This window comes from Clytia hemisphaerica, unplaced genomic scaffold, assembly GCF_902728285.1.
Source record: "Clytia hemisphaerica strain Z4C2 unplaced genomic scaffold, Clytia hemisphaerica genome assembly, whole genome shotgun sequence".
Classification (NCBI taxonomy): Eukaryota; Metazoa; Cnidaria; class Hydrozoa; order Leptothecata; family Clytiidae; genus Clytia; species Clytia hemisphaerica.
The window spans coordinates 1,039,720-1,092,457 of record NW_027104370.1 but is presented as its reverse complement, the minus strand read 5'-3'; the positions used below and the strand labels follow the sequence as shown (position 1 = coordinate 1,092,457).

Genomic DNA, 52,738 nt, shown 5'->3' with positions numbered 1-52,738 from the left:
ACGTTATATGGACGTTGTGGACATTAGATGAACGTTGAAACAACATTGTGTGCTAGCTGGGTTGATTAGAGATAATTCAAAGTTGATTTTTACTGTTAAAGGGTATTTTCTATTTTCTAATTTTCTAGATTCAACTTAACTTATGATAGTGGCACAGGTTTATGGGCCAAATCCAACACAGAATTCAAGCGAGATGAAGATAGCGATATAAGATACGCTTACTGGATGGCTGCGCTTTTCCACGTAAGAATTTTTGTGCATGACACATGCTCTCCCCCGTCAAGGAGATTTCTTTAAAAATTTTGCTTCGCTTTTTTCTGGGTATGCACTACGAGGAATTAATACACCTTTTTGACTGTAACCGCCAATTGCCGCGCGGGCATTTTTGTGGCCGTCTTACCATCCTAAAACCGTCTTTTTTTCGCACCTAAAAACAATAGAAAAAGTGTATAAAAAGGATTGGATCGAGTTTAGGGTGGTAAATTAAACAATGAAGTGGCACGCGCCTGACCGCGCGACTACGGTCGAAAAGGTGTATTGATAGTTCGCTGACCTTGCTTCGCTGTTAGTTAACTGTTAATTTAATGACTGGAAAAAAAAATTAAAAATTTCCAGCTTGCATCCAGTAGACCATTTTAATTTTCCGATTCCTTGAAATAAAAGTCTTTTAGAGCGGCTTTTCATGATATATATCACACACAGTTGACGCTCTCTAAAAAAAAAGTCTGTCCAGATATAATTGGCAGTGGAAACAAGAATGCCTGTAACTTTTGATAGTCAATTATAATTATGGAAATTATTTTTGCTTGTTTTAGAGAATCAAAAGCGCTATATTTGATTGTATTTTTGGCTGAAAAATTCGCGATTTTAAGCGGTTAAATTTGCGATTGCAAAAATTGAGCTTTTTTTCTACTTATGCTATAACTTTCATTTTTACACCAGTGGTAGTTCAACCTTAGGTTAAGAAGTTTGTTAAATTTCAAGGCAAACAGAAAAGTCCTTCGGAAGATATGGGACCCGAAATACCCCTTGGTAGCACTTTTCTGTGAAATATCAAATCTCCAACTTATTACTAAAAACGGGGGTAGTGATATGATTGATAAAACAGTTTTTCGATCATAACACATTTTACGATCCCTTTAATGACCTCATAGCCAAACTGTGTTTAGTGTTTTGGGAATTAGCAAAGTTCTTTAGACTTAAAAATAACAGAGGCAATATAAGTTCATGCTTATCTTTTCAATAAAAACAATTATACTGTGATTTCACTTCGTTTCGAAATAATAAATGATACCAATAGCAATAATACCGATGCACCAATACTTAACATTTTCCAACTTTTAATTGCGCTGTTCAAAAAAGATAACATAACCCCCGTTTTTAGTAATAAGTTGGAGATTTGATATTTCACAGAAAAGTGCTACCAAGGGGTATTTCGGGTCCCATATCTTCCGAAGGACTTTTTTGTTTACCTTGAAATTTAATAGACTTCTTAACCTAAGGTTGAACTACAACTGGTGTAAAAATGAACGTTATAGCATAAGTAGAAAAAAAGCTCAATTTTTGCAATCGCAAATTTAACCGCTAAAAATCACGAATTTTTCAGCCAAAAATACATTCAAATATAGCGCTTTTGACACTCTAAAACAAGCAAAAAAAATTTCCATAATTATATTTGACTATCAAAAGTTACAGGCATTCTTGTTTCCACTGCCAATTATATCTGGACAGACTTTAATTTGATTTTTAAGTTGGTTTTTCATCGAATAAGGGATCATATCGAATAGTAGAGAGTCGTTTAGGAGAGTTTCTTGTTGACGGTGACTTTCAATAATTATCGAATAAGGGAGAGTATCGAAGAGTAGAACGTCGAATAAAGAGAGCGTCCAGCTGTATTTCTTTGGTCTTTACCGAGTTGTATCGGAGGATATCGAGGGCGACGGTAAGTGAAGTCGACGCAAAACAAAATCGATATTTGATGTATGGCTCTATAACTTCTTTGCTCACCTAAACAGACGACGGTATTTTGGTGTTTTACCGTCGTCAAGCAAAGTGGACGACGATTTTGGTAGCATGTCAACTACCGTCTCCTTCGATTTATCCCGACTACATCGAATAATTTTTATTACATACAGGTACCCAGTTATTTTCGGATTATCGTGGATCTTCTTGAAACGACATTTGGACAGTCAAAAGGAATAATCGTGGCTCATTTGTTTCGTTGCATAATGATGATGAATGTAAGATTGAATAATATTTTTTTTCTGACGAATCATATCACTTTACGATGAATTAATGAATGGTGAAAAATGAAATACAGTACCAAATCTTTGATTTCTCATGTTTTTTTACACTTTTCCGGAATTGACTTGAATTTAAATGTAAGGAGCTACGGGGCAAATTTAAAATAGTAATACCCTAGATATTGAGACTCGAAGCACTTCAGTACATTAGTTCAGCGTCAAGACATCGAAAACTATAAGAAGTTTTTCTTGGATCACCCGAGGTTATAAGCAAAACTCAATCAAAATCGTAACTTTTCCTTCTTTTTCAGTACCAGTACAATCTTTAGATATGGTATCATTAATCCCGAGGCTTCTTTCTGGAAAGAGTACAGACCACTCAAAACATCGGCTGTTAGCTGTTACCATTACTATGTTCTGAATCATGTATCTATATGAAGGGCTTATGGTAAGTCAGCCATACTTTATACTGTATTTTAAGACCAAAAAGTGAGCTATTTGATTGAGTACACCAAAGGAAGCAATTTACGGAGACTAGATTTTTGTAGTTTGACCCAAAAACGAGCGATTTGATGGGCTTATTCTTGATAATAGTTAAATAATTTTCATAGTACCAGAAATAATTTTTATCGGTTCCTGAAATAACGATGGTCATATATTTTTTTTCCTAAAACTTGCAAAATCATCTGTCACGAAAATCTCAAATCGGAAAAACGCAAAAGTGTTCTTGGGCAACTTTTCTATTTTTTGCTCAAAAGTTGTTCTTCGTGTAATGGGGCCTTAACAAGTGACTTTATGCTCAAACCACTTAACGTTTATATATAACCTGATAGAGGTTACTGAATTCCAACCAAGTAAAATGTTTTATCAGATTTAGAAATTATAATCCGAACCTTAAAGGTACCAATACTCGAAATAGAGCAAACAATACCAATCAAGTAGTCGTGCCTTTTTAAGTCTATTAACTTCGATCACGATGACGATTACAGCTTAGTTAGTCCAGTGTCTCTTAAATATAGGTCAATGCTTTGAACCAATAAATGATGACCTCTGGGGATATCACTTAGTGCCTAGCAGGAGGAGGACTATTTTTTTGTCATTAGTGTGTCTTAGAAACTTTGCAGACTTGTTCTCCAGTCGTTAGAGATCGCCATGGTGAATTTGAGCGCCGGAGAACGCTCAAATATCAGTAGTGTGTTGTCTTATTTGTTCGTTAGTGTACTGTGTAACCTAATTATAAAGAAAAAATTGATTATTTTCCATAGGCGGTTCGGAGGGTATATTTATTCATACGCAGTGAAAGGAACGGTCAGCATGACGTCAGATCAAGGTGCTTACCTGACTTCCATGTACTGGGTAAGTATATTAAGGGCTCTGACCATAGTCAGAAAATTGATTTAGTATCTGAACATAAAAGTTATGTTTTAGATTCTTTAACACTTTTAACAAAGAATTGCCTTTATAAATTGCTTTTCAATCAAACCCCTTAAGAGTAGTTAAGAACTTAATTGCAAAAATGACGTTATGAACTTAAAAAGACGTTAATAATATGTTGCATCACCTTCTTTTATAAAAAGTGCTAAGTTTTAATGGGTAATACCCTTTTTGTTTCGAAATTTTTTCAAAACTGTCCGCAAAGAATTGAACTATCTTAAATTTTGCGGAAAATTTTTTAAAAGGATGTGTCAAAAGTTATGACTGTTTTTTTAAGCAAAATCCAGATGCAAAATTGATGAAAAACCACTATTTTGAAGATTTTGAGACAAAGAAGCATTTACAAAAATTTTCCGCAAAAATGTTTATTGTTCGGTAAAAGATACACCATCTACTGCGAAAATATTTTCAAAATATTTTTTCTTCGCTGAAACTAAGCTCTTCAAAGTTGAAATACTCTTCCTCGCTAAAGTCTTCATTTTCTTCTTCGTCAAATTTTTTCAATGCAATTTTTGAATTTTCAGATTCAGGAATAGTTTGTCTAACAGAAAATGTATAACAGGCCATAGTTTTGTTGGTTACATCAGTCAGAAAACACATTTTAAAACACGGCAATTATGAAAAATTCACTATGGTCAGAGCCCTTAAATTTCATTTCATTAAAATTTACTTTATTTCATAATGATAAGCAGCGCGAAAAATCATTACCGTGCTCTAAAAATCACTAGCAACTTAATTAATATGCATGAGTTTTGCTGTGGGTGTAGCATAGATGTCAACCGCGTTTTTTCTACGCAAGTAATGAAATATCGCGGTTTTTTATGGTGGTGCTCGCTACTGGAGGGTGGGAATCGCTTTTTTAGATAAGCGTAATATTATTTATATAATATTTTAAGTTGAGAAACTTCCAAGGAAATGGAGCACGAGGAATTCTATTTTTTCTTGTTTTCAAAAACAAATTCATCAGTGAATTTCAATACTCCCCGTTTATATCTTGGTTAGCTAGCTAAAGTCTTTCACATAAGTGTGCACTCTTTTTTCATTACCTGTAACTTTTGAAGGAATTCTTAACTCTTATAAATTTGGTATCATTAGAAAGATATTAGTGAGTGGAACAATTTGAAATAAAAAAAAATTAAGAAGATTATAAAAATGAAGATGAAAATGAAGAAGAAAAAAATGAAGATCTTGTAGAAAAGTGCTATAACTATCATTTTCACTGAAGTGAATCTTTAATCATCGAACGTCATCACTGTGAAAAAATTCTAAAATATTTATTCAGTCAAAAGATATCAAACAAAGTTATAAGTGATTGACGTCTCTAAAAACGCTGTTTTCTGCAGTTTTTTGCTGTTTTTGGGGGCAATCACTTATTAACTTTGTATCATAACTTTATATTGAATAAACATTTTAATGAAATTTTTTCACAGTGATGATCTCCTAAGATCAAAGAATCTCTCCAGTGAAAATGAAAGTTTATAGCACTTTTCTACAAGATCTTCATTTTTTTCTTCTTTTTTTATCTTCATTTTTAGAATTTTTTTAAAGTTTTTTTATTTCAATTGTTCCACTCACTAATATCTTTTCAATGATACCAAATTTATAAAGATTGAAGAATTCCTTCAAAAGTTATAGGTAAAAGAAAAGAGTGCCACTTATCGTGAATAGACTTTAGTTTACTACCGTGAAAAGCACAGACCGAGATCATATATCAACCTGTGCCGAACCAATCCCGATTCTATTCAGCGCGCAATCAACGCAGAGAAAAGTAACCATGACGACAATCCAAGATCTTGGATTAAGTTCAAAGTTGATATTTTTTCGCGTCGTTGAAAACACAACTCAGAAATGTCATCAGCGCTTTTTAAAAAGAGTCAGTGATAGAGAATCATAAACATAAAGATGTGTCTATTATTTCGATTCCATTGAAGTAATATTACCAAAATAATACTTTTATACATTTGGGAATCATGTAGAAGATTCTTTGAAAAAAACTCATTTCAATTACACTTGGAGGTTTCTGGGGAATTCGTCAATAGTAAACATGTATATTGATACATACTGCTAGACCTAACATGGTAATTTTGAAACCATTACCAGCTGATAACTTCAAATAAAAGAGTACGAAAGAGATTCCGAATAGTGAATTCATTATCATAATCTTGATCAGAAAATTGACAACGAATTGATGTTTGATAAAATATCTATATTTCGAGCATAACTTCACTCATCTTTCAGGATTGTAAAATGTAAAATTACAAAGTTGCTACTTATGTGAAAAAATTGGAAAAAAAAAAAAAAAAAATGTGCTAATTGAAGGCTATTAAAATGTAAAATGGTAAAATAAAAGACAAGGTCGTCGTAATAAAAAGTAGTTAAAAAAGGTATAATTCTCTAGAGGCTTTTAAGCCATTGTTTAAAATAGGTTTCAGTCTTTTGATATGTAAAGCTTCTTTGTATAGAAGTGATGACCAATTATCACTGGAATCAATTACTGACGTATTATCATTTACGAGATTTATGTAGATGGAGCGAAAATTAGGCTTTTCAATACCAAGCGTCAGGAGGGTAGTTATAAACTTGACTTCAGAGCACTCCTTCAAATGTTCGAGAACTGCACTCTCCTTCTTTGTAGCATGCTCTGAGCATCGCGTGAATAAATTCCTCTCCGTTTTGCCGACATAAGAGGCACGACAACCAGGGCAGATAAATCGATAAACAATGTTCGACTTGAACTTCAAGGGTGTTGGGTCTTTCATGTTGGTGTAGAAGCCAATTTGTGTGTTGAATAGATTACTCGAAACATGACATTAGTGTCTTTCTTGAGACAAAACTTAATTTTCTTTTTAATGCAGAAACAAGTTGTTCTCCTGTCGGGCCAGCGTAAGGGATACGTAACCAAGTGTTGTCGGTATGGTATTATCAGCGTTGTCATTTCAGAGTGTCGGGGACTGGTTGCGGTTTTAATGATTTTGTTGACGGCAAAGCGAGGAAAAACCATTCCAAGAAGCAAACTTTTTGATCAGGTTAATTTCATTTTTCAATTTAGCAGGATGACAAAGTTTGGTGGCACGGTTGGCAAGGCTAGAAATCCATGCTTTTCGGTAAGACCAAGGAGCGTAGCTATCAAAATTTGTATATAAGCCAGTGTTTTATCTTTTCTAAATATAGATAGACCATCTGGTGCAATCTCAAGATCTAAGAAGTGCGGTGTTTCATCTTCAAATTTGTCCACTGTAAATTGAAGATTTTTATCAAATTTGTTAAGGGAGCAATGAACTTTATCGATATCTACTGGACGAATGACAAGGAGTGTATCATCAACGTATCTTGAGTAAAACTTTACGATACCAGAATCAATATAAGGTTAATGACAGATTGTTCGAGTTCTGTCATTATGATATTTGCTAGTACAGGGCCAAGTGAACTTCCCATACTAACACCATCTAACTGTTCATAGAGAATGTTGTTTGCTGAAAATACGGTTTTTTTACAGGTGTCTTGAATTAATTTTCTGAGTGTGTTTTTTGAGATTTTAGTCTGTAACAAGTTCTTGTTATAAATTCGATCGGTAATGATGTTTATTGTTTAGATAAGGGTACGTTAGTGAATAAAGAGGTTACATCAAACGATACAAGACATAACCATCGTCAAAAAGTTCTTTTGGAATCTGTTTGATTTTTTCGGCAGCATCGAATGAATCTTTAAGTGTGTAGTCATTGACAGTTAAAGGATTAAGGAGGTTAGTGAGATATTTACCAACAGAATAATGTGTTGTTCCAGTGGTATCAACGATTGGTCGAAATTTAGGTAAGTGTTCATACTTTTTATGGATTTTTGGTAAACCATGAGCTCTGGCTGGCTTTGCATTTTTCGGTCTCATATCTTTGTATTCATTTTCATCGATTTCATTACGATTAAGTAGGGTTTTGAGGTAACGTTGAATGCTGGTAAGTCTAGAAGCAGTTGGATCGACATTCACTTTACGAAATTTGGCTTTGTCAGCAAACAACGAATCGATGGAATATTGGTAATCGGCTATGTCAATCAAGACGATGCCATTCCCTTTGTCGGGTTTCAAAATAGCGATTGATTTGCGAAGATTCTTTATCAATTTAATGTGTTTAGAGTCTTTGAAAATTTGACGATCATCGATATTAATATAATTAAAAGCAAAACCTCGGAGTAAGTTTTTAGCTCTTTCAACGGAATAATGGCCATTTTTCAAAACTTTCGAACGGTACAGCTGATTCCAAAGTTCTTCTGCAACAACAAAAGTTTTCGGTATCTTTGGGTTGTTTAGCAAGACCATGGTTTAAACCGAATCGTAGCGTTTTATACTCGTCTTCAGATAAGGTGTGCGAAGATAAGTTAGTGATATAGTGTTAGGATTTTTTGAGATACCATTCAGACGGTCACGTTCTTTTATAATTAAATCAAGTTTGTGGTTAAGTTTGTCACGAATAGGTTTGATAAATTTATTGACGCCATTTTAATTGAATGTTCAATAACAACTTCCTCATAAAAGTAGCATTACTGTTCAGAGTTTCACGTTTAGTAAAAAACACTGTCTTGATTTCACGAATTTGTTTGCGTTTCGTTATAATTTCGTCAAGGAGAATACGTCTTTGATATTTTCGTTTCGATAACTGGTCAAGGTACTTCGTGTTCTTCCAGCGTACAAATTTTGGGAAAACGTTTTGGTCACGACAGTTAATAAGAAAATTTAAGCTTGCCTCGTATCGTTTAAGTTTTTTCTCAGTCTTTCCACAGTGGTAGCAATTTTGTAAAGATTTTCATCAGCAGCTCGGAGATTAATCCAAAAACCATTACCAGCTGATAACTTCAAATAAAAGAGTACGAAAGAGATTCCGAATAGTGAATTCATTATCATAATCTTGATCAGAAAATTGACAACGAATTGATGTTTGATAAAATATCTATATTTCGAGCATAACTTCACTCATCTTTCAGGATTGTAAAATGTAAAATTACAAAGTTGCTACTTATGTGAAAAAATTGGAAAAAAAAAAAAAAATGTGCTAATTGAAGGCTATTAAAATTGTAAAATGGTTAAAAGACAAGGTCGTAATAAAAAGTAGTTAAAAAAGGTATAATTCTCTAGAGGCTTTTAAGCCATTGTTTAAAATAGGTTTCAGTCTTTTGATATGTAAAGCTTCTTTGTATAGAAGTGATGACCAATTATCACTGGAATCAATTACTGACGTATTATCATTTACGAGATTATGTAGATGGAGCGAAAATTAGGCTTTTCAATACCAAGCGTCAGGAGGGTAGTTATAAACTTGACTTCAGAGCACTCCTTCAAATGTTCGAGAACTGCACTCTCCTTCTTTGTAGCATGCTCTGAGCATCGCGTGAATAAATTCCTCTCCGTTTTGCCGACATAAGAGGCACGACAACCAGGGCAGATAAATCGATAAACAATGTTCGACTTGAACTTCAAGGGTGTTGGGTCTTTCATGTTGGTGTAGAAGCCAATTTTGTGTGTTGAATAGATTACTCGAAACATGACATTAGTGTCTTTCTTGAGACAAAACTTTAATTTTCTTTTTAATGCAGAAACAAGTTGTTCTCCTGTCGGGCCAGCGTAAGGGATACGTAACCAAAGTGTTGTCGGTATGGTATTATCAGCGTTGTCATTTTCAGAGTGTCGGGGACTGGTTGCGGTTTTAATGATTTTGTTGACGGCAAAGCGAGGAAAACCATTCCAAGAAGCGAACTTTTTGATCAGGTTAATTTCATTTTTCAATTTAGCAGGATGACAAAGTTTGGTGGCACGGTTGGCAAGGCTAGAAATCCATGCTTTTCGGTAAGACCAAGGAGCGTAGCTATCAAAATTTGTATATAAGCCAGTGTTTGTATCTTTTCTAAATATAGATAGACCATCTGGTGCAATCTCAAGATCTAAGAAGTGCGGTGTTTCATCTTCAAATTGTCCACTGTAAATTGAAGATTTTTATCAAATTTGTAAGGGAGCAATGAACTTTATCGATATCTACTGGACGAATGACAAGGAGTGTATCATCAACGTATCTTGAGTAAACTTTACGATACCAGAATCAATATAAGGTTTAATGACAGATTGTTCGAGTTCTGTCATTATGATATTTGCTAGTACAGGGCCAAGTGAACTTCCCATACTAACACCATCTAACTGTTCATAGAGAATGTTGTTTGCTGAAAATACGGTTTTTTTACAGGTGTCTTGAATTAATTTTCTGAGTGTGTTTTTTGAGATTTTAGTCTGTAACACACTTCACTAAACGTGAAACTCTGAACAGTAATGCTACTTTTATGAGGAAGTTTGTTATTGAACATTCAATTAAAATTGGCGTCAATAAATTTATCAAACCTATTCGTGACAAACTTAACCACAAACTTGATTTAATGATAAAAGAACGTGACCGTCTGAATGGTATCTCAAAAAATCCTAACACTATAATCACTAACTTATCTTCGCACACCTTATCTGAAGACGAGTATAAAACGCTACGATTCGGTTTAAACCATGGTCTTGCTAAACAACCCAAAGATACCGAAACTTTTGTTGTTGCAGAAGAACTTTGGAATCAGCTGTACCGTTCGAAAGTTTTGAAAAAATGGCCATTATTCCGTTGAAAGAGCTAAAAACTTACTCCGAGGTTTTGCTTTTAATTATATTAATATCGATGATCGTCAAATTTTCAAAGACTCTAAACACATTAAATTGATAAAGAATCTTCGCAAATCAATCGCTATTTTGAAACCCGACAAAGGGAATGGCATCGTCTTGATTGACATAGCCGATTACCAATATTCCATCGATTCGTTGTTTGCTGACAAAGCCAAATTTCGTAAAGTGAATGTCGATCCAACTGCTTCTAGACTTACCAGCATTCAACGTTACCTCAAAACCTACTTAATCGTAATGAAATCGATGAAAATGAATACAAAGATATGAGACCGAAAAATGCAAAGCCAGCCAGAGCTCATGGTTTACCAAAAATCCATAAAAAGTATGAACACTTACCTAAATTTCGACCAATCGCTGATACCACTGGAACAACACATTATTCTGTTGGTAAATATCTCACTAACCTCCTTAAACCTTTAACTGTCAATGACTACACACTTAAAGATTCATTCGATGCTGCCGAAAAAATCAAACAGATTCCAAAAGAACTTTTTGACGATGGTTATGTCTTTGTATCGTTTGATGTAACCTCTTTATTCACTAACGTACCCTTATCTAAAACAATAAACATCATTACCGATCGAATTTATAACAAGAACTTGTTACAGACTAAAATCTCAAAAAACACACTCAGAAAATTAATTCAAGACACCTGTAAAAAAACCGTATTTTCAGCAAACAACATTCTCTATGAACAGTTAGATGGTGTTAGTATGGGAAGTTCACTTGGCCCTGTACTAGCAAATATCATAATGACAGAACTCGAACAATCTGTCATTAAACCTTATATTGATTCTGGTATCGTAAAGTTTTACTCAAGATACGTTGATGATACACTCCTTGTCATTCGTCCAGTAGATATCGATAAAGTTCATTGCTCCCTTAACAAATTTGATAAAAATCTTCAATTTACAGTGGACAAATTTGAAGATGAAACACCGCACTTCTTAGATCTTGAGATTGCACCAGATGGTCTATCTATATTTAGAAAAGATACAAACACTGGCTTATATACAAATTTTGATAGCTACGCTCCTTGGTCTTACCGAAAAGCATGGATTTCTAGCCTTGCCAACCGTGCCACCAAACTTTGTCATCCTGCTAAATTGAAAAATGAAATAACCTGATCAAAAAGTTCGCTTCTTGGAATGGTTTTCCTCGCTTTGCCGTCAACAAAATCATTAAAACCGCAACCAGTCCCCGACACTCTGAAAATGACAACGCTGATAATACCATACCGACAACACTTTGGTTACGTATCCCTTACGCTGGCCCGACAGGAGAACAACTTGTTTCTGCATTAAAAAGAAAATTAAAGTTTTGTCTCAAGAAAGACACTAATGTCATGTTCGAGTAATCTATTCAACACACAAAATTGGCTTCTACACCAACATGAAAGACCCAACACCCTTGAAGTTCAAGTCGAACATTGTTTATCGATTTATCTGCCCTGGTTGTCGTGCCTCTTATGTCGGCAAAACGGAGAGGAATTTATTCACGCGATGCTCAGAGCATGCTACAAAGAAGGAGAGTGCAGTTCTCGAACATTTGAAGGAGTGCTCTGAAGTCAAGTTTATAACTACCCTCCTGACGCTTGGTATTGAAAAGCCTAATTTTCGCTCCATCTACATAAATCTCGTAAATGATAATACGTCAGTAATTGATTCCAGTGATAATTGGTCATCACTTCTATACAAAGAAGCTTTACATATCAAAAGACTGAAACCTATTTTAAACAATGGCTTAAAAGCCTCTAGAGAATTATACCTTTTTTAACTACTTTTTATTACGACCTTGTCTTTTAACCATTTTACAATTTTAATAGCCTTCAATTAGCACATTTTTTTTTTTTTCCAATTTTTTCACATAAGTAGCAACTTTGTAATTTTACATTTTACAATCCTGAAAGATGAGTGAAGTTATGCTCGAAATATAGATATTTTATCAAACATCAATTCGTTGTCAATTTTCTGATCAAGATTATGATAATGAATTCACTATTCGGAATCTCTTTCGTACTCTGGTAATATTTGCTCTTCATCTTTGATGCTTTCTACAGTGAGATTGACACATGTGCGATAAAATTTCTTTACTTGGTCCTCAGAGGTTGATATGTTCTTTGAAAACTCAACCTCTGATACTCAGTTTAGAAAGAAAAAAATTTCTATCCATTTTTTTTGTGTTTTGATTCTGGCCATCATCTTGTTCCGCATTCTTTTGTTTTTTCGAATGTTGAGAATTCGAATTAGCCTATACTAGACGTCGCCCGCATTTTTTCTACGCAATTAACGTCTTTTCCATGGTTTTGATTTGTTTGGGCCATTCCGCCAGTGCGCCAAGAAAATGTATACGGACAAACACGTATACATCTTCTTGGCGCACCAGGTAACAAAAACAACGGCGTGGCTAAATCCTTACCACTGTAAACGGAAAGTAGTTCTTAGCTTTAGGACCCGAGGGAGGGGGTACTAGGTTTACAGGATGACGGGGGTGCCGCCTGGCATTCGTTAATCGCTAATTTGACCAAATTTCAATGTTTTTAGGGGCAAAAATTGAATTTTTTTTTTAATTTTCTGATTTTTCCGACACTTACAGGGACTGCCAGGTTCTAAAAAGACACCCTTTAGGGCAGCGCATACCCTTACCTTCACTTGCCTAAGTTCCCTTCCCCCGGGATTTACAGTCAAAGTCGTAATATTTGAGAAAGAAGGGAAATTCCCCAGGGCCCGGTTATTCAAAAGTCGATTAGATTAACGCTAATCGCGATTAGATTTCGATTAGTTAATCCCGGTGATTAACTTCCGTTGTTCGAACGTCAGATTAACTAAAGGCCAGGGCAAACCATCCAACATGCCTTTCGTTGGATGAAATGTTGGACCGGTTTGCGTCAATTCAAATTTTTGGAAAAAAACGAAAATTCAAAAAAAGAAGGAAAAAATCGTGTTGGACGGTGTTGGATGAAGTCTGATCGCCATCAAACATTTCATCCAACATTTGCGGCGAGATCAAAGAAGCTCTCTCATTGAATTGTGTAATTTTTCGTGTTGGATTGGTTTGGTGGTACTTTTTTCTTTATTTTTTTGAATTTTCTTTTTTTTCCAAGTCATGTCGGATGAAATGTTGGATCGGTTTGCCCCGGCCTTGATTTTTGCTCCATCCAACGCAAGTTTTTCCATCAAACATTTCATCCAACATTGGAAAATCATGTTGGATGAAATCTTGGACTGGTTTGCCCTGGCCTTAATCGTGGACATTTTGCCTGTGTTTTCAAAAATCTTAATCTTGACGTCACAAAACATTCGAAAATCTTTTTTTGTTCAAATTTCGCACTTCAATGCAGCGACTTCACTTTTTTTGTAGGAAAAAGCTTCTTAATACTCGTTAATCCTGGGTCAGAGCAGGATTAAAATTTGGCCAATTTAATCGGGATTTAATCCAGATTTAAGCTTAATTTTTTTCGAACAACCGACGGTTCTGCGTTAATCGGCGCTAATCGAGAATTAAGCTAATCGGCCACTAATCCACTTTTGAACAACCGGGCCCAAGTTTTGCAACCACAATCGATTTATTATGTGCTCTATAAAGTAGGTTCGAAGGGTAGAGTTTTAACTCTGTGTTTTAACACTAGACTTAAGACTTAGGACTAGCTTAGGATCTGGGGATTCGAAAGTCCAAAAATAGTCCAATAAGGCTCCGAATATAGCCTGGAAGTCTGCCGACCCCTCCCAATTTGAAATATTCGATTAAATTAAGAAGTTAGCCCAGTCAAATTTGGAACTCTCGCCGGAACTTTAAATCTTGAAAAACGTTAAAATAACCGGAATTCTCAATCTATTTCAACCATGATTATAGGATAGCTAACTGATATTGGGGTTAGCCAACATTAATTAGAAGACCGCTTGTCAGAAAAAGAATCAGAACTTTTTAATATTCAATATCAATGATAATTCACATTTTAGCGACGAATTTTGTACCAGAGTAGCGTTCGGCTTTTTAGAGAAATTAGAACTGGAAAATAGCATAAACAGAGCAATTAATGCATTATATTTAGTTTATGTGTACAAATCATCTATCGAGTAGCACGGTAACCATATAAATTTAGTTCTAAAATATACTAAAGAAATTAAAGGTTAACAAAAAAAATTTGGTAAAAAATATTCGTCGGCAAAAAATAATCATCAAAAAGAATTATCAATAACACACTCCATCGCCAAGTATATTTTTCGTCACTTTTTTACTGATAAGGTACCGAAAATTCTTCCATCTTAACTCTTTACCTTTTGAATTACGTTAGCCTTGAATGGTTGATAAGTAACTTGGAATTTCTTGCAGAAACTCTTATCTAGACTTGAAAATCACTTTAAAGTCTTTGATAGGTGCTCTGTTCAAAGCTGCCGTACCTTTGTTATAACTCGGTAGAGGGTCGTTTTCATCGGGCACCATTTTGAAATTCAACAATAATTTCGAAATACATAAAAAGACATCCATTCTACCCATCTTCTCGCCTACACATGCTCTAGAACCCATCGAAAATGGTAAATAGCTTTGATTTTTCTCGGATTTTACTTCACCAGTTTTGGAATCAATCCATCGGTCAGGATTGAAGATTTTTGGATCTTTCCAGTGACGCGCATCTTGGTGTATGTTAAGCATGTTGAAGAAGACAGTTGTGTTCTTTGGGATTTTTTGACCTTAAAGGGACATAAAATTAGTAAAATGTAAACATTGCGTGAACCACGTGTTATTAAAGAAAACAATTAAAATCACGTGTTCAAAACAAACTTGTAAAACAATTGAAACAATCAAAATCAGCCATATTTGTTTTTATTTTTTTATTTTGACATGTGACATTTGTTTTGATTTTGTATCCCGCTACGGGCCGGTGTAAAAAGGGCTGATAAAGTACTACAAGTACCTTGAATCGTGGTGTCCACAATTGCTTTATGGGGAATCATCAGCTGTGTCAATGCTGACAATCGGTATGTTTCCATTATAACAGTATGGAGGTATGGTAGAGATGGCGAACCCATATCTTTACTGGTTATCTCATGGTTGAGATTCCGAAGTTCTTCATATACCTTTTTTATATAAAGAAAGTACTGTATAAGTATTGAGATAATTCGAGATTAAAATCTCAATACATACTTTACGCCCAGGGCAAAATGGGTTACGGGTATGCACCGCTGGTCAGGTTACCTTTTTCACTTTCATGAGTCCCAGGTAGGGTCGCAAAAACACAAAAATAGAAAAATTTGTCCCTCGCAGGGTGTCTTTTTTCGAAAATTTAGAGAAAATTTTGTAATTTCAGTCCCATTCAGGGTCACTTTTTCCTCAAACTTTGGCAAATTTTTTCAAAAAACCAGTCCCACGACGGGTCCATTTTTTGAACCTCACGGAGCACCCCCGTCGGTCGGCAAGTACTACTACCCCCCCCCCTCCTGGGACTTTACAGTTGGTTTTACTTTTGAAGGTTTTATCATGTTGTGGAAGGAGGAATTTTCTGGCCTAAGTTCAGTAGAATAGACAGGTTGCAAAATTATATCAATGCAGTCAAAACATGCCATTACTCGAAAAAGTTCACGTGATTTTATTCCCTTGTTACTTGCTTTAAATCTTACAGCTGATAACTTTTTATTAGTGTCAGTAAATTCGAACCAATCAGAAATAAATTTAAATGTCATGTAACAAGCACATAAAAATTTCGAGTAAAAGCGTGATTTGTCTTCAGAACAACAACCTGTGTATTGTATATTCCACAGTATATTTGAAAGGTTGAGTGATACTTCAAGAGTGCTCTACCAAAAGGAGAGATTATACAATTGCAGAAAAAGTTCTGTAGAGAATTTGTGTTTTTTTTCTTAAATTGTTTATCAAGGTTGAGACCTTGATAGTTATGGTCTGTTGCTCGTTTTAAAAGATAAAAGATGTACTTCTTCCGCTCTACTTCGAACCTAAGACCATGTTCACACATTACTGTTCCGTTTCGCTCTGGTATGATTTTCGTTACGGATCTAGTGTGTTCATATTGGTTTCGGAACGTTTTGGAGCAAGAAAACGGAGCAGTTCCGTTCTGATGAAAAAAGTGGAGCGAAACCATTTCGATCTGTTTTACTGTGTAACGTCTTCTTTTTTGACGTTTCAAATTTTGACGTTCACACTTGTTTCGGAACCGTTTCGAAACGAAACGGAACGGAACCGCAACGTCTGAACATGGTCTAAAAGTGAGAGTAAATCTGTTCCACTTTGAAGTTAGTCTAGGTGGGAATATTCTGAAGTAATTGAGCCGCTTTTCTATATCTTACCTTGTCTTGGTATTCGGGATGATGAGTTAAAAACAAGATTGCCCAATGAAGAACCAATGCTGTAGTATCGATCGAAGCTAACAATAAGTCACTAAACATCACAAAGATTTCTTCAATAGGGAATTCTTTGAAATCTCCTTCCTTCAAAAATTCTTGATCTTGACATTGAACTAGCAACTCGTCTAAAATGTCTCGAGTGTTGTTAGGATCTAAATGTAAAGAAAAAGCTAAGTATGAGAGCCACTTTAAATGGGCTTTTCCAGGAAAAGAATTTACCCTCACTGTTGAGGATATCCACTCTTATAAAGATGCTTACCTCTAGATGTCGTATTTTTTACTTGAAAAGACACTTTACCCCCTGGATATCCGCTCCCTTGTAGATATTTAACCCCCTGGATATCCGATATCCTCAACAGTGGACACGGACCACCATTTCTGGACCCAATTCTTGTCAATACTCAGTCTTTACAGTGTTTAGCGTTTTGTGGAGTCACTGCATCATGGCTTTATCCACTTTCAAAATTAATTTCCCGTTGGGTTCCGACCATGATTGGTACCGACGGATTCTAAATCTTATAGATTGCCTATACATTTTTTTTTCATTAGATTTTTAATGAGGCTCGACCGTGTTTATTCTTCTGGCACTTTGGGCCTCAAATTGTTCTTATCATGTTCTTATTTAGGTTATTTTAGGTTTTATATCCCAATTCTTACTAGTTTCACCCCTAAATTGCTTGAAATTGAGTAATTCTAGGCTCGGCATTTTTAGCCTCACTGTTCTTATAAAAAAGCTCATATAAAAAAAGAATTTGGCTAAATTAGTAAATGTATTGTTAGCGGTAAAATAATGTGGCCTGGCCAGTCACGGCTCATCAATTCTTACCTAAAGTTTGTGCATGGTACTCCAACTGTTCTTTCACAATCTTATCACGAATGGCGCAACCTTCCAACAGCATTTTATATGGTTTTGTATGGAAGAAATGTCTTAACCATGGCATGAAAACAATAAGATCACTTGCTTGTGAAACACCTTGAAATATCAACATGACTGATCTTAAAATGTTCTGAAAAAGTTGATCCTCTGGTTCAAATGTTTTTCCAATCAGTAAGTGACAGCTTATATTGGCTGCATAATTGACTGAAATTAGAGGTTCGAAAAAAAGATAAATTTCATACAGTTGACGCTCTCTGATTCGACCTTCTTCTGTTCAATACGCTCTAGTTATTCGAAAATATTGAAGGTCACCGTCAACAAGAAAATCTCATAAACAACGTTCTACAATTCGATACCAGTGGATACCCCTTAAAACCCACAATAAAAAGTGGTACCCTCTATCTCATTGTTTAGTTGGAGTGTAAGGCTGAAACTTTTTGTGTTGAAAGTACGTTGTCTATGATTGTCTTCCCTAGCAGTGATGTTTTGTACAAAACAGTTTTCAGTTTTTCGCGAGGAAGTGAAAAAGTGCAGTTTTAGCTATTTACCCCTTAAAACCTACAAAATGGTTTTTCTGGAATAACTTTTTACAAAAAAGTTCTTTTGACCTCAAATTTTGAACAGTGATTCACTGTAAAGTTACTAATGTTATGAATATACCATTAGTACCTAAATGATCTAAAAAATATGTGTTAAAATCAAAATACCCCTTAAAACCTACAAAAATAAGGCTAAAAACCACAAAGTCCGACCCTTGCTAACGGGATACTCAAGCTGATGGATACAATTTGGTGTTGCTTCGTGAGGGGCGTATCTAGGATTTTTAGGATACCCTGCAAAAATGATTCAGCTATATATAGTGATTCAGCTATATATAGTGTCTAAGGAGGGCCCACCATGGTTGGGCCCGACGGGCTAGAAAATTTTTGAATTTCGACCCTCTAGATTGGCTAAAACAGCCACCTTTTTTATGCCCAATGTACCATGAACCAGAGATAAAGAATTAAAATTCATTTCATTTAAACACAAAATGAAGCTGGTAAAACTAAGATAGTTTTTTGGGTTAAAGAGTTTTAAAAACCAAAAAAGAGTGGCCTCTAAAATATGGAAAAAATGAAGGAAAGAGAAAGGAGGAGGTGTAAAACATTGGCAATTCATTATATCAATGACAAAAATCATAACTATCATGAATTTTTTTAAGAACTTTTTGAACTTTACACAAAAAAGTGAAAAATGATAGCAAAATAATACGTACAATAGCACACAAAAGATTATAAATTATACAAAAATCTTTATCTGATCGTGATAATAGCATTAACAATAATAATATTTACCAAACTGTCTAAAAATTTTTAATATAATTTTGATTCTTATTATGTCAAATTTATTTATCTTATTGCTGCCAAAAGGTGACTTAATAATTTCAAGCAGATTAATAATAATATTAGCCTTTTGCCATTTCAAATGAAAATTTAGAGAAAAAGAGCAAAACTATTTTATTCAGACTGCTCAAGAAAAGAGTATTTCATTAGAAAATTGATTAATGTGATGCATTAAAGTATCCAAAACTAGAATTTGTACTGAAGCTGAAAACTCTATAGTTGGTTCATCTTGAAATTGTAGTCTAGCCCCATTCTGGTGTCTCGTTTAGAACTGCTTGCCAAATCAAGCACAGAATCCTGTACCAGGGGTAAAAAGCCCCCAATCCGAATTGAAAACAAACCATATGTCATCAGAAACTCATTTATTTATTATGTACATAATGCAGCATGGTTATGTTTGGTATCAAAATTCAGTTGTTGTGTTATAAATTTTATACTTTATATATACATTATGCATCCAAATTCATTTGCATTGGCAATTACATGTCAAAATCAAATCAAGATTTACTTTCCAGAGATGATTTACATGACAAATATTGATGTCCAGTTTACAGGAAAAATTTTGAATCCAAAAACTTCCAAGAAACTAAATGTTAGGTACACATCATCATTTTGATTGAATTATTCCATTCTGTTTTTTCCTTAAAGTTAAATATGGTTCCACTCATCTTATTAGCAGACTTTGTCAGTGTTTACAAAGATTTCGTACCAACCACGTGAAGGTGCAAAATAATCCATTGATCTAGGGGCTACTGGACAGTATGATGGCAACTAACCTGAAAGTATATAATGAAGAGAGAATTAGGATCTTTGCAAGCTACACCTACATTAAAAAACACAAAACAACAAAATTTAAGTCAAACGACAACTGGACAACCAATGAAATTAATCTTATATAATAACCGGCTGACTGTGGGTAACCGCCAACCGCAATGCTTCATGAGTCTATCTACTAAACTTCTTGGATGTTTTTTTTTGGTTCTGAAAATAATACTTACAATTCAGGAAAAGTTCTGCACACGTGCAAGACATCAAAGTGTATCCATCAAAGAATTTTTGCCCACAAGATGTAGAGAAATGGAACTGTACAGGCAATTTCCATTTGGGAGAGAACTAAAAAAAAATAGAGAAATCATTTTTAAGATTGTCATGCAGTTTTTATGACCAGTACTTGACTGCAGTACTTGACTGGCAGGTGCTGGCCCGCAAACTAAACATAGTCAAATACAATCTGTTTGTGTACCTCAAAATAGTGTGCGAAAAACCCACCCAGCTCTTTCTCTCCCCAGAAAAATTTTTTAACCGGCCAAAAGATATTAAAAACATTAGGGTGTCAAGGTCCTCAGAATCACAAAATTTTCAATGTTATTTTTTTTCTCTTATTTCAAAATAAAACCACAATAGGTTGGTTCTACCTTTGCCTCTTAAATTCCCACCAATTCATCTCCTGTCGTCAACCTTTTCTTAGCCAGAGTGATTGGCCAAACAAACAGTAGCTACGTATGACAGGTCATAGTAGGCCATAGGCAGATAAAAGTAGAGAAAGAGGGGACAGGGGCGGATATAGGATATTTGAAGACCTTGTGAAAGAAATCCTATTTCCCCGATTTTTGCTCAAAACCCGTTTTTATCCCCGATTTTATTGCGTTTGTTCTTATAGAGCTTTTTGATGTTATGTTAAGATGTAATTTCCGCCATTATGGAAGCAAATGTTCGAATCTCTAAACAAGATCTCTCACGCAAACCGAAATCATTACTTCACGTTTCAATCATAGTCTTAGTGGCACTTGCAATTTTTACTCTCGACGACTTCATTCTACTATCACTTTCACTTTTTGAACCTTTCAACTTTTATCAACAACAACAAAAATATTCGAAAACGAAAGTTTGTCTCGATGTTTTTAAGATTTTACTTTTACTTCAAAGTTATTTTTGGTTGAATAAGCGAGAAAAATTTGCACGAAATTATGATTCTGTTGTTGTGAAAATTGAATTCACAAGGTCATAATGTATGCGTTTCGTGCAAAACTATGCAAAATTATGTAAAATACACACATAATGGCTCTTCACCACCGAAAAAAAACACAAAATATGATTAAGGTTTCTTTGAAAACGCTATACGGCGGAGTGTATAGAGTGTATAGAGTCTCCGCTCGCAATTTCTGGGTCACTCACCAAAGGGCATTTTTTGACATAAGGGTTTTTAACCCAACAGCCCGGAGGTATGCTGACTTGGAAATCAAAAAGTGTTACGAGATCAACGAACGTGAAAAGAAAAGGCAGTATAATGAACGAGTATTGAGAGTGGAGCATGGGTCGTTTAGTCCCATGGTATTCAGTGCTTTTGGTGGGATGGCAAGAGAATGCAGCATGGTCATAAAAAGACTTGTTGAACTTCTCGCTGACAAAAGAAAAACTAATGTCAGCCTTGTTTCGTCGTGGGTTAAGAGAAAGATCAACCTCTCGCTCATGAAATCGCTGGTATACTGTGTCCGAGGAACCAGACACCCATGGTATCGAGACAATTATATTGTCTCTTCATGCTCAAATGACACTGATGCTTCGGAAGTGAGCTCAGCCTTCAATTAGAATATAATATATATATTTCGCCTATGATAGGATTATTTGTTTGTTAAAAAAAAAATATCATTTTTTTTGCTAGCTCGTGTTAGCCAGTCAACCGTGGTCCTGGCAAATATATATATTTTCTCATTTACTAAATAAAAAAAAAAAGTGTATAGATTCTCTTTAAAAAACAGTGAGATATCATATTTCATGATGACGTAAATCAGTGTGTGTGAGAGAGGCAGTTCGCATTTTCGCGGGAAAGTCAAAAGAAATAATAAAGAAAGAAAAATAAATTGATTTGTATACAAAAAGAAGAAAGAGCGATGAGAAGCTTGTTATGTAAATTTTTCACACACGACTGAACATACAAGAAACTAAAGTCTTGTCTAATTCTTCAATCACTTGATCAAGAAAATTGACCTTGTGAACGCACAACTTTCACAATGCTTGTATCCGCCCCTGGGGAAGGGGAGCAGTTTTTCCTGGACTTATCAGATTATAATAAATTGATAACATGCAGGCATGAAAAATAATAGAAAAAAATACCACACACCTTACAGATTTGACTTTCCTTGTTGCAATGGATTTCAGAAGATAACCATAAGAAGAAAAACAAACATTGAGATGACCTTGATGGCAGCCCTCAGATGACGAATTTGGAGAAGATCGAAAATGTGCAGGCTTCAAATTCTACAGAATTTGCGACAAAATAGATAAAATCAGGACTGTCTATTCTGTTTTTTCTTCTCCAAGCATCTAAAGCCATTTGACGAGTCTTGACTTTTAACGTTTTGACACTAACAGCCATCAAATCCCGGGCAAACCCTGCATTTTGACCTCATCCAGGTCTTTCTGCAAAACTTTGCAGGGTGCAGGCCTGCAAAACTCTTTTGTACACAAAATCTAAAATACAGACTCGAATTCACGCTTCTTGTAACGCGACTTGATAAACAGTTTTCTTATATTTACCGCGGACTTTAAGTCAGTAAAATAAATCTAATGACACTAACGAATGATCCGGAAAAACAACTCCGGGTAGGCTAAAAACAAGCTGCGACAAAAAAGACTCCGGAGCATACCCTGCGAGTGCATGTTTTGCAGGGGTGTCGCACCGCCCCTGCGGGAGATTTTATTGATCATCACCATAAAAGTGCTTTAAAGTAGAATTTTAAGGGCCTGTCATTTTCGTTGGGGTCTATTCACGAAGATGAAAATGATTTTTTCATACCTACCATAAGTATAGGTTAAAAAGTATAGGTTTTATGACCTTAAATTCAATTGTGTAATTTCTAGGTCCAAAAAACCTGATTTTTTGAAGGGATTTTTGATAAAATTTTGAATAACTTCGAATTTTAAGATACTTTAGCATCTTTAAAATCCTTAAAATTTGGTATTTTATGAAAGAACATTTATAAGAGGTTGTAAAAAAGTGAAACATACCACATAAAATTAAATCTGGTAGTTATGAAAGCCAAAAATGCAACATTGTGGGTTTTAAGAGGTATGTGGTTTTAAGGGGTATCCACTGGTACGCTCCATTATTCGATGAAAATCCAATAGACCTTTTCATAAATTACGTCATGAACATTACTTGCCTCGTTTTGAAATTATTGCCACGGTGATTAACTTCCAGCGGATTTTATTATAACTACTTTCTATTCATTAAAATCATTTAATGTCTCAAGGGATATGATCACCATTGAAATTGTTTGAATACGAGACAAGTGATGTTCGTGGCGTAATTTATGAAAAGGTCTAATCCCCTTGAAAATCGAATTGGAGAGCGCCAACTGTACTTAGTAGATATGAGAAATTGTAAATCAAGCAAACGCTACAGAGCAATGACTTCCAAGCCCGAAGGGTTAGACTCGAGCCTCCTGGATTACACATAACGCTGGATTGAAAGTAAAGTCTATCGCTAGATTTCAGGCTTCGGGCTTTAAGCTCAATGCTATAGAGGGCTTTAGGCTCTCTCCTTGGTCAATAGCATCGAGTTTAAAGCCTAAAGAAGCTAAAGAGAATCTTTCAACCTTTTACATGACAAAGTGAAACGTTAAGGTTGTCAGGGAGGGAAAATAAGGCGACATATCGAATCTAGTAGTTCTGTGTTTTGAATAGAAAATTATATTGAATTGACTTACTTAACCGTTGATGCATTGGTACCGGTAGCTCGTTTTCTTGTTTCAACTTCTCTACCAATAAGTCACACTGTTTCAAAGCTACATTCTCAATCCGTTTCAAACCATTTCCATAAAAATGCATGCTTTTGTATGCAAGTTTTCGAATAAACACGTGTCTTTTGGTGAAATCGCTCGACCCAATCCCTCTAAATCCTTTACTCTGTATTTCCATTGGGAATGATGTTGTTTGACGACCTGCGAAATCGTTTCCTTTGAGTAACGCTTCGCGGGCAGGCTCAATGGTGTTAACGACTACGACTCGTTCCATACCTGCAAGTGTAACCATAGATGTTAATATACCTTATCGGCCAAAACTTAGTCGGCCCTAAGTGACTAAATTTTGTTTTGGTGACTAAAATTAGTTCCGACTAAAAATTTGGAGCGACTAAAATTTGGGCCGACTAAAATTAAGACCGACTAAGTTTTAGTCGGCCCTTAGTGACTAAATCTTGACGAGGTGACTAAAATTAGGGCCGACTAATAATTAAGGCCGACTAAAATTAAGACCGACTAAGTTTTGGCCGATAAGGTAGTTTGAATTTCATTCGCGGAAAGTGAACATTCTTTTTTTTGCAACCATATGAAAACAACACTCAAGTGAATTAATGACACGGACATGGTTTCTACATACAAGCAAAAAAGTGAAATGTATATAAATAGGAGTAATATTAAAGTCTTTATATATACCTGGACAAAGCTATATCCGCCATCTTTGATCGAAGTTTTTTTGAAAGTTGGTACCCGCAAAAAAGCTATTGTAGTGTTTGAGACTTTGCCTAACGACAAACGACGCTACATCATTAGTTTACAAGCGAAACTAGATCTCCGCGGGTACCAATCGCAAAAGAACTCCGATCATAATATTTTGCTTGGCCGCACTGTTGAAAATAATTTTCTTCTATCAAGTAAAAAAAACCTCAGAGAAGAATATATTTCTCTTCCGCGGAGCAAGAAAAATATTATTGATCAAGAAAACAAGAAAAACAATCTTAAGAAAAAACTCTTAAATCATAAGAAAAATAAACTCAAATTAAGAATCATTTTCTTAACTGGTGAAAATAATTTTCTTCTAAGAAGAATTGTATACTTCTCTTAAGAGAATTTTTCTCTTCTGCCCAGCAAGAATATAAGAAGGCTTTTCTTCAAGCGAGTAATTTTTTCTTGAATATTTAGAGCATTTTTCTTTTCGAAATTTTATTCGGTAAAAAATTGTTTTCTACAATGCTTATTTGTCTTATTATTGTCGAAACAGCAGTAGCTTCTCATTTTAGTTCCAGGTCAATTCAATTAATATTATGAATTTCTGTTGTATTCTGTATTTGTATCTTTCACTTTAATTTTAATGTAACTGACTGAAATACTACATGATTTTAGTATAAATTGATTTAATATTTGGCAGCTCTACTCCACGTCATCAACAGTAATTGTTAAAATCGGTCAATTGATAGTTACAAAAAGCTTTCATCTCTTTAGCCTCGTCAATCTGAAAAACAATCAAAATGAGCATATTAAAATTTACTTGTTTTGGAACCTGGATTGACCTATGAGTAGAAACGAGAGCCACTAAAGCTAATACGATAGAGATAAGCAGGAATTCTATAAACAAAGTAAAATTAATCAGATAAAAATACACCAAAGATTCGAAAGTGCATGGCAAAAGTAGTTTTTACCTGCTTTGAATGTGGGTAACTTATGGTAGCTTGGATGCTTTTTTGGCGTTATCTGTTCTATGATCGTCACGTTGTTTTCTGTCAGCTGCGTCCAGTTACCATCGGTTGTCCTGAAAAAAGGAAAAGAGAGAACGACAAAGAAACTTCGATTTTTGTAACCCTGATCTTAATTGAAGCAAGGACAAAAAATATACAAATATGTCTTACGTATTTTACAAACAACAAACAAATCTGACGAAACATGATGTTTTAAGTCATTCGAGTAAAAGGATAACCCGCCAGAAGGCTGACAAGCACAACAAAATTAGCACCCGCCATAAGGATAGCAAGCACTGAATTACATTTACTCAAATGGAAAAAAAATTGATGATTATTTTATTTGTATAAGTTTTAGGTCATTCGAGTAAAAGGTTAACCCGCCAGAAGGCTGACAAGCACAACAAAATTAGCACCCGCCATAAGGCTAACAAGCAACTGAATTACATTTACTCAAATGGAAAAAATTGGATGATTTTATTTGTATAAGTTTTAGGTCATCCGAGTAAAAGGTTAACCCGCCAGAAGGCTGACAAGCACAACAAAATTAGCACCCGCCATAAGGCTAGCAAGCACTGAATTACATTTACTCAAATGGATAAAATTTCATGATCTTAATGGTAAAGGTTTTAGAGATTTTGGGGCATTGGAATGAAAGGTTAATCAATGAGACACAAGCACAACAAAATAAGCACCCGCCAGTAGGTTGGCAAACAATCAATAACACTTATTAAAGAATTAAACAAGAATAAAATAATGAAACTGCTTAACTAGTAGAATTACCTCTAGGGCTCTAGGGGAACAGATTTAAGATTTGGTCGCTAATATGTATACAAATTTTGAAATCATAAAGGAAAACTAAAAAAAAATATTCTTACCATTTTCAAAAGTCTTCCAATCACACCACATATAAATTTTTAAGAGAGAGATATTACGCTCGTATTACACTTTTTGTAAATTCACATTTGCTGGAGCCACGCTTGGCTAATTCAATTCAGATAAATAGAGCTTTTGTTCAAAAGCCACAATAGAAATAAAAAAATGTTTTAATTCCATTGTGAAGGCCTCAGGAATATTCTGAAGAAAAAATTACTTTCGATAACTTTTCAGAAGAACTTTTTTCTTGAGAAAAATTCCAAGAAAAAATTTCTTTAGAGAACTCAAGTTTTCTTCTCATAAAGAAATCTTTTCTTTGAGTTTTGATCTGAAAAATTTCAATAATATGCTAAGATTAATTTACTCGTACAAAGTTTTTCCCATAGATCAATAAGAATGTTTTTCTTTTGGAGAGAAATGGTATCTCTAATAAGAAAACCTTTCTCCACTAAGAAAAGTATTTTCACCAGTGCGGTATTGAGTAACTTGGTCCAGGGATATTAAAGGTCAGTGATCTCTAAATGTCAGTGCTCTCAACCCTATAATGCTGCAAGGGGATCAGGTTCAAATCAATCTTTTAAGAAATTCATGACTGTCGAAACGAAATTTGAAAGAGGTTCATCTAGTTAAGAATTTCATTCCGACTATTAAAGTAAAGAGCAACATGAAAATAATCCAGATTTTTGGAAAATCTAATAAAAATGTTTACCTAAACTCAAACTAAACACGTCACCATATTTCTTTCCAAGTTCTATGAAATCTTCGGCCGGTATTCCACTCAATACATTAAAATTACCAATCATAGGTAAAGGAAATGGTCCTTTTGGATATGAAGATAATTTCCATACATGTTCCAAGTATACTAATACTAACCAGACCAACAAAACACCTATAACGCCACTGAATATCAATAGAATCATCTTTGCTTCTAAATTAAAGAATTAATTTAGTGAATTACAGTGAGATCAGATAAACCTGAAACGCTTAACGTATATCTTATTGCTTATACCTTATACCATAGACATATGATTATACCAGAATTTTAAAGGGACATAAAAGTAGTAAAATGTAAACATTGCGCAAACCACGTGTCATTAAAGAGAAAAATTAAAATCACGTGTCAAAAACAAACTTGTAAAACAATTGAAACAATCAAAATCAGCTATATTTTTTATTTTGACATTTGACATTTGTATTGATTTTGTATCCTGCTGTATACGGTTTTGTTACAAATTTCGTCCCTTTAAACCAAAAAAGAAGAACTTTCTTTCCTTTCTATGCTTTGTCAACATAGATGCTTAGCCGCTTTTCTATATCTTAAAAGAATACCTTTAAAGAAAATACCTAATTTACAGAGAGTGTTTTCAATCAGAAATTCAACTTTATCACCATGTCTTCAACAATCTGTAGCAATAATTAGATCCAATCACTTTATCATCAAATGATTCTCGTTTACAATCTATTGTATTTAAAATCAAATTAAAGCACTGCGCTGCTTATCAGTTTTCTACTCTCATTAATATTTTTCCGTTATTCGTGTTTGATTGAGCAGGACATGCAATTGCACTGTGTATATCCCTACTATCACATGTGTTCTTTCTCTATGACGTAACTTTGTTACTCTGGAATTAGTTCTTCAGACTGGCTCTCCAAATATGTGCGGCTCCTTTAGAGAGAGTAAATATTTGCGACATGTTACGCTTAGAGAGACAAAAGCAGCGAAAAAGTAACTCTTAGAGAGACAATTTTCGAAAGAAATCCTGATCCTTAGAGAGTCTTTTTGTTAGTCTTATGAGAGACCTGGGAAAGAATAAAACCTACCTTTACATCCTGCACGTACAGTACCCAGTATTTTTGCCTAATTACTTCCCCCACCTGCGCTTGGTAACAAAGTTTTTTTGCTCGAGCATACTGTACAGTATACAGACTACACTTACTCGAGCAATCAAACGAAACATGTACATCAGCCAGTCCATTGCATGTCCAGCAATTTAACAGATTATGGGAGATAAACAAACAAGTCAAAAACATTCACATTTCCATCGGTTGTTTTTCTTAAATACGTCTTTCTTTGATCATACTTTTCATGTTAGCAAAATCAATACAAACACTATTTAGATAAACTTTATGATAACAAAGTCAAGTCCTGGAATAACACACAAGTTTGTGTCTTCTAAACTGTGAGCAAGAAATTTGTTGTGAGTAACAATAAAATAAAATTTTACAACTTCCTTATAGCCAACACTATTAACTGCCCACTGATATCGAGTTCTTTTTTCCTAACGAGCCTCTATTTGCGTCAGTTTGACCGACTGATTGCTCGAAGTTGTCTCTCAGACAACTTCTAAGTGAATTCGATCTTAATATCCTGGGAAATTAAAACCCGAAAAGTATTAATCTCCCGGTAAATTAGGAATTAGTAGTAAGTCTGCGAACGCAGTCGGAGGCGACCCGAAGGCTCCCCTGTCGATAGCTATCTACCCGAAGGTAGAGGAGGGCGCCACTCTTTCTCCCTGGATTTCTCCACTTACCCTTGATCCTTCTTCTAATTGCTGAGCATCAAGCAGAGAGGCATCAAGTACCATACCAATTTGAGAATCTTTGGTATGACCCGGCTGGGGGTTGAACCTGCAACCTTGCGAACCGTAGCCGGATGCTCTACCTCTGCACCACAGTTTTCTAAGTTCGTAAGTTAAGGAATTAGACTTGATGTGAGGTATTAATTTGCCGCGATACCGGCTCTGCCCAATTTTCACCAAATTAAGCCGTAAATAACGCTAAAACCCTATATTGAAAGAGATTGGCTGACGCTTGTTAAATTTAACAAAAACATTTTTCATTTACTTTCAGGGTTTCTTCTCACTTGGAAGGTTTCTGGGGATCATCATCGCATTCTTTGCTTCACCGAAGAGCATGCTTATGGCTAATGTGGTAAGTTTGGCTGTAAAGGGACTGGTACACTACAGTATGTGGCCCCTAAAACGTCGATCAAATTTGATATTTCTCTCAAATCTAGAGGAAAAGAGATTTTACAAAAAGTTTTGCTGCATGAAAAGCTTTAACATCTCTACTTTATTTCCTGGAATTTCTTTTTCAAAATTTTCAATTTCAGCAATATTTTTCAATCGCTTAAAGATAGGTAGCTTTTTTCTAATTGCCCCCAAAACGGAGGTTTGAAATTTTAGCGATTTCTCGAGATATCTTTAAGATATGAATACAAAATTTTGACCATAGTTTTAAAATATGATTTAGAGGGTTTTGGGCATAATTTTGTTTGATAAAATTTTTACAGTATACCCCTGGTTGTCAAAACAGAGGTTTGGGCCCCCAAAACGTAGGTGTAGTTAAAATCAAACTATTAAGCCCAGTGGTAATAGGGGGGGGGGGCTATGAACATATTTGTGTTTTCCCTTAAATTTACGACCCGATGGATGTAAAATTTATGATTTTTATTAAATATTTCAAGATTTTCGATGATGCAAAGTCCAAACTTAAAATTTAGAAATTTTCAAAATGACAATTTTGATTTAACAACGTCTTAAAGTCTATTCACGATAAGTGTGCACTCTTTTTTCATTTACCTATAACTTTTGAAGGAATTCTTCAATCCTTATAAATTTGGTATCGTTGGAAAGATATTAGTGAGTGGAACAATTTGAAATAAAAAAATCCATATCAAAATTCTAAAAATGAAGATGAAAATGAAGAAGAAAAAAATGAAGATCTTGTAGAAAGGTGCTATAACTATCATTTTCACTGAAGTGACTCCTTCATTATCGAACATCATCACTGTGAAAAAATTTCTCAAAAATAATCATTCAGTCAAAAGATATCAAACAAAGTTCTAAGCTGATTGACGTCTAAAAACGCTGTTTTCTGCTGTTTTTTGCTGTTTTTTGGGGTCAATCACTTATTAACTTTGTATCATAACTTTATATTGAAAAAATATTTTAGTGAAATTTTTTCACAGTGATGACCTCCTAAGATCAAATAATCTCTCCAGTTAAAATGAAAGTTTTAGCACTTCTCTACAAGATCTTTTTTCTTCTTCATTTTCATCTTCGTTTTTAGAATTTTTTTAAAGACTTTTTTTTTCAAATTGTTCCACTCACAAATATCTCTCCAACGATACCAAATTTATAAAGATTGAATAATTCCTTCAAAAGTTATAGGTAAAAGAAAAAAGAGTGCACACTTATCGTGAACAGACTTTAATCAAGTTTCTGAAAACCAATCTCATTTGAAAATAGTTCCACTCATGTATGACAAATGCTGTGAAAGTTTTATAAAAATAGCATAACTGAAACTGAAAATATTAAGCTTTAAAGGTGTTTTTCTCCGACATTTTGCAAAAAAATGACAGAATTTGCCGTTTTTGCTGATTCAGCGAAAATTTTTATATGTAATATTAATTTTTTGTTATAAATTATTGTTTCAAGTTGATAGGAATGGAGTTGCAAGATTTTTTGCTGTTTCTCATATTTAGAATTTTCGGTTTTATCAATGCTGGTTCTAGGACCCCAAAATACTGTTTGACCTTTAAGATGCTATATCTTTCACCCATCCTCTCAAGTCACAGACATATCTGCATTTTCTGAAAGGCATTAGGTGTAGAAAGTTTCCTATATCCCATTTTCATAACTTATTTTCACTATCCAAGAAGCTAGAGTGAGTTATATGCAATTTTTATCTAATTTTGCTGTTGAAATATGTCCTTCAGAGGCAAATATGTTATTTTGAATCTGTCTCAAACCATCAAAAACATGCTAATTTTTTAGTATGACCATCATTCTTTCAAAATAAAAAAAAATCGTTTAATTCTGATAAATCTACAGGTCAAAATCCTCATTTTAATGACGACCTCCGTTTTGGGGGCTGTCTCCGTTTTGGGGGCCATATTTTGCACGTACACTTTATTATCCAAAATAGTAGGGGTCCTAAATTTAAAAAACAAAAAACTCCAAGAAGCCCCAAAATTAGGTAATTATATAAAAACAGGTTATTTGGAGCAATTCAGCTTTTGATAGCTGAAAAAATATTCAAAAATAGATAAACGAAGGGGGGGGGGTCCTAAAATTTTCTGAAAATTGATAACTGGGTAGAGACGTTTATTTGGGACCTTAGACTCCGGATATTCAATATACAATAAATTGAAGTCGAGATTAGAATTATCAACTCAAAGTTTCACACAACTTTTTGACTGAAGATCGTAATGAAAAGTTGCGTGAAACTTTGAGTGTCAAACAATTCTAATCTCGTTTTAAAATGCTTCCTCTGGGTCAAGCACTCTCTTGCTGAAGAAGATGTAAGCAGCTTAAGAAGATATTTAATATATAAATTTTATGGTATAATTCGGCTTTTTAAAACAAATGCCTAAGTATATTTATGTATATGTCTAAATTATGTAAACAATAGAGTTTAGAAATCCCTAATGTCCTAAGCTATTTTTAATTTTCTTTGACTTTAAACTTTTCTTTCCAGATTGGCTGTTTCATATCTTCCATGGTCTTTGCTGCTGGACAAAGCAATCTAAAAGCCATATATGTTGGCACTTGCATGCTAGGGTTGTCGCTAAGCAGTACAGCGCCGTCAGTTATCGCCATGGCTGAACAATACGTAGATCTCACAGGTTTAGAATTCATGACTGTTATTATTAGATTTTATCCAACTTGAAATCTATGTCTGAAAAGTTAAAACTTCACTGACTTTGGGATTTTTCGATTTCAGAAATAGAAAAAAACGCTAGAAGCCCTTGTCGAAGTTTCGAATTTCACATCTTCTTCGCTAAGTTTTATCAAATTGTTCACTAATAAACGGAGAATTTGAAGTTTATTCGAATAGCAAGCATTACAATCTTTATTTCACTATTTAAGTCATGGTGATATTGAAATTACCTTGTCTCTTTTTCGACTTGTGGTTTTAAAATATCTCAACCATTTCACGACTTTTCCATTTCAGCGCACACGACCAGTATCCTAGTTATTTCATCAGCTTTGGGTGAATTGACAATGCCTGTCATGGTTGGTCAGGTAACTTTTATAGAACTTCTTTACGAGGGAAATGTTGACTTTTGGCGAGAATTTAATTTTGCAAATTGTAACTTTTCTAAATTAAGCGGAGATTTAATTTGGTGAATGGAAAGGTTTCAGGGTCTGGTAAACTAAAGATACTACGTGCTATTTTACCATTAAATGCATATTATCCGGAGATATTTAATCTTAAAAAGATTTTGTTAAATTTGACGGGGGTTTAATTTGGCGAATGACCGATTTTTTAAATTTTGGCAAAGATTTAATTTGGCTACTAAAATTATTCCACTTGAGGTACACCCTTCTAATTAACTTAATTAGCCCTTTTTACGCCGGCCCTAATTTAACGCCGGTCCTAATTTAACGCCGGTCCTAATTTAACGCCGGTCCTTATTCCACCACAGCCTAACTTTGGGCTTACGCCAATTAGGGCCGTAAATAACGCCAAAACTTGTAAAAATCACTATTCAGGCTTCAAAACAGTAAGTATTGACTGAAATTTAAATTGAAATGTCATCTGTTGTATTAAACTGTTGAAAATTCCATTGAAAATCATTGCTTTTCGTGAATTTTTGGATATAGAGTAAAAATGGATAGTTTTCATCCTTTAATCATGCCTAGAATCTTTTAAATTGAGAAAAAATGGTCAAAAATTAACGCTGCTTTTAGGTAAAAATTGTAAAGATTTGGCCTTTTTTGTGCCAGCCCTTTTAACACCGGCCCTTATTACGCCACGAGCCTAAAAATAACGCCAACAAGAATCTAGCTTTGAGATTTATTAGTTTTATAGACAAAAACAGCTTCACCACCAACAATAAAATTATGAGCACAGCAAGTTTTTGGAGGTTTGCCCTTGTGACCAGACCCGTATTGACGCTATCGTCATCTTAAAATCCCCGTTACAACAGAATAGATAACTAAAGTTTAATTACTCTTTTTTTAGGCTTTCGAGAGAGTGGGTACTAGTATAGTACCAGCAACGGTATTATTGATTTGTTTCCTTGGTTTCGTTGGGTATTGTCTTCTCTTAACCTTCGATAACGATAAAGCTTACGAGCATGGTAAGTGGTCTTCCCAGTTGGCACACAACGTCGTTTCAACGTTCATCTAACGTTATATGGACGTTGTGAACGTTATATAAACGTTGAAACAACGTTGTGTGCCAGCTGGGTTCATTCAATTACACTAAACTCTCGCTTATTCGAACTCCTATTATTCGAATCTTTCTATAATTCGAACTTGTTTGCAATTCCTGTCAATGAGGAACCCTCTTTAAAAACTTTCTCTAAATTCGAATCTCTCTGTAATTCGAACAAATAAGATTCCCCGTTCGAATTTGAATAAGATAGATTCAAACCCTTTTATTTTCATGGGGGGGGCTTTCAGTTCAGGGACCGTTTGGGGGGGTTTGGCAAAAAGAGGTTTAGGGTGTGCTGCTGAACAACTTCGCCGCTGCCTGGTCTTAAAAACACAGAATTGAGTTAAAATGAATATGTCAGTCCTTCGTAGGGTAAAAATTTCGGTAAGATTAACATAATTTTGAAGAAAAGGGGCTTTAGGAGTTTAGGGGTTTTTGTCCGATGGTCATTTTCGACCATGGCGTATTTTCTTTGAAAAATAAAATTGAGTTGATCAGGTAAATGCTATATGATTTAAAAGATTTGTCTAGAAAATCACAGTACTTTGTCGTTATAATAAAATCTAACATGCTTGCTTTGTCCTGTTCAATTTATTTGGCATAAAAGCGTCAGATTATATAAAGTTAAACAGCAAAAGAAAGTGGTTTGCTAAAAGAGGATATGTTCATGCCTGTTCCTTCTACACAAGGTCTTTAATATCGTAGAGCATTCCTTATACTTTCTCTTTCATTTCCAAAATCTATTTCACTGATTTCTGTTGCCGTCAAAATACGAACTTCTGGATTAAACGGGTTCCTCAGTATGGCTTCCCTTGTGATCCATGCTATCTGTGTCTGCTCAACACCTCGGATGTTACCTCTATTCCCATGGGAGGCAGTTAGAGAAGCACCAGTCAGCTGCCTGACAAATATGATACCTCCCTCACCATCATCTAAGATGCAATTTGATTCCTGAAGACCTGCCACTTGAATATTCCTGGGTGCATCTGTGCGTGTTACATGGCGTTGGACTGGTTGATAGGGTGGGGGCGCTCCGAACGTCTGGTAGGAGGGTGGAGCAGATGGTGGCTGGTTCAGTCGTCTATACTCGTACTGCTGCCTACGGTAGGGAGCCTCGTTGGGCGTCTCGCCACACATGTAGTAACCCTCCTTCAACCCTCGAGTATATACAGCCATGGCAAACATATCAATAATCAACATGATTGCTAATGCAACAAGAAATCCAATCTCAAAGTAAAAAACATTCCCAATCTTCTTGTAACTGTGGTGGTTTCCATATTTGATATCATGTATCAGTAAAAACACCAATAGTACAGTTCCACTGACCCAGTCTACGAAATATAAGAATCTTTGAGCATAGAAACCAGGTCTACTACAGCAACAACAGCACATCAGAACGGACAAGAAACTTAATGCATACACACCCATTTTGATGTATAAACATACGAGAGATTCTTCACCGAGTGCAAGGAAGTCCCATTGTATTTCGGTGAGTGTGACCAAGGTTTTCAAAACATCGGTTGGTCCTGAAATGACCCTGAATGTAACCAAAGCTGCATGTGGTGTCTGGCATAGAAAGAAAAGGAAAAATTGATATCTTCTAAATTCTGATTCCTCCATCTGTACTGTTTTTCTTTTTGTTTTATTCCATTATTTCATACCTATCTATAATACAAAAAAAAAATCAGCCCTGCAAAAAATATAGAGGTTGATACATATTGAGTTTTTGGTGTTTCGTCTCCAAGGTGACGAGCTCTCTCACCAGTACCTTGAACTCAATTTGCCATAGTAGAGTCTCAGAGGAACACAAATTTGTTCGAGTTAAGGAGACATTTGAGTTATAATAGTTCGAGATAAAGAAATAACACTGTCTTATGTCAATGAAAAAGAGAACAAAATTTGTTTAAAATTGAAGCAAAAGCTTTTCGGTCTTATGAAATCTTCAGTGCTAGAACATCATGGCTGTGATGAGAATCTTCATATGCTTTAAACAAATCAACTATTTATTTTACACATATACACCATGATGCCTCCGGGATGCCTCCTAATGGAATTTCAACTAAGCATCTAACTTTTTTGATTCCATAAATCTTTCCTATTAATGTAAAGAAAAAAGAATACAACAGATAAAACCAAAACATAAAATCGACAGAGTGTAGTCAAGCCAAATCATAACCTAAACCAACAAAAACTCCATACACAATTTGCAAAACAAAAGTTAAAAATGACATTTGAAACTTTGTTTTGATGAGAGAATGTATAAGGTTGAGTACACACTACCTTCCTCTTTTCTATATAGACTATAAGTCAACATTTGATTAATGTGACAGGCTATTTATTTTGATTACGTGTGTCAATAGGTTTAGATTTTGATGGATTATGCTCAGTATTGATTTAAATCATGTGATAAAAGGGGAGAATTCTGGGAAGCGTACATTTTGGAAGTAATTTGATTAGTAGCCTTTAGAAGGAGCACTGGTATTGTCTAATCACAATGATATGCAAAAACCTACTTGTGACACACACAACTTATATAATGAGTTGTTATAATAAGTAAAATCAATACACCTTTTCGACCGTAGTTGCACGGTCAGGCGCGTTCCACTTTATTATTTAATTATCCCTTTAAATTCGATCCAATCCGTTTTTACACCTTTTTCTATTAAAAGACTGGGACGTTTTTAGGGTGGTAAAACAGACAAAAAAATGTCCACTACGGTCGAAATGGTTAATTCGATCCAGTTTCTCACTGATCTGCAATTTTAGTAAGTTTGAAGTCACATCATCTTCCAGTGCAATGTTAGTTTGACAAAATCACTTAAACTAATTATTATCCGGAACAAGCTGAGATAACACATCAGTGTTTTATTATAGCAACCCGTGACCGTGATTCTTGATAAGAAAGTAGATAAAAAAATTATATCATGCTTTTGTAAATTTTGTCAACTGAGTTTTTGAAAATACAATCATGGACATTATTGTTTGAGAAAAACACTGGAAAATGCTGGAAAAACAATGGAATGGTCCCCCTCTCCCAGTGGTAATGTTTAGTGCGAACGGCCTTCCCACCGACTTTTCCAATGCCCTTAAACATAGCCACTGGGGGAAAGCGGGGGTGAAGCTTATATTCTACCCTTGTTTCGCAATTTTTGTCCATGATTGTACCTTAACTTAAAATCTTACAATCCCAATGTTAGTCTAGAGATATATCAGATAAGTAAGGACCAGCCCTTATCCAAAAGATTCTCTCAGCCCTACCCGTAACTTTTTTTAGTACACAAGTATACAAAAGCTAGCGCGAAACGTCAATATAACGTTCAAATTATGTTTACCATATAACGTATGAATTGGTCATCTTTCAGACCATACACGTTTTTTTTATAAGGACATCCAAAATTTTTGAAGCCTTCGGATCTTTTTAACTTTTTGAATTTTAAGCCTAAAAATGTTCGTAACATGTTCTTATTTTCACCACTTTTTGAGTATTTTTGTCCATTTTCCTAAGAAATCGAGTGTTTTAGAGTCTGCAAAGCCTTAAAATGTTCTTAACTTGTTCTTAACATTTTGCCCATCGAAGCCTTATGTTCTTAAATAGTTTGTTCTTATAAAAAAACGTGTAATCATAAAACACTGTCATATTCTGAATATCCCGAATTTTTTTCAGTAAGTGCAATATGGAAGGTGGTGCGAAATTTCTTGTGTTTTGGTTGCGAATCAAAGCGTTCAAAGGCTGCTAAAGAATACACTAGCCTGGAAAGTTCATCAGATTATGCTTCAAGTTCAGACTTATCTGAAGAAATGAATAATGACGTCATCAAACCCGACCAAATTCCGAAACCCGATTTATTTACAGGTCGGGTTCAACCGCCACCCGATATCGAGGTAATCGACGAATCATTAATTATCGCAGATTTCGTCTATGGTGGATCCGATACTGACGTCACAAATACTGACGTCACAACCACACCGACTAAAACTGCTGACGTAAGCAAAAAAGAAGAGCCAAAGAAGTGATGACGTAATTGAGAAATGTTTTTGAACCTGTGAAACTCTGCCTGGGTGATCTGGGTTGTTAACAGACAGGAGGACAGGAGGAATCTTGTCTTTTGTGTATAGATTCAGTGAGTTGAAGTTTTAGTTCGGGGATTACAGTGCGCTCTCTCTAATTCCAACTAATTCCAACAATTACCGTGAAGTTGGGTAACTTGCACTGACCTTTATATATCCCTGGACCAAGCTATATCCGCCATCTTTGATTGAAGTTTTTTTTTTGAATTGGTACCCGTAAAGAAGCTATTGCAGTGTTGAAAATTAACGTCTAACGTCGCTACATTATCAAAAGTTTTCGAGGGAAAGTAGGTCTAGCGCTCTCGATGCATTTATACCGCTATTGAGTGGTGCCACCATTAGGGTACCACTTTTCAAAAAACTCCGATCAAAGAATTTTCTTGGCCGGGATTGAGAAACTTGGTCCAGGGTATATAAAGGTCAGTGGTAACTTGCATCAGTTCGGAGGCTAACATGCATAGCCCTCAAATGAATGACCTGACTGGTCCTTAAAATACAAAGTTAAATCAAAACAAAAATGGTAGAGTAGAGCTGCGAGCGGAGTTGCGTAATTCATTTGTTTTGAAATTTTGCTGCTTTGATTGGTCATTCATTTGAGGGCTATGCATGTTAGCCTCCACTGATGCAAGTTACCCGATCTCACGGTATTCGAATCTTTCTATCATTCGAACTACTTTCCAGTTCCTGTGAATGAGAAACTACTCTCTATAATTTGAATCTCTCTGTAAATGGAATTTGCCGTTCGAGATCGAATTAGCGAGAGTACTGTATATAAAAATTCTTGAGAATCTTTGAGAAGTTAATCTTATACAGTGTGTCTCAAAATAAAAGCGGACAAATTTTTATATAATGTAAATCTTCAAAACTTATTATCTAAACTGGACTTAGAATAATTGAAATAAGATTAAAATTCTCTGTTCAATCAATAGTAGATCCTTCATCTCAAGATGATAGAATCTCGAATAATACTTCACATAAAAATTTGCGTCTCTTTTTTTGAGACACTGTATATCTATCAGCAATATTCAACGTAAACTCTTCGTTGTGTGCTATCAGCAGGCCAGATTAATATTTCTCCTGATTCAAAAGCTGTTCTTCAGGGTTTGTTGCCTGTGAAAATCTCTAAACATTTAACATTCCATACAGAGTCCGGCAAAAAGCGAAATATACGTTATGTCAATTGAAGTCCTCAACACTTATTAGCGAGTTTATGTGTCAGAGGATATCGAGGGTGATGATAAGTGAAGTCGACGGAAAAGAAAGTTGATAATTGATGTACGGCTCTATTTTTCCTTTGCTCACCTAAACAGACGACGGTATTTTTGTGTGTTTTAACGTCGTCGAGAATAAGTAGACGGCGATTTTGGTTACATGTCAACTTTGCTTTATACCGTCTCCTTCGCTATAAACTCTGTAGTACAGAATAATTAGAAAACGATAAAATTATATCTATATGACATTTCATAATGTGAAATTATGTCCCAATTTTTCCGGAAACACTGTGTATCAGCCAAATTTTTGTAATATTTTGGGTCATTTTCTTTTATCGGGGTTATGCATCAATTGAAAAATATAAAAAGAAAAAATGTAGGACGAAAATTGTTCTATTCAAATATACATTATTGTATTCTATGTTGTTTTTTGTTCCCAGTAGTCATCCTGTCTGGCATACAACGTTGTGGCCACAGATTTTTGTAAAGCCCGATAGGCTAGATGGAGTGCCCCGGTGGGGGGGGGGCAATCGACTTCGAAACGATGGTATGCGCTGCGCAAAATCTGCTTTTCAAAATCGTACCCTTACATACAGTACAGTTCAATATGGTTGAAAATGAACCCTTTCAGTGCATTTTCTCATGATTTACCGAACCCTTATATAGTGCACTATTTTTTTCAGCTGTAAATCTGCGTGAAAAAAGAAGCTTGGGAAATTTTCTGTTTCAAAGAAAAACTGAGAAAATTATTCTTGCTAGCTGTCAGCTAGAAACTTTTTCAAACAAACGAGAAGTAAAAACCTTTCTTTTTATCAACTATTTTAAATTTGTTTTAAAATTCGACCCTTGCAGTACAATCTCACAGAAACAATCCCTTACAGTGCATTTTGGGATGCTGAAAACCCCCACCCTTAAGCGCGGCACGTGACGTAAACAAGATCATATGAGTGCCCCTCCCCCCCCCCCCCCCCCCACCGGCTGGAGTGCTTTAAGCTTTTCGAAGCAAAAAAGGTATTGTTGATATTGTCTTGCTATTGTTTTTGAATCTTCGGATTCTTTTCGGGCTTTATAATTATAGATTTGTGGTTAAAGCTGTTTGATGCGAGCAATTTTGGTTTTCTACCTACTCATTCCAGCTCAATCATTATTCTGAAAGATTTAAGACTGTACTTAGTTCTTCAGGGAAAGCTATTAAAACAATTTTTTTCACACAGTAACTCTTTAGTGATATCCACCAAGTTTATTTTCTTCCTAAGGTCCTAAAATCAGCTTTGCTTTTTTATAGCATATTGCTCATGCTTGAGACTTTTGAAGTTCTTTCAGCTTAGAACCCAAATTAAAAAACAATGGGTATGTTTTAAAGGGGAATTAACGTTTGGAATTAACCCTGAGATTTTTTTTCGAAACATTAAAGAGGAAGAAAAATGTGATCGAACAAAAAAAGAACCACTTCATAATGTCTTTTATTCATTGAGTTATTCAATCTTTAATTTCTCACAATTTTGACTCTACAATGGAGAAAAACTCCCCCTCTGTTGATTTTGTGACGTCACATGTGCTCCAACTATTCTTACTGTTACACTCTATTTGGTTGTAAAAGAGATAAAAAACATAAGAAATTAATCTTTTTTAGAGTAGTTATAGCAAAACGTTGAAGAAATAATACTAGGAGAGTCTAGTTAGTATTCCAAAGGTGCAGTGAACTTTCTAACGGTAAAAAGAAACTCAAAAACTGCATTTTAAATCATCATTCACCACTCTTCCCTTATAAAAAAGAGAAACACAGGGCGTATGCTACGTCACATTTTTCGTATCCATAGCTACGCAAGGGAATTTTCAAACAACTCTTATTCCGGATGTAGAAGAGTAAAGCCCTATAAACCATATATATTTGAAATTGTCTCAATGAGCTCTATTTGAATCTGTAATTTATTTGTTGACAATTTTGAAACGTTAATTCCCCTTTAATTTTATATAGGAACAAATTATGTAAGAAAACCAGATTTCCAGCCAAAGGCCGAAATCTGAAGACCAAAAGCTTCAGAACCTTAAAAAGTTTCCAGTGGATTGATTTATTTTTATGCGAACTAAATTTAGATCTGTAATTCAATTAAAAAATTTAAATATTCAATATTTTTCATTATTTTGAATATTCCAAATTTTATATTCACTATATAATTTTCAATTGAAATTGAAAATTTTGAAATTGAAAATAATTTAGTGATCAAACAAACGTTATTCGAAAAATGCTTATTCGATTGTGTTTTTAGTCTAGAAAGTGAGACCATATATCTCAATTATTATTCATCTAACAGAATATCAAATTCAATGCGAAGATTTTTCAATTTTTTTAATCAATCAATTTCCTAATTTTAGGATAATATTATTTTTCTTCATATAACTAGACTTTAGGAAAGATGTTTGTTTAAAAGTTGTTAGTTGAAATTGGTGGAGGATCTCAACTTAAAAAACCCATGAATCTTTTACTGGAGCTTTTTTTTAGATTTACGATATACGATCGAACGATAAAATGTGATTAGTTGGTTATATATTTTGGCATCATATCAACAAAATGGAGAAAAAGCTGTTAACGTCTCTACGAGCTTTCTGGAAGAATTATGTCTTTAATAGCATGTACACTATATTCATAGTATCTCTATTATCTCCACAATATGAGGCAACATCTTCACTTCAGCAAGCCAAATATGCGTCATGCTCAAATGATAATTTCTATCTCCGAAAGTTCGAAAAAGTTGGCATTATAATTCACTATCATAAAACTGAGATAGTCAATGACCCTGTGACAGATTGGAAAAAGTGTTTTCAACGATGTCGACTATTGAATTGTGTTATTTTCACCGTTTGGAAGATTGCTTTGGACAATACTTTCACATGTCGATACTTTTTTACTGTACGCAACAGGTAAATGTTTCTTCTTCTGCCCAAAAAACATGGTTCTTGTCATTTTTTGCACCCTTGGTGTAAAACTAAGAACAAATAAAAATTTTAGCCTGAAATGAACCATTGAAGTCTTTAGAAAAGGTGAAAAATAAAAAAAAGGCGAAATTAAAGTCAAAAGTTTTCTTATAAGATTAAGTAAAATTTGAGCTCAGCTAATAATGTATCTTTTTTTAGACTTCATCCTTGCGCACGCATTTCCACACTTTCAAACTTCCAAATGACCTTTGTTCGAACAGAGTGCAACCCTTCTACTAACCCGAAAACACAATTTGTGCCGGTGACATACGATGAAGCATCGACCTGCAACGATATACTTCAGACTGGTCAAACTAAATCAGGTTCCTTTAATTGTTTATTTCTCAACCTTTTTTATTTCTCATGTTCAAGATAATGAAGAAATTTCTTTTACCGATTTGAACACTTGTTGTAAAAAATTACCCCGCACCTTAAACAAAAAGATCTTATTTTAAAAGCGAATAAATTTTCTCTCGACTACAAATCTAAGAGGGGCCCCCCCTAAGATATGATCATCTCGATTTTCTCCTTTTTAAGTCCCTCTCTCATTGTCGTGGTGCAATCAACCAATAAGATTCAATCTTGAAAATTGACTTTTATTTTGTCTCCATTTGAAATTAAGAAGAAATTGCACTCCAAAACCAACACCCACTGGATATTTTGACCTGAGGATTTTATTCCTATTAGAATTTCTATAAAAACTTTTATCCCAATGCGGTTTGATATTTTACCGGGGCTTAGAGACAGGGGTGTACTTGTCGTTTCGTAATTTTCACCAAAGATATTGGGCCATTCCATTTTATATCCATACAGAAGGGTGGACGAACACTTCCAGAGGGTAATCTGAGAAACATTTTCCAGGAGGTGTTTTTTCATTTTTCCAAGGGAGTGAAAAGTTATTCTAAAATTTCCAGGGGCAAAAGACACCCTCAATTTAAGGTATGAAAAGAATTTATTTCCAATGGTGTTTTTGCACATTTTGCCATTTTTAAGAGGGTATCCACACAATAATTCTTTTTTGACTTGAAAAGGTTCGTGCAGCCCCTGTATGGGTTTTTAATGGAACAGCCAATTGTATGTATCAGCCTTTTTAACTTTATTTACACACCCAGGAATCTACCAAGTTGGCATATTTGATAAGTTATACGACGGTGAAAGTTACCAATACGTTTTATGTGAAATGAATGAAGAGGAATTCGGTGCCGGTTGGACAGTCATTCAAAGAAATTATGAAGCTGAAGATCGAACGAATTTCTGGGGAAGTTATCAAAAGTAACAACTCTTTTATCCACTTAGTCTATACCCAAGGCTATAAGCTATTTTGCGATATAGATGGTGCTTATATATCTGCTTATTTCCTTTCCTCATTTTAAAGGTGAAATCAGAAAAAGATGTTAGCAATCAAAGGCGCTTTTTGCGCTTCTCTTATTCTCTCAGTGCCCCTTAAAATTCGGCCGCTGGAGGGGGGGGGGCAGTTCCCCCTTTAATCCCATATCACCACACTACTGGTACCTACGGTAACTCCTAATAAGGTGCAAACCTTACTTTTTCTATGAAACTTTTCATCATTGAATATCTATATTAATCTTCGATATGAAGTTTCATCATCTTCCGTGACTTCATCAGCCAAGAGCTTATAACTAGCAGTCGCTTCATTTTTTGTTTCTATGTTAATCCTCTCTTAAGGTACAAGCATGGCTTTGGGCATTTGCAATCATCCTTTTGGATTGGTCTGGAAACAATGTATGAAATGACCAAACACAAAGACCAAGAACTCCTTATTGTGCTTCAAGTAGGATCAACAATTAAAAGAGCAGTCTTCGATACCTTCTACGTTGGTAATGAAACCGAAGGCTACAAGTAAGTTCAAAAGGACCGTTTTGATGTTTTTTTTTTTCGATTGTGAATCTAAATATTAAGCTTAAAACCCAGAACAAGTTCTGAATCCCAATCTAAATTGCAAAACACTCCACAGTATCTAAAAAATCACATGAGAAATATACCCTGAAATTTCACACAATTTGAATTAGAAATGTTCCTCATTGGTAGAAACGCCGAAATATTGCTCATCCAAATCTCATTAACCTGTAAACATAATTTCTCAAAGAAAACCAATCCCTCTTTTATTTTTTCCTTCTGGCTACACATTCGTGTTTATTCATCTATGGTTAAGGACTCAAAGAACTGTTCGCCGACATAATACACTTTTTTCTCAATTCTTTAGGTTGAACATTGGTGGCTATTCACAAACAGACTCAACAATGGCTGACAGTAATACAACAGACACTGTATTCGCTGAATTCCATAATGGCTTCCCTTTCACAGTTCCAGAGGCAAGTATCTCAAACAAAAAGTGCTCATAATCTCCTTATACATGTACCCACGGGGGAGGGGGGGTACTAGGGTTGCGGGCTGACGGGGGGTGGGGTTGCCACCCGACTTTCAACCCTCGGACCCTTACCGGGACTAAAAATGAGAAAACAAAGAAAAATTTTGTGAATTTTACGACCTTTACCGGGACAATTTTGACCAAATTTCTCCTACCCTTAGTGGGACTGAAATTTGATTTTCTGATTTTCCGACCCTTAGCGGGACTTTGGAAATCCAAAAAAGGTACCCTTATGGGCGGAACATACTGTACCCTCTATTTGCCTAAGTACCAAGCTCCCCCCAACCACGGGTACGTGCATTTGAAGTAAAGAAATATGTTTTCGTAAATGTTTTTATGAGTATCAATATAGAAGAACTTGAAAAATAACTGGAGGATCCCTTTTGAGGTTATCTGAGATCATCAGGGAAAAAGCGCGTTAAGTAGAAAGAAGACGGCTTCGTTAGTTTTTTTGTTGACGAAATATCGCCTGAAAATTCATAGCCCGTGGTCCACTTAGGGCTTTTTGATAGACTGGTTGGCGTGATTAAGTGGTAGTCTATGGCATAGTGCGGAAAGGGGTCTGACCCCCCCTTCTTAAATGATCCCCCCCTTCTTGATATCCCCCCCCCAACCTTTAAAAAACCTATCCCCCAAGGTTTTCGGGCTAAATTTTTTATGGTAAAAAGGGAAGGGAAACAGTAAAGAAAAATTAAATCTGGCAAATATATACCACTTTTTAGTGAAAATAAAGAACTCTTCCTTTCATACAGACCAAATTTCATAACAGTGCTGGAAAATAATCTACAATATATGTAAGCCCCCCCTTTTTAAACAATCCCCCCCTCCTTGCTATCCCCCCCCTTTTTAGTGAAAATTTCTGATCCTCCCCCCCTTCTTCACTTTTTTGGAAGGTGTCATCCCCCCCTTAAGAAAGGGGGGGGGGGTTCGAACTATGTATGATAGTTTCAAATTTTGAGTTTTTGCTTAGGTGGACTGTAAAACAACATGCTTAGTTTCCTTTATCTATTCAGGTTGATGGTACTAATTGCGCTACAGCTTCTAAAGCTGGTTGGTGGTTTAATCCTAACCCCAGTGATTGTTTCAGAGTATTCCTGAATGGACAACCAGATCTCAATATGTGCAGTCAAACAGCAAATGCTCATAAAAGTTTGATATGGAATTGGGCATCGACTACTTGCTTTGACCAATCAACAATGATGATCAGAAAAAGAAAATATTGAACTTTATATTCAGTCAGGAAGAAAATACACTTTTTTTATTGTGCTACTGGCAGTTTCATGCCACTTTGGTGACAATCTTCAGGCTATTCTTCCTGACTGACATAGCTCTACCTATGTATCGAGCGCTGTAAAAAAAACCTAAGAAATCCTCACATTGAATATTATCGACCACCGGAGGCGGTTTCTTTCATAGTTTTGCCTTGGCTCATTACTTTGTCTACCATTTACTTTCGGTTTTTTAACTAGATTACCCAGGTGTTTCTCTTTTTTTTCCTGGATGTCTTTTATTCGGAATTGAATAATCGAGACATGAAATGACTATATTGTAATCTGTTTTCAATGAATAATCTAAAATGTACTGGAGATGACATGTAGGCATTAATAATGTGCGCGCGCTCTTTCGCGAGCGTGATGCGTGATGGAAGGCGGTCGTTTCAGTGTGGTTTACATCCACACTGTGACCTAAAGTCTATTCACGATAAGTGTGCACTCTTTTTTCTTTTACCTATAACTTTTGAAGGAATTCTTCAATCTTTATAAATTTGGTATCATTGGAAAGATATTAGTGAGTGGAACAATTTGAAATAAATAAATAAATAAATAAAAATCTTTAAAAAATTCTAAAAATGAAGATGAAAATGAAGAAGAAAAAAATGAAGATCTTGTAGAAAAGTGCTATAACTATCATTTTCACTGAAGTGAATCTTTGATCATTGAACGTCATCACTGTGAAAATAATTCTCAAAAATAATCATTCAGTCAAAAGATATCAAACAAAGTTATAAGCTGATTGACGTTTAAAAACGCTGTTTTCTGCTGTTTTTTGCTGTTTTTTGGGGTCAATCACTTATTAACTTTGTGTCATAACTTTATATTGAATAAATATTTTAGTGAAATTTCTTCACAGTGATGACTTCCTAAGATCAAAGAACATCTCCAGTAAAAATGAAAGTTAAAGCAATTTTCTACAAGATCTTCATTTTTTCCTTCTTTATTTTCATCTTCGTTTTTAGAACATTTTTAAAGATTTTTTTATTTCAAATTGTTCCACTTACAAATATCTCTCTAATGATACCAAATTTATAAAGATTGAAGAATTCCTTCAAAAGTTATATGTAAAAGAAAAAAGAGTGCACACTTATCGTGAACAGACTTTAGTACACATTTTTAAATATCAGTAGCCAGGCTGATAAGGTTCGAGGTCTCAAATTAGGCGATTTTTTAACTATATCGTAAAGTAAAAAAAGCAAAGGATTTTTAGACAATCCAACCAATTGAAAGCTATATGGTATAATAATATCTGGTGTGGTCAATGCAATATTTTAAGAAAATGAGCTAGAATGCTAACTAAGCACACCTAAGCCTGACCCAAAAAATTACAATTGCTTATTAAATCAAAATGTGTACTCAGTGGTCAAAGTAAAGATTTTTATGTCAGACAGAAAATGCACACAGAAAGAAGAGAAAAATAATTAGGTAAAGAGAATTTTTTTTGCTTTGTAAAAAAGTGGGGGGGGGGGGGCTGGTCTATGCGGCTGAAAAAATAGAACAATACTTGGCATATAGATCCAAAATCTCAAAAAGGGAGGAAATTGCGGCCAAATTCGCTGATTTTTTTAACAAATTGGTACTTGGTATATATTCGCTTTTTTTGGGTGGGGGTTTACAATTTAATAGCTTTTATTTTGAATCGGGGGGGGGGGGCATAGAATTTGGGTCAAAAGGGTGTTATTGAGTATATAAATTAATTTTTGATCATTTATTGATACCTTGTAAAAATTTTATTGCATGTTTGTGTAAAAAATGTAAAAAATGTATTAACCCTTTCAGTCCCAGGGGACCGCACTGCAGTCCCTTTGGACCCGTCGTTTTTTCCTAGAGGACTGCATAGCGGTCCCTGATTTCTTTTTCAAATTGTGATGTTTTGGCGAGAAATAAAGAGATGTCTTTAAATAGCTTTCAAAGAAGATAAGATAGCCCGTCGTATGCAAAAGACCGCGTAAAAAAAGCTTGTTCGAGTAAAAAAATTTGTTTACAAAAGTATTTACAAAAATTTTTGCAAGCAAAATCTGTAAGGCCGAAAAAGGGATTTTTTACAACTTCTATCAATCATTATGATTTTTCTATGAGGGCTAATCAAATAATTCTTTTTTCAGTTAGTAGATACTGTTGTGCTAAACATTTCTCAGAAGAATGAATGGGTTTAAACCATTCTTTCATAAAAAAAATTATCATTAAATGGCAAAAAAAAAGCGGTTTTCCAATTTTTTTTTGCCTTTCTCTGGTCACGTGACACGCTGATGACGTCATATTGCAAATTTCTTTCTATCAAAATGGTCCTCATACTATAAGTGAAAAAGGGTGAAAACTTGAGAGGCCTAGGTTTAGTGATTCCAGAGATATTGAAGCATGAGTAAATGCATTCAAAAACTCATTTTACGGCTCTGGGAAAGTAGCTGTGAAAACTCTGGGACTGAAAAAATGGTTAAATAAAAACGATAACAAAATGTTGTGGTTCTTTAGACTGTGACGTCACTGGTCACTTTGCTTTGGTTGATTTCACAAATGTATGGCCGCACATGCGCGCAACCAAGATCGTTCAAACATTTCTTGTCAGCGATCAATTCAACACAGTCTTCAGCGTTTCCAAAATTGTTTGGCTCGTGTGGACACCATTTTTTGAATCCTGGAAGATTTGAACCATCCCATCTGAACACTTTTTCGTAAGCTTTGTCGTTTAATCCAACCCAGGCAGATTTGATGTGAAGTTTCCTATGTAAGGGATCGAATATAAAAGTACAGGATGGTGCCACGTGGCTTTGAGATGAGCTGGAGTTTTTATAAAATACTTCACTAATTGGTGATTTGAAGTAATAGAGGTAAACAAAATTGTTTATAACAGGTTAATGATCAGCCACATCAAATAAAGAACTTTTAATCTCCATCTTCTCCTCTGGTTTTTAAATAATCAATAAAACGCGCTCATGAAGAAATTTAATTTTTGCCATACAAAACTTAGGGTCTCAAAGAATACACCTTTTCGACCGTTGCCGTACGGGCATTTTATGTCCGTTTTACCACCCCGTAAACTCGATCCAATCCTTTTTTTTACACTTTTTTCTATTGTCTATAGGTGCGAAAAAAGACTAGTATGGTTTTAGGGTGGTAAAACGATAAAACGGACAATGAAATTCCCGCGTGGCAATTGGCTGCTACGCTCGAAAAAGGTGTATTGAAACCGAAATCTACCTTGGTATTGTTTCATATTGTACTTACTGTAATTCATTGACCAAGAAATGATGTTCTGGGAGATCATCAATAGTTGCCAAGAAACCTCCACATTTAGCACAAGCTTCCTTTGCTGCATGCATGTTCAATGGTGTCTTTTTGATGAGATAGGTTGAGGTGTAAACAGTGTTCACTGATCGTACTCGAAGCAAAACTATGGAATGGAAGAATAAATTTCGATTGAAAGATTTATTGACGAAGAATAGAATAGATGTCCAGGGTCACCTGGAGCTAGGGGAATTCAAGGTATATTATTTGTCGACATGCAAATATGAAATTCTGTACATTGTAGATATGTTCGAAGGAACATAGTACTGACCTTTATATAGTATTGACAAAGCTATGTGCACCATCTTTGATCGTTGTTTTTTAAAAAGTGGTATCCGAAAAGAAGCCCTTTTTTTGTTAAAAAATATAACCTCTAATGGCGCTACACCATCAAAAGTATTCGAAGAATGAATTGGTTCTAGCGCTCTCGATGCTTTTACACCGCTATTGACTAGTGCTACCATTAGGATAACATTAAAAAAAAACTCCGATCAAAGATTTTGCTTGGTCGGGGTGGAGAAATTTAGTTAAGGGTATGTAAAGGTCAGTGGAATAAAGTGGACTAATTTGAGAATTTGGACTGGCAGTTCGTCATTCTGGGCGATCTTTGTTTTTTCTACAATCTAAATCAAAATATTTGAGAGAAAATGAAAATTCCCACGAAATCTCATAGCCACAAACAATTAAGAAGCGCTCTTACTTAGGTTGGAAGGGTACCCAGCTGGCACATTACGTTGTTTCAACGTTCATATAACCTTATTTGGACGCTGTGAACATTAAAGCGACGTTAAAACAACGTTTTTTGCTAACTAGGTAGAGTTTTATTTCATTATTCGATTACATTTAGCAAATAGCCCAAAAGCAACTTTCTCCGAACTTCAAATTTCTGAAAACGAAGAGATAACCAGAATTCTCAATAGAAATTTTGACGCAGATTGTACAGTATGTAAAAAATTACAAATGATGATAATGATAAACGTACCTGGGTCACCATAGCCTTCAATTGAAGTTGCAACGACCAAAAAGACCAAAATACTTGCTACTTTCATCATGTTTCCTTTTTGTTATGATGTACCTGCGAAATATAAATGTAATAAAAATATCATGGTATGATAATGGTGTGATACACCTTCAGCCTTCTAGCATTGAAATGGGATCGTGCTCGAGTAAAACATGTCGTTTTGCAGTAAGGCTAAACAGATCTGACTGTAGCATGCAAGTCAAGAAGATACCAGCCCAATTTTGAGCAAAAAAAAGAAAGTAATCATCTTCGTAGCGGCCCCTTCTGCGAAGTTTCTTATCACGCCATTACCCCAACATTGTACCATCAAGCCGAAAATACTCTCCGGTCGCACCAAAAGAATTCCCCTAATAATCACTCATCATGCTTTTTGGATCACGCCAAAAAAGCCGCCCGATCACGTAATTTCGCAAACTGGTTTAGGGCCTCTTAGTAAAAGTAGAAAAAGAATTCTTACCTCTTCAGAGAAGCTCCTGTACTGCTCTTTGATTTTCTTTTACCAAAAAGGTTGATGTCTTCTACAGACCATTTACTGTAGTATTTATACTAGTATCTATACTCTCATTAAGAGTTTTATGACCAGGAAATTTCCGATCAAACAGGAAAGATTTATTTCGAGGCATTATATAAAACATTCAAGGAAGTCGACAAATTTTCATAACTTGATTCTAATATTCAATTCTTTAGGTTCATTTCTTACCGGAAAATCCAAATTATAAAACTTTTAAAGGAAACTATTATTTATTCCCCCTTTCAAATTTGCAGGATTAGGCAATATGCAAAAATATCACGAGGCTAGCTGCCTTAAAATACGTGCAATTATTTCCATTCCCGGAAGATAATATTATATAACCCCAGGAAGTCAAGTTGTATTTCTAAAACCCAAATTTATTGTGCAATACATTTATTGATCATAACTCAAGATAAATCGTCAATTTGAAATAAAGTTTTGAAAATTTTGATTAAAAAAGGTTAAAGCATTCTTGTGGGTTTAAAGAAATCAGAGATTTTGAAAGAAAAAAATTGAAGAAAAAAAGATAATGATTGAAAATTTTTTCAAAAAGAAAATATTCTTCGAATAAATTTCCTTAAAAACACACAGGTAAAAATACTACTTCAAAATGATTTTTACAAAAACAAAATTACATTAATCGATCAGAAATTGTCTTGACTTCGTTGATTTCACAAATGTAAGGTTTTTTAACATTACAGAAAAGATCGTTTAAACATCTTTCTGTGTCTGCTTTCAACTCTACGCAATCTTCGCCTGTACCAAAATTATTTGGTTCGTGGGGGCACCATTTTTTGAATCCTGGGGCCGGTGTGCTGGGCCATACAAATTTGCCTTCAGTAGATTTATCAATCAATCCGATCCAAGCTGATTTGATTCCAAGTAGACTGTAATTGAAAATGTTTGGATAGTTAGTGACATATAACAGCAGTTAGAGATTTTAAGTTTTGGATAGATTGCATTTAAAATGGATGACCTCCGATAGTGACACTATTCGGCTGTAAGAACCTACCTTGGCATCCAGGTTGACCTTTTCGTTCAAACAAAGAAATCTATACGGACAGAGATTCATACTAGTTTGAGTAAAGAAAATGAGTTAAGTAATTTTTAAGGATTCCAGTAGTGAAAATATCCATCCCGTATGGCATAAAAGCCCGGGGGTACTAGGGTTGTGAGCTGAGGGGCGTGTGCTGCCCAACTTTCGACCCTCGGACCCTTAGCGAGACTAAAAAATTGGTAAAAAAGGAAAATTTTGTTCAAAAGTTCAAAAACTTGATCAAAATTTGAACTTTCTGGGGCCAAAAAGTTGAAATTTTCCTATTTTTTCCGACCCTCAGTATGACTGAAGTTTGATTCTCTGATTTTTCCAACCCTTACAGGGACTGCCAGGTTCCAAAAAAGGCACCTTTAAGGCCGGCACATACCCAACTTGCCCAAGTACCACCCCCCCCGAGCATAAAAGACCCTTTGAGTATGAAATTAATTTATCACGTTTTGTACACTCAAACTAGTAGCTGCGTTAGTGAGCAAAATACTTACTTCAATTGGCCAACCAAATAATGGTGCTCCCTAACATTATTGATGGTAGCCAAGAAACCTCCACACTTTGCGCATTCAGCGGCCGCCGCGTGCATATCTAATGGATCTTTGTTGATCAAATATGTTGAGGTGAAGACACGTTTTAAAGTTCTGATCCGGAACAAGCCTGAAAATTAATTGAAAAGATGACATATTTAGTAACAGGGTTCAGAGCCGTTTTTGTCACTTTTTACTGATGGGCGTGATATAACCAAGATCTCTATTCGAAAATTAAAGTAATTGGGCCGACTTGTCACTTCAATTAGTTGTTGAAACGTCTCCCTCCATTGCAGGTGAAACTCTATTACCCAGGATATGAAATTGACTTGGATTTAGGTGTAGAAAATTTAAAAAAAGTCAAATATCAAAGCAACATTTTCGGAAGAGTTTTGATACTATAAAGCGTTAGGCAGCGGCGAATCTGAGGCGATTGCTCAAAGATTTTGGCGTAGAGTCTTCGTTTCTTTTTAATGAGCATGGTTAATTAAGAGGAACATTTTTCGTCATAAATGATGAAATCCTCTCAGATACCCCACTAGGTATTTAAATCCTTACGTGTGACTCCATAACATTCAATGGATGTTGCAGCAACGACGAGAAAGAACAAAATAAGTGATAACTTCATGGCTAGATTAGTGTGCGATGAACGTGAAGTATCTATTAAAGAATAAGTACAAATTTTAGAAATAAAGTGATTAGGCAAAACTCTAAGCAAATAATAAGCAAAGTATAAACAACTATTTCACTTCATTCCCCTAAGTATCACCACTGAGCAGCATGAAAGAAGAATCGAGAAGGAAAAATTAAAAATTTCGGATTTTTCAGATATATTTCAAAATGTTATCATATATCGATATTGAAAATAAAAGTTACCTTTATTGTCAAGCTTTAAATGTATATTGAGTGAGTTTTCTTCTGTTCCTCGAAAACTTGATG

At 35.0% G+C, this 52,738-nt stretch overlaps 4 protein-coding genes and 2 long non-coding RNA genes across 7 annotated transcripts; 2 read left to right on the top strand and 4 right to left on the bottom strand.

Annotated features, from left to right (window-relative positions):
• Positions 1-3,517: 3,517 nt before the first annotated feature.
• Positions 3,518-38,458, top strand: LOC136818447 (major facilitator superfamily domain-containing protein 4A-like). Its single transcript, XM_067074789.1, has 6 exons — positions 3,518-3,599; positions 29,173-29,253; positions 31,804-31,951; positions 32,281-32,351; positions 33,295-33,412; positions 37,154-38,458. The coding sequence occupies exons 1-6, from the start codon at positions 3,558-3,560 to the stop codon at positions 37,501-37,503; spliced, it is 810 nt and encodes a 269-aa protein (XP_066930890.1). The 5' UTR covers positions 3,518-3,557; the 3' UTR covers positions 37,504-38,458.
• Positions 14,396-28,160, bottom strand: LOC136818444 (steroid 17-alpha-hydroxylase/17,20 lyase-like). Its single transcript, XM_067074785.1, has 7 exons — positions 28,144-28,160; positions 27,032-27,250; positions 23,702-24,010; positions 17,560-17,814; positions 16,677-16,885; positions 15,290-15,452; positions 14,396-15,065 (listed from the first exon to the last, which is right to left on the bottom strand). Exons 2-7 carry the CDS (start codon positions 27,240-27,242, stop codon positions 14,713-14,715), a joined length of 1,500 nt encoding a protein of 499 aa, XP_066930886.1. The 5' UTR covers positions 27,243-27,250; positions 28,144-28,160; the 3' UTR covers positions 14,396-14,712.
• On the bottom strand, positions 19,038-21,106 carry LOC136818460 (uncharacterized). Its single transcript, XR_010848241.1, has 3 exons — positions 20,408-21,106; positions 19,991-20,105; positions 19,038-19,768 (listed from the first exon to the last, which is right to left on the bottom strand). It is a non-coding gene; the product is annotated as an uncharacterized lncRNA (long non-coding RNA).
• Positions 25,041-26,720, bottom strand: LOC136818458 (uncharacterized). Of its 2 annotated transcripts, XR_010848240.1 has the most exons (3): positions 26,325-26,720; positions 25,411-25,520; positions 25,041-25,223 (listed from the first exon to the last, which is right to left on the bottom strand). It is a non-coding gene; the product is annotated as an uncharacterized lncRNA (long non-coding RNA). The 2 variants fall into 2 exon arrangements; XR_010848239.1 differs by lacking the exon at positions 26,325-26,720 and having other exon boundaries at positions 25,411-26,318.
• Positions 38,459-41,159: 2,701 nt separating the features above from the next.
• LOC136818486 (uncharacterized) lies at positions 41,160-44,107 on the top strand. The gene is made up of 5 exons (XM_067074821.1): positions 41,160-41,690; positions 41,904-42,067; positions 42,857-43,016; positions 43,431-43,604; positions 43,969-44,107. The coding sequence occupies exons 1-5, from the start codon at positions 41,341-41,343 to the stop codon at positions 44,105-44,107; spliced, it is 987 nt and encodes a 328-aa protein (XP_066930922.1). The 5' UTR covers positions 41,160-41,340.
• A 3,592-nt stretch (positions 44,108-47,699) lies between these two features.
• Positions 47,700-50,233, bottom strand: LOC136818494 (low affinity immunoglobulin epsilon Fc receptor-like). Its single transcript, XM_067074835.1, has 4 exons — positions 50,171-50,233; positions 49,675-49,767; positions 48,633-48,798; positions 47,700-48,128 (listed from the first exon to the last, which is right to left on the bottom strand). The coding sequence occupies exons 2-4, from the start codon at positions 49,742-49,744 to the stop codon at positions 47,876-47,878; spliced, it is 489 nt and encodes a 162-aa protein (XP_066930936.1). The 5' UTR covers positions 49,745-49,767; positions 50,171-50,233; the 3' UTR covers positions 47,700-47,875.
• Between the last annotated feature and the right edge of the window lie 2,505 nt (positions 50,234-52,738).

Bases quoted from the DNA above. Each gene is read 5' to 3' on its own strand.
- LOC136818444 (XM_067074785.1), bottom strand. From the start codon at position 27,242: ATGATTCTATTGATATTCAGTGGCGTTATAGGTGTTTTGTTGGTCTGG. The intron at 17,815-23,701 runs GTAAGTCAATTC...CTCTAATTTCAG, and splicing joins ACCAATGCATCAACGGTTAA to TCAATTATGCAGCCAATATA. The intron at 16,886-17,559 runs GTAAGAATTGAT...CTTTACATTTAG, and splicing joins GTACCATGCACAAACTTTAG to ATCCTAACAACACTCGAGAC.
- LOC136818447 (XM_067074789.1), top strand. From the start codon at position 3,558: ATGACGTCAGATCAAGGTGCTTACCTGACTTCCATGTACTGG. The intron at 31,952-32,280 runs GTTTAGAATTCA...TTTCCATTTCAG, and splicing joins ACAATACGTAGATCTCACAG to CGCACACGACCAGTATCCTA. The intron at 33,413-37,153 runs GTAAGTGGTCTT...AATTTTTTTCAG, and splicing joins CGATAAAGCTTACGAGCATG to TAAGTGCAATATGGAAGGTG.
- LOC136818494 (XM_067074835.1), bottom strand. From the start codon at position 49,744: ATGATGAAAGTAGCAAGTATTTTGGTCTTTTTGGTCGTTGCAACTTCA. The intron at 48,799-49,674 runs GTACGTTTATCA...TCCATTCCATAG, and splicing joins TGAAGGCTATGGTGACCCAG to TTTTGCTTCGAGTACGATCA. The intron at 48,129-48,632 runs GTAAGTACAATA...TCCCTTACATAG, and splicing joins TTCTTGGTCAATGAATTACA to GAAACTTCACATCAAATCTG.
- LOC136818486 (XM_067074821.1), top strand. From the start codon at position 41,341: ATGGAGAAAAAGCTGTTAACGTCTCTACGAGCTTTCTGGAAGAATTAT. The intron at 42,068-42,856 runs GTTCCTTTAATT...TTACACACCCAG, and splicing joins GACTGGTCAAACTAAATCAG to GAATCTACCAAGTTGGCATA. The intron at 43,017-43,430 runs GTAACAACTCTT...TCCTCTCTTAAG, and splicing joins TTCTGGGGAAGTTATCAAAA to GTACAAGCATGGCTTTGGGC.